Source organism: Budorcas taxicolor, chromosome 11 (assembly GCF_023091745.1).
Source record: "Budorcas taxicolor isolate Tak-1 chromosome 11, Takin1.1, whole genome shotgun sequence".
Classification (NCBI taxonomy): domain Eukaryota; kingdom Metazoa; phylum Chordata; class Mammalia; order Artiodactyla; family Bovidae; genus Budorcas; species Budorcas taxicolor.
The window spans coordinates 66,826,378-66,898,466 of NC_068920.1; the positions used below are offsets into that span (position 1 = coordinate 66,826,378).

A 72,089-nucleotide genomic window follows, 5' to 3' on the forward strand; every position below is an offset into this window, starting at 1 on the left:
AGCTGAAGCCTACAACTACTGAAATGAAAATACATGAGAAGAAATCAACAGCAGAAAAACTAGGCAGAAGTTAAGTGAGAAGACAGAGTGGTGGATATCACTGCCATGGAATGGGGGGAAAAAAAAAGAATGAAAGAAAATGAGGACAGTTTAAGAGACCTATGGAGTAACATCAAATACACCAATGTTTGCATTATTGGTGCAATAATGGGGTTCCAGAAGAAGAAAGAAAGGCCTGGAGAAATGGCACACCCCTATGGATAACAGTATGAAAATTCCTTTAAAAAAATTACAGCTATCATATGATCCTACAATCCCACTCGTGGGCATATATCCAGCCAGGAAAGACAAAAATTCTAACTCAAAAAGATACATGCACCCCAGAATTCACAGTAGCACTGTTTACAAACAGCCAAGGCATGGACGCAACCTAAATGTCCATCGACAGACAAATGGATAAAGATGTGGTGTATAGATACGATAGAATACTACTTAGCCATAGAAAAGAATGAAACAATGCCAAATGCTGCAGCATGGATGGACCTAGAGAAGTGAAGCCAGACAAAGAAAAATATATGATATCATTTATATATTGAATCTAAAAGAAATTATGCAAATAAACCTATGTACAAAGCAGAAATATACTCATATAGAAAACCAACTTCCAGTTAACATAGGGGAAAGTGAGGAGGGGTAAATTAAGAATTTGTGATTAACAAGTACACACTACTATATATAAAATAGATTACAAGGATCTCATGTATAGCACAGGGAACTCTACTATTTTGTAATAACCTATAAGGGAAACAATGGAAACAGTGGCTGACTTTTTTGGGCACCAAAATCACTGCAGATGGTGATTGCAGCCACAAAATTAAAAGACGCTTACTCCTTGGAAGCAAAGTTATGACCAACCTAGACAGCATATTAAAAAGCAGAGACATTACTTTGTCAACAAAGGTTCATCTAGTCAAGGCTATGGTTTTTCCAGTGGTCATGTTAGGATGTGAGAGTTGGACTATAAAGAAAGCTGAGCACTGAAGAATTGATGCTTTTGAACTGTGGTGTTGGAGAAGACTCTTGAGAGTCCCTTGGACTGCAAAGAGATTCAACCAGTCCATCCTAAAGGAAATCAGTCCTGCCTGGGTGTTCACTGGAAGGACTGATGTTGAAGCGGAAACTCCAATACTTTGGCCACCTGATGTGAAGAGCTGACTCATTGGAAAAGACCCTGATGCTGGGAAAGATAGAGGGCAGGAGGAGAAGGGGACAACAGAGGATGAGATGGTTGGATGGCGTCACCGACTCGATGGGCATGGGTTTGGGTGGACTCCAGGAGTTGGTGATGGACAGGGAGGCCTGGTATGCTGCGCTTCATGGGGTCACGAAGAGTTGGACACAACTGAGCAATTGAACTGATAAGGGAAAAGAATCTGAAAAAGAGTAGATATAGGAGTGTATAACTGAATCACTTTGCTGTACACCTGAAACTAACACCATATTGTAAATAAACTATACTTCAATAAAAAATAAAAGGTTTAATATCAAGATTCTTTGTGGAAATTTCTGGCAGGTCTAGATTAAAGGAGCCTAGAACTGAACTCAACTGAACATGATAACTATGAGGTCATAACCTCCAGAATAAATGCTAAATCCCTGTCAAACTTCTTAGCCTTTTTTTTTCCCATTTCTGGTAGGTAACCCCTTTAAACATCTGAAACTAACACTGACTGAGTCAAGGAGGGCTAATGAGATTTCCCCGGATAGTGCTTTGTTGTTTAAAATAAAGTAACCAAAAAGAGTACGTTTAAAAAAATAAAACAAAAAAAGAGCCTATGTGAAAAAGAACCAGAGCTCGTTTTGGGGAAAAAAAAAAAAAGCTTAATCTTTATTTGGCTATATTTGGTAGAAGTGTAATTTTAGAGAGAAAAAGAATGTTTCAGAAGATATTAAATTCTAGTTTTGTTAATTGAGGTGTATTGACTAAGGCTGAGTTCCCAGATAGTTCTTTGCTGTTATGTTATACTGTTTCAATGTTTAACTAATTTATTAAAAGGATACTCTGAGTTTCTAATGCTTATTTCAGTAATCATTAGGATAGAGATCAGATGCCCCATGACCTACAACCAGAAGATCATGCATAATTAAAAGGCCTGTCTCCAATTAAGATGGAAAGGCCTTTATTAGCTACTCTGAACTATCTCCTCTACAGCAAAAGCGACGGGAATTGACTCTTGGATTAATATTTCCACTTAGGGCACTGCACTTGTCTATATAGAGGACTATTGACCTCAAAATCATCTTAAAACACTACTCAGAGAAAAAGCTACCAGGTCAGGTTAAGGAGAAGATGACATCTGAAGTGGAGAGCTGACCCAAGACGCTGGACCAGACATGCATACCAATCACTTTGATAATTGCTTACATGTTTGCTTAGGAACCAACTGTATTTCATGCTTTTATTCAGAGTTAAGTTAACCCAACTGCTTGTTTTATGGTCAGTTACCTATACACAGTGGGCTTCCCTGGTGGCTCAGACGGTAAAAAATCTGCCTGCAATGTGAGAGACCTGGGTTCAATCCCTGGGTTGGGAAGATCCCCTGGAGCAGGGAATGGCTACCCACTCCAGGATTCTTGCCTGGAGAATTCCATGGATAGAAGAGGCTGGTGGGCTACAGTCCATGGTATCACAAAGAGTCGAATGCAACTGAGCTACTAATACACACACCTATACCCAATATTCTTGGATTACTTTGGTGGATTTCTCCACTCCGTGGCCCTTACTGGTTGGCTCTTAGGACATTTATTCTAGAGGAGAGAAATCATTGTCTGTTTCGGAGACTATTGACATTACTAGGTGGATTTTCCTCACCTAGCCAATGAGTAATATTGCTCTGACCTTGACCATTAATATGAATTTTCCTCTAAAGTTACTCAAGCTCAATCAAGGAAACAAGAAAAAATTTAGCCTAAATTTTATGGATGGATTCTTGTGAGTAACATCAGGCTATTGGTCATTTAAGCTTAAAAACTCCCTTTTTGGGGGGAACAATTAAATACTAAGCCTAGTAACACTGGGAAATTGGGCTGGGTGTCTTATGGACAATGCCAATAGATAATTTCCCTTGAAGATAAGAATTGGTATAGACTAAGTCAGATGACCTGGGGTATACTGGGCTGCACCTAGTGGAACTTTATAACTTGTTACTTATGACCTTACTGGGGCTTCCCAGGTGGCTCATGGCAAAGAACCCACCTGCCAGTGCAGGAGGTGCAAGTTCGATCCCTGGGTTGGGAAGATCCCCCAGAGAAGGAAAAGGCAACTTACTCTAGTATTCTTTCCTGGAAAATCCAATGGACAGAGGAGCCTGGAAGGCTACAATCTATGGGGTCTCATCGGACATGACTGAGCAACTAAGTGAACACACATATGACCTTACTAATCCTGCTATTAGTAGCTGTATTACTTCTAGATCCCCTTTCAGTAATCTCATGAACAAACTGTGTTAACAAGGTAGTATTTAAAGAAAAAAGATCACCAGACCCTCAGAAGACTGCATACGAGCCTACACACACTTCTGGTCTTTTCATCGACCTTCAGTGGGGATGGAGCTGTGTCTCCTTGGCTGGGGTGTTCATGAGCACCATCTGCAGGCTGCAACCATGTTCAGGTGAAAAACTTCAGGATGAGGTCTATCAGAAAGTTCAGCAGCTCATTCCCCTCACTGTCACCTTTTACCTGGGTCCCTGTGGGGAATTAGGCACCTCAGGTCCATGGGAGCCCCTGGGCTCCCTGTTCACTCTTCTTTCTACCATGTAGAGGCTCTCCTCTTTCGCTGTGTCAACTACAAATCGGCATTTGCCATCTTCCTCTACAAGGATTAAATCAGGTGCTGCTGCAGCTACTGATTTTCAACACTCCCTAAAAGGAGTTCAGGGTGGAGAGCAGAAATGCAGCAGTCTGTGCTCAGGTGAGGAGGGGGAGCCCAAACTCCTCATATCTGTTGTTGCTTAGTCACTCAGTTCAGTTCAGTCGCTCAGTCGTGTCCGACTCTTTGCCACCTCATGAATCGCAGCACGCCAAGCCTCCCTGTCCATCACCAACTCCCAGATTTCACTCAGAATCACGTCCATCGAGTCCGTGATGCCATCCAGCCTTCTCATCCTTGGTCGTCCCCTTCTTCTCCTGCCCCCAATCCCTCCCAGCGTCAGTCTTTTCCAATGAGTCAACTCTTCACATGAGGTGTCCAAAGTACTGGAGCTTCAGCTTTAGCATCATTCCTTCCAAAGAAATCCCAGGGCTGATCTCCTTCAAAATGGACTGGTTGGATCTCCTTGCAGTCCAAGGGACTCTCAAGAGTCTTCTCCAACACCACAGTTCAAATGCATCAATTCTTCGGTGCTCACCCTTCTTTACAGTCCAACTCTCACATCCATACATGACCACTGGAAAAACCATAGCCTTGACTAGACGGACCTTAGTCGGCAAAGTAACTCAGTCATGTCCAACTCTTTGCAGCCCCATGGACTGTAGCCAGCCAGCCTCCTGTGTCCATGGGATTCCCAAGGCAAGAATACTGGAGGGGGTTGCTATTTCCTTCTTCAGGGGATCTTCCCTACCCAGGGATCAAACCTGAGTCTCCTGCATTGGCAGGCAGGTTCTTCACTGACTGAGCCACCAGGGAAGCCCCTCCTATTTAGAAAAACACTAAAATCCTTCATAGTGACGACTGCTCCTCTTGACTAGTAGAAACCTTATGTGAAAATATATGTGCAGACGGCATGCACTTCTTCACAAAATCACATATATACTGACGTTCCCCCTGTATCTTTGGAGTATTTTCTCAGAACTATCTGAGATGCCGTCCCTTGGACCACAGAATCCTCATTTTGCTCCAAATAAAACTTAATTTCGCAACTCTCACATTGTGCATTTAGAAAAATTTTTCCTCTTAAGTTTTAGCTTAGTGCAACCTGTTTTCCTTGGACTGCAAGGAGATCAAAACAGTCAACCCTAAAGGAAATCAACCCTGAATATTCATTGGAAGGACTGATGTTGAAGCTTCAGTACTTTGGCCACCTGATTCAAAGAGCTGACTCATTGGAAAAGACCCTGATGCTGGGAAAGGTTGAAAGCAGGAGAGGAAGAGGATGACAGAGGGTGAGATGGTTGGATGGCATCACTGAGTCAATGAACATGAGTTTGAGCAAGTTGGGGAGTTGGTGATGGACAAGTCTGGTGTGCTGCAGTCCATGGGGTCCCAAAGAGTTGGACACGACTTAGTGACTGAACAACATTCTGCATTCCAATGTTATTCCTCCTGACAGTAGGGCATTGTTCCTTCCCCAAAGGTGGCTTAATTTCTTCGGGTTACTTGCCTTCCAGGAATCCAATGCCACTGCCAAAACAATGGCATTTTTGTTTTGCATATTTATCTTCTGTGTTCTCCAAAACTGAACACTTTAAGAGCAACATCTACCAATTCAGAGAGTGCATTAGGTTCATTCCAAATGCACTCATTTTGGCAATTTTTCTCCTAATATGAGGCACTTTGTACCCTGTCTCTTCAAAAAAGGCCAAATTTACCATTCTAATATTTTCAGGGGCCTTGGGACCTGCATTAGTATGTCTGTAGGCCCTATAAAGCTTTTCCAAGAATTCAAAGGAGTATTTATTATGAATTTCTTGTATTTTGTTCAAGTTGCTTTGCTTTCATTCCCTTTTTCAAAGACCCCCATCAGCTTGCACCTTTGGGAGTGCTCTGATAAGGGCACCCCTCCCTCACCGGGGTCCCAGTGTGGTGCAGCTGCAGGTGCTGCCAAGAGGGCTTCAGGTGGAACAGATCCTCTCTGTAAGGAGGGTTGCAGTCTTTCCAATTAAAGGAGTCTGAGAAACCCACGTGGCTGGTTGTTTGCATTTAGGTCCCCTAAAAGCTGATTGTGGGGCGAGTGGTAAAGAACCCACCTGCCAATGAAGGACACATAAGAGACGCAGGTTTGATCCCTGAGTTAAAAAGGTCCTCTGGAGGAAGGCATGGCAGCCCACTCAAATATTCTCTCCTGGAGAATCCCATGCACAGAGGAACCTCCTGGGTTACAGTCCAGAGGGTCACAGAAAGTCAGACATGACTAAAGCAACACAGTACATAGCTGATTACATAAGAGAAATTGCCTGCCTTGGGAGTGGTTTCTGACTCAAATTGGGGGCCCTGTTGGGTCTTAGATGGCAATACCAGGCCAAGTTCCTGTGCCCCAGGAACTAACACTGGATTTTCTAATTGATTCCTATGAGGAAGGATAGTCCTGGGCTTCCCTACTGGCTCAGTGGGTTCAGAATCCACCTACCAATGCAGGAGACACAGGTTCGATTCCTGGTCCTGGAAGATCCCACATGCCGTGGCACAACTAAGGACAATGACTAAGCCTGTGCTCTAGAGCCTGGGAGCCACAACTTTTATAGCCAATTGCCCCGGGAAGCAAACTCACTCAGAAGGACAGTGTGGATAGTGGAGTGCAATTTATTACACCGGTGGGTCTGAGGCAGAGCTTCCTCTCTAGCTGGGGACCGTAACTGATTTTTGTGACAACCTTTTATACCCAAAGCATACATGCCCAAGCCCACAACCCCCAAATTCTTTAAAGGCCACCCTGGACAATGTTAGTACAAGATACAATCAGGTAACAGTCATAAATTTACATTCTTGGTCATGCAGTCTAACTTACATCAATGGGTATTATTAAGATTACAGATAGTGAATGATTACATAGAGGTCACTGCATTCCTTTTGGCTCTGGGAGGTCTAGGTATGGGGTCAGCCTGGTCTGGTTTCCAGGTTCCCGGGAGGCCTGCCGGTTGTTGGTGTTTTATCTCCATGGCCTCCCAGATATATAGTCCAAAGTTCACCAAGAGTGTAAGATGGAGTTCCCTTTCTTTTAAAATGGAGTCACTCCAGTCACCACAACCTGCTTCTTTCCTTCCTCACAGTTACTGAATCCTGTGTACCCTAGTGCCTGCGCTCGGCAGCATGAGAAGCTGCAAAGAGAAGCCTGCATACCACGACTAGAGCGTAGCTCCTGCTCACCGCTAGAGAAAGCTCTCGATGCAACAAAGACCCAGCACAGCCGAATGAATAAATCTTTAAAAAGGAGGGGTAGTCCTAAGCACGTCAGGAATTGCAGGTGGATAGACACCGAAATTGGGTTAAAAAACGTCTAGCGATTCTTCCCTCTAACAACAGGGTGCTCCACTCACAAAACAAACACAAAACAAACTGGCTTACTCCACAGAAGAAAAAACAAAAAAGCTCCAAACAAAAGGATATAAAGTTTCTGGCTGTACACACCAGAGGGACTACCTTATCTATGGGGGCAGCACTTCAGCTCCTAAATGTTGATTCCTTGCTTCAGCTGCCCGGTGCTGAGGCAGCCAGAACTCTGAAGAGAAGCTCCTTGGCCAAGTGGTCCTGGCAACTGTCAGTGCCTTTTCCGAATATTCCCCAACCAGGATGGCTGGCCGTGAGCCTGAAGGCTCCTGGCAGGTTTCATCAAAACTTGTTAGCAAGTCTATAATTTTATACTCCTCGCCACATAATAGATCAGAGGCAAGTTGCTGGGTAAAGGAATAAGGACTTTACTGAGAAAGCAAGCAGACCAAAAATAAAACAGACTACCACCACCCCACCCCCACCCCCCGGGAGCCATCTTGCCTGAGTTAGAATTCTGGCTTCTTTTATACTAAGGGGGGCGGGGGAGGGAGGCGGGGAAGGGAGGGCGGAAATAAGTCAAACACTTCCTGGTTCACCTCCGCCTCTGGAGGGGACCTGTGAATTTCTTCCTTTCTGCAGTCAGTCACAGGTGAACCTCATCTGGCTCTCTCCTGGGAGCTAATCTGAGGTCGTTTTGGCTTAATGATCATTACTTGGGCTGCAGGGTTCTCAGAGATGGGCCATTATGTCGAATTAAAGCTTACAGGCAACATCCCTTTAGTGATTAGCTTGTAACAGAATTCAAAGTTTTTCCCTACTACAAAAAGTTTTTGTCAGTATCTGAGATGGAATCCAATGGCACCCCACTCCAGTACTCTTGCCTGGAAAATCCCATGGATGGAGGAGTCTGGTAGGTTGCAGTCCATGGGGTCTCACAGAGTCGGACACGACTGAGCAACTTCACTTTCACTTTTCACTTTCATGTATTGGAGAAGGAAATGGCAACCGACTCCAGTGTTCTTGCCTGGAGAATCCCAGGGATAGGGGAGCCTGGTGGGCTGCCGTCTATGGGGTCGCACACAGTCTCGGACACGACTGAAGCGACTTAGCAACAGCAGAGATGGAGACCCAAAATATATGTTCTCAATTATATCTTTTGATCTGTACAAATAAAAGAACATATTTATTTAATCAAGAATGAATCTTTTTCAAATTCTGAGGTTTGGAAGAGCGAAGGAAAAGGAGGGTATATAGTTTTGGTGTCAGCTGCTTAAAATGATAATGTGGTGGTGTTTGTTGTTTAGTCGCTAAGTTGTGTCCCACTCTTTGCTCTTAATACAGAGGAACCTCACTTAATGCTGATGCCAGGGGAAAAGTAATAAAGATCTCCACTTCTGGCTTACCTAGGGGACTTTGGAGCAGAGAGCCCCAGGGCATCCCCAAGAGCCTTTAAAAAGATCTCTGAAGTCAGTCATTTGCATTGTAATATTAAGACTTTCTTTGTCTTCTTATACTTGTTCTCTGACTTGTGGACAGTGGACATTCTCAGAGGTTATATGACATGTTACATCACAAGAGACTGGATGCTGCTGCTGCTAAGTTGCTTCAGCCGTGTCCGACTCTGTGTGACCCCATAGACGGCAGCCCACCAGGCTGCCCCGTCCCTGGGATTCTCCAGGCAAGAACACTGGAGTCGGTTGCCATTTCCTTCTCCAATGCATGAAAGTGAAAAGTAAAAGTTAAGTCGCTCAGTCGTGTCTGACTCTTTGAGACCCCATGGACTGCAGCCCACCAGGCTCCTCCGTCCACGGGATTTTCCAGGCAAGAGCACTGGAGTGGGGTGCCATTGCCTTCCCTTAAGAGACTGGATATGAGAATTCAACTCTCTTGTTAAGTTAGACATTTCCAAACTCTAAGTATGGATATGTAGTGCTATGTAGAATAATACCACTGTTCTCAATATGTCTGTTTGTTTTGGAAAGTAGAGTTATTTTCCATAAAATATATGGTATTTATATTAATACATAGACAGTTTATTGTCATTATTTAAAATAAGAAGAGACACTTTGCCTTCCAAGGCAGGGAGGCGCGAATTAGATCCCTGGTTGGGGGGCTGGTATCCCACGTGTCTTGCAGCCAAAATAACAAAAAATAGAACAGAAACAATATTATAACAGGTTCAATAGGCTTTTAAAAAATGGTCCACATGAAATCTTTAACAAGAAAATAAACAAGAAAATAAATGTTTAAAACACTCACCATCTTAATTTCTAACATAGTAAATACCGACAGACATAACTAAAAGCACTTTGGAATCCTTAATCACTTTTTAAAAATGTAGACGTTTGCAAACTGCCGGCTTCCAGTTTATGACAGAAAGCTTTGCCGGCATCCCCCTTTGCTACCATGGTATCTGTCTCCCTGGAATGGCAAAAGGACCACCAAGACTGGCTTGGCCAGTTCTGAAAGGAGATTTCAGTTCAGTGCAGTGCAGTCGCTCACACACCAGGCCTCCCTGTCCATCACCAACTGCCGGAGTTCACTCAGACTCACGTCCATCGAGTCAGTGATGCCATCCAGCCAGCTCATCCTTTGTCGTCCCCCTCTCCTCCTGCCCCCAATCCCTCCCAGCATCAGAGTCTTTTCCAATGAGTCAGCTCTTCGCATGAGGTGGCCAAAGTACTGGAGTTTCAGCTTTAGCATCATTCCTTCCAAAGAAATCCCAGGCCTGATCTCCTTCAGAATGGACTGGTTGGATCTCCTTGCAGTCCAAGGGACTCTCAAGGGTCTTCTCCAACACCACAGTTCAAAAGCATCAATTCTTACATTTTATATATTTTTTCTAAGTCTCAGCACCCTCAGGGATGTGTCTGGGTATCTTCTGATGATCGGGGCAACGAGTCCCTGTGGATATCATTATTTGTTGTTGTTCAGTCCCTAAGTTGTATCCGACTCTTTGCAACCCCATGGACTGCAGCACACCGGGCACTTCTCTCCTTCACTATCTCCTGGAGTTTGCTCAAACTCATGTCCATTGAGTCTATGATGCTATCTAACCATCTCATCCTCATATCATCATAGTTGGAAGTTTCAGACTGGAGCAGTCTAACTTGCTTGTGGTATCTAGAATTCTGGAGGTGTTGCAGGGAAAAGCCAGTTCTGACTCCACCTTGGAACTGTTTCTTTGACTTGCTTTCCATTGCTTTTATTATACATAATTGTACATAAATATATATTGATGATATATATCCCATCACAAACAGAGTTTGCTCAAACTCATGTCCGTTGAGTCGATGCCATCCAACCATTTTGTCCTCTGTTGCCCAGTTTTTCTCCTGCCCTCAATCTTTCCCAGCATCAAGATCTTTTCCAATGAGTTGGCTCTTCCCCTGCCCATCTCCCTGAGTGTTAAAGTACCTTTTTTCAGGATTCTGTCCACCTATAGATGGCAGGAAGGAAGAAATAAACACACCCCCCTGCTTGAGGCAGGTCATTCTAGGAGGTATGTGCAAGATTAATGTCCTTTTTACTTTGTTTCCTGACCTCCCCTGCCCATTTCTGAGCCATAAAATAACCTGGCATCCAGACCCCGAACAAGATGATTATTTCAAGACATTAGTCTGCCATTTTCTCAGTCAGCTTTCCAAATAAAGTCATATTCCTTGTCTCGACACCTTGTGTCTCAGATTCATTCACCTGTCCTGCACCTATCAAATCAGCCTGAACTAGGCAACAGGGGGATGTCTGCTTTACAAAAGTTAACCAACATGACTCAGAAAGATATTAATAAATGATGTTCCTTAAAAGCCATCTGAGTTGGCTTCCACTTTGGGAGCATCCTACACAGGCCAATGCATGTAATAATTGCTCAAATGGAGCTCAGAAAGGAAGTAAGAATAGTTCATTTGCTGGAATAATTTAGAATAGATTTCAGCAGACATTTCTGGGGATGGGGATTCTTCCCTGGTGTCTCAAATGGTGAAGAATCCACCTGTAATGCTGGAGACCTGGATTTGGTCCCTGGGTCAGGAAGATCCCCTGGAGAAGAGAATGGCTACCCACTCCAGTGTTCTTGCCTGGAGAATCCCAGGGACAGAGGAACCTGATGGGCTACAGTCCATGGGGTCACAGAGAGTCAGACACGACTAAGTGACTAACACTACTGGATATGGGGAACTTTTCAGCTGCCAGACAATCTGGCCAAAACCCTTCAAAGCCACTTCCTAGTGTGATGGTAGTCTTCTCCTTAAGCTCCCATTGGGAGGGCAGGCCTGCCCCGCCCACAGTGGTGAGGAACTAGCCTGGTATGGAAATGCCACCACAGGGCTCAACCCCGGGCTGTCAGTCTGCACTTTCTGTGTGATCCTGCGCGCGCATCCAGTCGGGCAGGTACACACCCAGTTGAGGTCGGCGGTGAGCAGCGCGCAGGCGGGGCGCCAGGCACTGGAAAGGTGCTCAGGGAAGGAGGTGGCGAAAATGCGCTCGACTGGGGCGGGGGGCGGCGATCTGCACTCCCGGGCGGCCCCTGTCCGGCTGGGCGACCTTGGGGGAGACAACTCCGTCTCTGGACGAAGGTGCGGAGCATCCGTCCACTGCCCGTGCGTCTTCCTGCCTTTGTTCCTGCCGGCCTTTGCCAAGTAGGCCTAAGTTGGCTTCTCCGGAGTGAGTGGGTGTTTGGAGTTTCCGTGTAGACTGCCCGGCCCAGAAGGATCCCCGAGGTCAAGGGCCCGCAGGGGAGTCTTCGCGCGACGCGCGGGTGGGGACCCGGGCGCCATCACGGGGAGCAGGGGCCGAGGGCTGGGTGACAGAGGGGATGTCGCTGAGCCCCCAAGGGAGGACTGGGCAGCCTGGAAGAAGGGACCCGCCCCGAGGCCCCCACGGCGCCTCCCGGGGCGTGGAGGCTCCCACTGATGCCGGATTCTGGAGATGCGCGCTCAGAGCAAGAACCGGGCCGGGGAGGGAGCAGTCTTGGGTGACACGTCCGGGTACACGGGGGTGCCAGAGTTGGAGGGCTCCGGGTGAAGAAGGGAAGGTGGGTGGCCCGGCTGGGATCTCTGAGATTCAAAGGTCTCACTACCCAGGCTCTGTGCCAGAGGAGCGCGCGCCGTGCCCGCTGCGCCCCTTCCCATGCCATCCTGTTTCTTTCTCGCAGCTGATAGGGGAATGCTGTCCTTGCTCCTCTGCGTCGTGTCCATCGCTCTTCCGCGCTTTATCAGAGCAGGTACGTCCGGTTAGTTCGGGTCGCAGCGGCTGCCCTCCCTCCCGATCTCCCCGCCGCTCTGTGCGAGCCCTCTCTCGAGCCCTGGAGCATCGCGTGCGGTGACTCTTGCCCCAGTGGTCCAGGCGGAATCCCGCGGGATGGGGAAACTGCAGGTTTCAGGTCCCAGTGTCTGATGCCCTGCGCGGAATGTCACCTTTGAGCTTTGAAGTGACTTGAAGCGGGGAGGAGTTGGGCAAAGTTGCAAGTCAAGACTCGAGTTAAAACGCACAAAGAGATTGTGATGCCTCTGTTTTATATGTCAAAGGGACGTTTTAGACCAAGATAAAAAGCAAAGAAACTAGCAATGGAACAAATAACTTCTAAAGAAAAGCTAAGCAATGTGTTAGAAACGAGCTTTAATGTGAGGGAATTGTTTAACAATCCTTTGTGGGACAAAATACTTATAGGTTTTATTTGGGACAGATTGAATTAACTGGAAGGCAGTGCTGAAGAAAAACAGGTCAAATGGGGCTCATAATAGGAACGTTTTCCCTGAAGGAGGAGGATGATGGAGTTAGGGTCTTAGAATAGAAGAAAGTGAAAGTTGCTCAGTCGTGTCCTACTCTTTGAGACCCCCATGAACTATACAGTCCATGGACTTCTCCAGGCCAGAATACTGGAGTGGGTAGCCTTTCCCTTCTCCAGGGGATCCTCCCAACCCAGGGATTGAACCCAGGTCTTCCGCATTGCAGGCAGATTCTTTACTAGCTGAGCCACAAGGGAATAGTAGGGAAAGAGACAATCATCCCAAATGGGAAAGATGATTTGGGGATGGGGGGAGGATTGGACTCAGTAAATTCCCTTTTAGGGGCAGATGGAAGGAGTTTGGGTTATACTTCCACATCAGCAGACTGTTTTTAGGAAACTCTCATGCTGAGAAAATTTATAAATAAAATTTCAAATCAGCAAGAAAATTGAGGTATTTGTTCAAACAAATAAAAACCAACACCAGCACTCTCAGTGGTGATTATTTTTTCCCTTTCCTTCCCTAGATGCTTGCGAGGACTTGACTCTGCAAGAGATGGCATCAGTAGACCAGCCTACAGCTTTTAATTGCATCTACTCTCTGCCAACATCGGGGAAAGTAGATGCAACATGGTATAAATATCCTAGCAAAATCCCAATATCCAAAAACACACAGTCTAGAATTTACCAGAACCAAAATTGGATTTTGTTTCTCCCAGTGAAAGGGGAGGACTCTGGGATCTACCAGTGTCATACAAAGTAAGTTCCTCATTCAAAATAGAGCTCTCTCTTACTCATATATGTATATGTATATACGCTATTGTTGTTGTGTAGTTGCTAAATTGTGTACGACTCTTTTGCAACTTCATGAGCTGTAGCCCACAAGACTCCTCTGTCCATGGGATTTCCTAGGCAAGAATACTGCAGTGGGTAGCCATCTTCTTCTCCAGGAGATCTTCCTGACCCAGGGATTGGACCCAAGTGTCATGCATTGGCAGACATATTCCTTACCACTGAGCCATCGGGGAAACTCTGTGTATATATGTGTATATACATATGGGTGTAATTCTTTTAGAAAAAATCTTGATAAACTCTTAATCAATGTAGAAAACTCAATGAGAACAATATAGTTTTTGTGATTGTTATGAGATGGTTTCAATGAACAGGCTTTTAAACAGAAGAGATTTGTAAATCAGCTGCTGAAACAGGAAATGCATCTTTTGTCATTGAAATGCTGCCCAAGATCAGCCCAGCTTATAAAGCCTATTTATCCAATATGATCCTGCCTTCTTTCTTGAAATAAAAGTTTTTGTGACTGGAAGCTCATCCAGATAGGTATATGCCTTCTTTAAGCCCTTTTTTTGTAAGGAATCTGTTGTTAACAGTGTCCAAGCATCAGGTGTGTTCCAGACCTCACGCTAAGGCTTGTGCTAGGAAGTAACGTGAGTGAGTGATCTGGTAGGAGGTAACTGAGTCTGGCGGGGACTGCAGTGAACAGGAAAACATATGCCTCACCAAAATCGGCCAACTATTCAGTTCAGTGGTGGCACAGGCAGTAAAAAATCCACTTGCAATGCAGGAGACCCAGATCCCTGAATTGGGAAGATCACTTGGAGAAGGGAATGGCAACCCACTCCAGTATTCTTGCCTGGAGGATCCCATGGACAGAGGAGCCTGGCAGGCTATAGTCCTTGGGATTGCAAAGAGTCAGACACAACTGAGTGACTAACACACATACTCATTCAGTTCAAGGACATCTTCCAAATTGTCAAGGTAACCTGGAAATTAGAATGAGTGTGTATGTGGTTACCTTTCCAATAAGCTTTGTGTGTGTGTCCTAATTAAAACACTTCTGCAGACCTAATTTTGGCTGAGGGTCCCATTTTGTTGTCCTCCTTTAGCTGATGGGCCAGAGAAGGCAATGGCACCCCACTCCAGTACTGTTGCCTGGAAAATCCTATGGACGGAGGAGCCTGGTAGGCTAAGCCCATGGGGTTGTGAAGAGTCGGACACGACTGAGCGACTTCACTTTCATTTTTTGCTTTCATGCATTGGAGAAGAAACTGACAACCCACTTCAGTGTTCTTGCCTGAAGAATCCCAGGGACGGGGCAGCCTGGTGGGCTGTCTATGGGGTCCCACAGAGTCGGACACGACTAAAGTGACTTAGCAGCAGCAGCAGCAGCAGCCAATGGGCATGACCTGCATGAATTATTTGACCTCAACGAGCCTGGCTTTCTTCTCTGTAAAGTGGAAATCAGACCAGTCAGATAGGATTGAAGTAAAAATTACCCCAGATCCCATGTGAAGTACCCCAGAAATGCAGTTGCATCTTTCCTCTCTCATGGTCCCTAGGGTCTCTAGGTCCTTTTCTGTGTTTCCAGATGACCACATGCCTCTCTGATTCCTGCCAGATTTCTCATTTCCGTGTGATTGACTCAGGGTACGCTGTTACTCAGTGACACACGTGCAAGTGCCGGTAGTCTCATCCCCACAGTTTCACTCTCTGCAGACCAGCCGCCCATGTCTTATGGGGTCTGATTTCTGGCTTCCTCTAGGTTATTAATTAACTGGAGTTGGAGATTTTATGTCACGTGAATCTGGCTGTGCAGTCTGGATTTATTCTTTTTCTACTCTAACTGGGGCTTTATTTTTCTTTATTTTTGTTGGAGGATAATTGATTCACAATGTTGTGTTAGTTTCAGATATAGAGCTAAGTGATTCAGTTATACATATACATATGAAAAGTGAAAGTTTTATTTGCTCAGTCGTGTCTGACTCTTTGCGACCCCATGGACTGTAACCCGTCAGGTTCCTCTGGCAAGAATACTGGAGTGGGTTGCCATTCCCTTTTCCAGGGGATCTTCCTGACCCAGGGATCAAATCCTGGTCTCCTGCATTACAGGCAGATTCTTTACCTTCTGAGACATCAGGGACCCTGATGTATTTCTCTCATTTCAATATGTATTTTCTCTCAACAAGAATATTTTCTTACATCATCACCAAATAGTTATCACATTCAGGAAATTTAACCAACACAATGCTTTTATCTACTCCCCGATTCATACAGTAGTTTTATGTTCTTCTACAGGATGAATTTTATAAATGTTTTTCTTCCTTTCCTGTAGAGGATCCAATTCAGGATCATTGCATTGCATTTAGCTGTATTTTTTGTTTTTTTAAATGGGAGGAGAATTGGTTTACAGTGTTGTGTTGGTGGGCTTCCTCTCTCGCTCATTGGGTAAAGAATCCACCCACAATGCAGGAGATGACTGCAGGCAGGCATGATTCGATCCCTGGGAAGGGAAAATTCCCAAGAGGAGAGCATGGCAACCCGCTCCAGTATTTTTGCCTGTAGAATCCCATGGACAGAGAAGCCTGGCAGGCTACAGTCTGTGGGGTCATGAAGAGTCAGACATGACTGAAGCAACTGAGCACGCACACATACTGTGTTGGTTTCTGCTACAACAGTGTGAATCAGCTATAAGTATACATGTGTCCCCTCCTGGTAAGCCTCACTCCCACATCCCATCCCTCTTGATCATCACAGAGCCCCGAGCTGAGCTCCTGGTGCTATAAAGCTGCTTCGTGCTAGCTGTCTATTTCACACATGGTAGTGTGAATATGTCAATGTTACTCTTTCAATTCGTCCCACCCTCTCCTTCCCTGCTATGTCCAGAAGTGAAGTCAGAAAAAGAAAAATGAATATTGTATATTAATGCATGATATGGAATCTAGTGGAGAAGGCAATGGCACCCCACTCCAGCACTCTTGCCTGGAAAATCCTATGGACGGAGGAGCCTGGTAGGCTGCAGTCCATGGGGTCGCGAAGAGTTGGACACAACTGAGCAGCTTCACTTTTGCTTTTCACTTTCATGCATTGGAGAAGGAAATGGCAACCCACTCCAGTGTTCTTGCCTGGAGAGTCCCAGGCACAGGGGAGCCTGGTGGGCTGCCATCTGTGGGGTTGAACAGAGTCAGACACGACTGAAATGACTTAGCAGCAGCAGCAGCATGGAATCTAGAAAAACAGTATTGATGAATCTATTTGTGGAAAAGAGACTCAGATGAATAGAATAGACTTATTTTAAATCTCTTTTCATTGGGAAAAGATCTTCAGCTTGTTGTGTGTGTGTGTGTGTGTGTGTGTGTGTGTGTGTGTGATGTTGACATTCTTAAGGAGTACAGGCAATTATTTTATATTGCATCTCTTAGTTTGGGTTTGACAGATATTTCTTCCTCAGTCAGTTCAGGCTGAGCCTCCTTGGCTGGAATGCTATGGAAGTGATTTGCATTCTTTTCAGACAGCATACTCAGAGGTGCTTCTTGTTCACATGCTTGTTCTTGGGGATGTTCATTTTGATTATTTGGATAAGATGTCCTCCCATGTTTCCATAATCCAAATGCTTTTTTTTTTTTTTTCCCCTTCTGTAATGAATGACTTGTGAGATGTATGTTGTCTTGTTGAGGTAAAGGGTTGGGCACAGTGCCTGGAAGAGAATTAGGAAATTTTTGGAGATGGACGGAATCATTTGGTTCTGCGACTGTTTGAGTTCCTGAAGTTACAATCTGTTGTTTTCTTACAGTGATACGGACATCTGTCCCAGAATGCGAGTCAACCTCACTGTGTTTGAAAAATATTGGTGTGGTGCTTCCGGAAACAGTCAACTGAACGTGCCTCATGAGTACAAGCAGATTCTGCAGGTCGGAAGAGATGACATCCTTATATGTCATCTCAACTTCCCAAACAATTTTTATTTGGATTCAGTAAAGTGGTATAAGGTAAAAAAAAAAAAAAAATCCTAATGATATTTTCCTTCCTGTTCTTTGAAACCTTGGGGTTTTTTTTTTGTTGTTTTTTTAAAGTTACCTTTTTTTCTTTAATAACTTTATTCGTTGGCTGTCCTGGGTCTTTGCCGCTGTGTGGGCTTTTCTCTGGTTGTGGCTACAGGGGATACACTCTCAGTGTGGTCCTCAGGCTTCCCATTGCGGTGGCTTCTCTTGTTGACGAGCATGGACTCTGGGGTGTGTGGGCTCAGTAGCTGGGGTGCTCTGGCTTAGTTGCTCTGTGGCATGTGGGGTCTTCCCAGACCAGGGACTGAATCCATGTCTCCTGCATTGGCAGGTGGATTCTTTACCACTGAGCCACCAGGGAAGCCCTGTGTTGTGCTGTACTTAGTCGCTTAGTTGTGTCTGACTCTCGTCGACCCCATAGACTGTAGCCACCAGGCTCCTCTGTCCATGGGGATTCTCCAAGAAGGAATACTGGAGTAGATTGCTATGCCCTCCTCCAGGTCTTCCCAACCCAAGGATCGAACCCAGGTCTTCCCACCAGGGAAACCCTATGTTGTACCCTCTAAAGCGAAATTGCTAAAGAGAGAGATTTGTGACCTAATTGCAATTGATAATTTAACCCTGCAAATTACTTATTTTTAATTTATAGTTATTAGAGCTTTGTAATTGCTTATTTGTATCCACCCCTCCCCCAGTTATTCTGGCTTTTCAGACTATCCTTCATTATTCTTTTTCATTAAGATTAATTAAGTAGTTTCATTGAATGGATAATGGTTTCTTTGCATGCACAGTTCACGCACAGGATTCAAGAATCACAAAGTATCGGAAGGCACACCCTGGAAAGTCTCCTTCTCGGTTCTGATCCAAATTTCCTGGGTCCATTGGCTGCTATCATCAGTTCCTTGCAGGCTTTGCATCATCCTTGTATAATTCCATACAAGCATACTGGTAGCAGCCGTCTTGGGAGGCTCAGCATGCTGGCATAAGTCCTTTTGCAGAAGGTCGCCATGTGTCCTAGTCCTTCCTTTTTTATGGAAATGGGGCATCATATACTCACCCTTCTACGCCTTGTGTTTTTACCTTCAGACTTTCTCCTTTCTTGACCGTATCAGCAGATAATAATGTATAAGGCATAATCCTGGGCCAGCAGGAGCACAGGCTAGCATAGTATTTAATATTTGAACTAGTTTTTCCCCGCCGCTGCCCATTAGCCCTTGCCAGTACAACCCTCTGGGTCATAAGTTCTCTTTGTGCAAATGTTTCCATCTACTGACTCCATTTATTTAATGGCCATAGGATTATACAAATTTCTTGCTTATTCTTGAATGGGTTTTGGTAAGATTTTGTTTTCTAGCAAGTTGTTCTTTTCATTAAATGTTACAGACGCTCTGGTGTGAAATTACTCAACAATTTCAATGCTCTGCTTTTAACGTCTCCTTCTATAGTAAGGTTTACCTTTGCTCCCTACTACGCTGTGTTTCTCTGCATCTCTGTCTGTCTCTCACACACTCTCTCTCTTATTCAGTCTCGTAAGAGATTTGTCAGTTCTGTTACTCCTTTCGAAGAACCAGTCTTCGCCTTTATTGATCGTCTCTGTTGTATATTTCACATTCATTGAGTTTGTTTCTGTTTTCTTCTCTCACAGGAATGTGGCAATGAATGTCCTTTTCCCTGCCTTTTATTTTATTTTATTTTTCCATTATGGTTTCTTACAAAATCTTGACTATAGCTCCCAATGCTGTATAGTAGGTCTTTGTTGTTTGTTTTATATATGGTAGTTTATATCTGCTAGTCCCAAACTCCTAATTTATTCCTCCATCCCTTCCTTTGACAATCATATATCTTGAGTCTGTTTTTGTAAATAAGTAGTTGTGTCATGTTTTAGATTCCATATATAAGTCATATCATATGGTATTTGTCTTTCTGTGTCTGACTTACTTCATTCAGTATGATAATCTCTAGGTCCATCCATGTTGCTTCAGATGGCATTATTTCATTCTTTTTTATGACTGAGTATTATTGAGATATAGATAGTTGCAGATATATACCTCAGATCTCCTTTATCCTCTCATTTGTTGATGCCCGCTTTTTCAGTCAAGTCCTCACTTGGTGAATCAATCAGAAGGACTTGAGTATGGTTCCACATTGATCTTTAGGCTATTTCAGAAATTGAGTTAGGAAGTGGGGATCATCCAAATAGTGTGTGAGGAAGAACAGATGGAATGAGGGGGCATTCCTTACTCACCTGGGCTTGCAGCCTCACTTGGTGCCATTGGATGGTGGTGCACTGGGGGACTTGGGCTCTTGTGGGTGGAGGACATTCTTGCTTGATCACATCCTCCGACCAGACTCCTTTATGGAGCAGGTGTAATCCTTCCCCATGAAGTCTCACTTCCTGTCTATGCAGGCTTCTTTTCTCTCAACTCATATTTATAACACTCACTCTAGCCTGTAGAATACTCTTTGTCAAATTTTCTGGGGATATATGTTTCATATATATATATATATATACACATATACATATGCATATACTGTTATGCTCAGTCGTGGCCAACTCTTTGTGACCTCATGAACTGTAACACCAGGCTCCTCTGTCCATGGAATTTTTCAGGCAAGAATGCTGGAGTGGGTTGCCATTCCCTTCTCCAGGAGATAATATATATGTATCTGATAAAATATATATCTTACATAAATATATAAATATCTGGTGGCTCAGACAACAAAATGTCTGTCTGCCTGCATGGCAGGAGAGTCAGGTTCCATCCCTGGGTCAGGAAGGTCCCTTAGAGAAGAAATCTGGTAGGCTGTACAGCCCATGGGGTCGCAAAGAGTCAAACACGCCTGACCTGCTTCACTATATAAATATGCATGTCTTCAATTAGCTTATAAATTACCTAAGGTCTGGAGATCACATAGATTTCTTGTCTCTCCATGGTTCATGGACTGATGCTAATTAGGAATGTAACTGATACCCTAAGATACTCTTTGAATTGAAAAAAAGTGTTTTTTTTTTTTTTTTAAGGACTGTATAGAGATAGAAGGAGAACGGTTTGTTTCTCGGGGAAAAAAGCTCTTAGTGAAGAATGTCTCGGTGGAGGACAGAGGGAACTATGAATGTCAAGCCAGCCTCACACATGCAAAGAAACAACACACTGTTTTCAACAGCATCTCTGTGACTGTCAGTAAGTACGCACTTACCCTTCACCTTGACTGCTCGTGGGTTTGCTCGAGATGAGTGGTTTTGGGCAGAAGGTTTCTCCATCCTGATTTTCCTGAGGACTAACAGGCTCTCAAATATGTCTTTATTAGGATCAGAGGTTAGGGATAGTGGGGTGAAAGACCATGAGCAGTTTAATTTTCTCATCTGAAAAAATAGAAGACTCAAAACTCCTGGTTTGTGCATGAAAATTAAATGAGATTGTGTCTATAGAGAAGCTCATGGGGTGCCTTAAAAAGTATAGATATTCAGTAAAGGTGAGAGTTGGACTGTAAAGAGGGCAGAGTGCCAAAGATTTGATGTTTTCAAGCTGCGGTGCTGGAGAAGACTCTTGAGAATCTCTTGGACAACAAGCAGATCTAACCAGTCAGTCCTTAAGGAAATTAACCCTAAATATTCATTGGAAGGACTGATGCTAAAGCTGAAGCTCTAATACTTTGGCCACCTGATGCGAAGAACCAACTCATTAGAAAAGACCCTGTTGCTGGGAAAGATTGAAAGCAAGAGGAGAAGGGGGTGGCAGAGGATCAGATGGTTGGATGGCATCACCAACTCAATGGACATGAGTTTGAGCAAACTCAGAGAGAGAGTGATGGACAGGGAAGCCTGGTGTGCTGCAGTCCACGGGATCTCCAAGAGTGGGACATGACAGCAACTGAACAACAGCAAATACGTCTCCCCAGAACAAGGCACCATCCTTGTCTTGTTCAGCACTGAATTCCCAACACGTACTCCAGAGCCTGACTTAGACTACACACAAATCTATCAATGAACTGAATGATTGACTACTCTTATGCTTGAGTATTACATTGGGAGTTCTTTATCAGGTGAAATTTCAAAGGCAAAATGAAGAATACCTGAAGGAATCGTTGAGTCCAATCATCCATATGCACATCTTTGCAATAGATGTTTACTTGTAATCTGTTATGTGCCAGAACTTGTTAAAATGTGATAATAAGAAAAACTTTAAAATTCTTTCTTCTACTGAGGAGCTATCAGCCCAGTTGTAGTGGAGCTAGAGATATACATGGATTGTCTTAACATTATGTGGCAAAGAGAGAGTTATAGACAGGGTCTGGGGAAGCAGGAAAAAATCAAAAGAAGATGCATGGGTGGCAAATAAATAAATGGTCTTGGAAGGCTTCCAAGAAGAAGTATCTTCTCTACTGAAGTTTGAAGGATGAGCAGGATTTACAGAAGTAAAGAAGAGAGGGGAAAGGCAGAGATGAGAGCCTCAGACAATGCATAGAAATGTGTACCATCATCGTTCATGTTGGCTTTAAGAGTAATCTTGCTAGGGCATATAGAAGTGTGAGCTGAGGAGTGATGGGAGTTGAGGTCATGGAGTTAAGAAAGTCGTGGAGTTAAAGAGGGGCAAGGTCAAGGGGGCCGATTATACACTGGCTTTACCAAGTTGCCACTGAGGAGGCCTTGAACGCGTGCAAGTGCAGAGCCCCAAGGCTGCACTCGTGATGAACAAGATCAGTTATGAGATGGTTCAAGGAGTTGAAGAGGGTCTTGAGATCTAGAGACCGCTTAGGAAGCTGCCATAGCATCTTCTGGGTGTGATCATCTGCACTTGGCTGCAAGTGGTGGGAGACTGCTCTTCAGGCAGTCATGGATGGACCCTTTACTGGGTGCTCATCAAGGTCAGGTCCAGTGCCGGGCAGGGAGATCATGATGATGAGAAGAGCCGTGACCGCTGCCCTGACGGAGCCCTGAAGTCTGAGCGGGAAAGAGGCAGAGATGAATCAGACAATTCACGAATGAGACGGGTGATTTTTTCACTTCTTTCATTTTGGCTGTGCTGGGGCTTCGTTGCGCGCAGGCTTTTCTCCAGTTGTGGGGAGTGACACTACTCTCTAGGTGCGGTGTGCAGGCTTCTCGTTGCACTGGCGTCTCTTGTGGCACACAGGCTCTCGGATGTGCAGGCTTTGGCAGTTACGGCTGCTGCAGCACAGGCTCAGCAGCTGTGGCACACTGCCTTAGTTGCTCCAAGGCATGTGCAATTTTCCTGGACCTGGGATCGAAACCTATGTCTCCTGCCTCAGCAGGTGAATTCTTTAGCACTGAGGCCCACTTGCCAAATATTGGTAGACAAATGGAGAAGGGAAGACATGGAGAAAGTCAAAGGGTTGGGGAGTCAACACAAGGAAGACGGTTATAACGTGAGGGAGAGAGATGAAAAAGGTGAGGGACACAGGGGACAAACGGCATGAAAAATACAGAAGGGCAGAGTCGGAGAATGGAAGAATGGAATTGGCGATAGATTGTTAGGGTTACTATTTCTCTCTGTCTAGGACTCAGGTCAGAGCTTCACTTATTGCCACTGCTTAGGAAGTATATTGGATGACTAGGCAGTGAGAATTTCTCACACAATCTCATCCGTTTATATTTATGTCCTATATATAACAGTGACATGACTCTTGGTAGCCCAGCTTTCAGATTTTTCCCTTAGCAATTCAATGATAACCTGGTTGAAAAATATGCATTTATGGAGTGATATTTTGTCGCACTACGAGTTTTGTTTTTTCTTGACCAATGTTTATGGAAGGTCTACCATGTTTTATGTTATGATTGCATTCAAGTAGTTGAGTATGTTTCTAACACAATCTCATGTGTTATGATGTTTTTAGCAGAAAAAGTGGGGAGTGGAGGAAGAATCCCTAAGATCATTTATCCAAAAAACAATTCAATTGAAGTAAAACTTGGTGAGTAAACTTATCGGAGCCTCTGAAGTTGCTAAGGGCCGAAGGCTTGGGGCAGGTACCGGGCAGAATAAAAGAGGGAGAGGAAGCTCCAGCAAACTGAGTCTCTCAAATGCAGAGAAACTCAAACGGTAAAGACAGAGATGAGAAAGCTTATAAAGCAAAATAGGAAATCGGATGTGTGTGTGCTCTCAGTCATGGCCGACTCCTTGTGGCCCCATGGACTACAGTCCACCGGGTTCCTCTGCCCATGGGATCCTCCAGGCAAGAATATTGGAGTGGTTTGCCATTCCCTTCTCCAGGGGATCTTCCCAACCCAGGGATCAAACTGAGGTCTCTCGCACTGCAGGCAGATTCTTTACCATCTGAGTGACCAGGGAAGCCCATTTGCTTAAAAGCCTCTGGACCCACACGTTTTAAGGAGGGTTCTTTAGTTCTTTCGAATTTTCAAGGAAAGTTCAATAATAATAATAACAATTAGGATATTTGTTTACAAATCACTCACCATGTGAATACTCTTGTGGATTTCATAAACACCTAGACAAGATAAGTATAGTTGTTATTAACTCTCAATTAACTTTGTTCCCCTCTCCTGTCTTTGAAAATTCTAGTCATTGTGCTTAGATAATTAAGAAAGAAAAGATAAGCCTTGGCAGAGCAAAATAGTCATATAAGTTAATTTAAAATCTTCCCACAAACAGAAATCAGGGTTTATTTGGCTTTCCTGGTGAAGTCTGAAAAACATTTAATAAAGAATTAATACCAATTTTCAACAAATTTTTTAAGAGAGAAGAAAAAGAGGAAATAATCCTTATCGCATTTCATAAGGTCAGGAAAACCTTGACACCCAAACCCAAAAAGGACATCATTACAAAGGAAAATTTCAGACCAAATCATTCATAAATACAGATGAAAAATGTAAAGCAAATTGCTAGCAAATTTATTTTAACAATGTACGTAAAGGGCAAAACTGGGGTTACATGGAGCAATGCAAACTTGTTTAATGTTAGATAATTCATCTTTTGCATAAACTAGCTTAAGGAGAAAAAAAAAATGATACACTTACTGCGTAGATACCGAAAAGTCATTTAGAAAACTTGAACTAGGAATTCATCATTTAAAAATAAAAATCTTTTAAAATTAGAAATGAAATGTAATGTGCTTAATCTGACTGGATTTGGAATTAGAAAACCAGAGTTCATGTCTCGCTTCTTCCTCTAATGTGTGACCTTGAGCAAGTCCCTTGATCTATCTGGACCTCAATGTTCTCATCTGTAAGATGGGCATAATAGCACCACTTCTTTTCTCCTCTGTAGGAGTGTTTTAGAGATGAAGACCAAAACATGTGTGAAATACTTTTTAAATTGTAATGTTCTTTGCTAAGAGTAGAAGTAGTATCTGTGCCCCTGATGTCGTGACAAACACTGGCCCCAACCTGGTGGTGTTTGGCTGCTTGTTCTTGTCTGTGCAGTACGCATCCTGTGTGGTTTCATGTCCTCTTCATCTCTGTCCAGGGAGAGAATAAAGCAGATGGATGTTGACCTCAGGGAGGATATTTTTGGTAATTGAAAGCGATTCAAGTTTCAGAAGCAAGGTGCCTTTGTGATGCAGGTCACCTTGGTTGGGATCTCACTAAGTGTTTCTGAATTTGATTGCACAGGCTCCATGCTCATTGTCAACTGCAACATAACAGACACGCGGGACAACACAAACCCACGCTGCTGGAGGGTCAACAATACCCTGGTCAATGACTACTATGGGGAATCCAAGCGCATTCAGGAAGGAATTGAGTGGGTGTCTTGCTCTCCTGGCTTCTCTACAACCTAGCATGAATTTCCCCATCTAAATGACATTGGTGCTGGTACTGCTTGTGACTCTCACAGCCTCTCCCTCACTCCTTTTGGTGGTATGCTTCAGAGAGCCAAGCATCTGGGTCTGAGAAGATGCTCAGAGACTTTGCTGGTGGTCCAGTGGTTAAGACTCCAGGCTCCCACCGAAGGGGGCACGGGCTCCATCCCTGGTCAGGGAACTAAGATCCCTCATGTCCCACAGGGCTGCCAATCAATCAATCAGTAGTAAAAATAGTTTTTAAAAAAGATGCTCATGCTACCAATCCTGCTTACATCTTAGAGAAAGGAGGCAAAAAATCAAGCATGGCTTAAAGCATCCTTAGCTAGGCCTTACAATCAGTCTCATTCATTCCTACTTAGTTATATCATGAGCCATGAGCCTTCAAGGCTTAAACAGTGAAGTGGACAGTGACATGGGGATTCTTGCGGGAGATGGTGCGTGATTATTAGCTAATGGAGCGGTACAAACCCAACTGATGATGGTTTAAGCCGAGTGGTAGAAAAGAAGGCGCATGAAGTCAGAGGACAGACCAATGTGTATTGGGTGTTGCAGTGTAAATAAGTTAGAACGGGTGGAGAGGAACAAGGGAGGACCCCTTAGGGCTGAGGACGGTGTCTCAAATGAGAAGGAGCGCACTTTTGTGTCACTGTCTGAAAGAAAATGCACATTACATTTGGAGCTACATAATCCATTGCCTCATTGAGCCAGCGGGGTATTCTCAGGGTAAAAGAATGGTTCCAAGTGTACTCCAAGAGAGAACTTTATCCTCCAGACAAAAGTTCACAAAAACCTGGTGGGTAAAGACAGCTCATGTACGTATTAATGATGGGCTCTTTTCTTTTATAGAAACTACACTATTTTCCCAGAACATATTTTTTACACAGTGAACATAACCTTCTTAGAAGTGAAAATGGAAGATTATGGCCACCCTTTCATGTGCCACGCTGGGGTGTCTGCTGCTTTCTTCATACTGAAGCTCCCAGGTAATGTCCTGCTGGGGGGGGAGTGCCCAGAGAGTTCCAGACGATGGCAAGGAAGCACGCAGGAAAAGAGCATTGAATGCTTGCTGTGAGACAGCAGAGTGGTTCTGAGTAAGGAGACTCAATATGAAATCTAATTAAAAACTGATACCCTGTCTGAATATGCTCTTGGGGTCAGGATGTTTTTTCACTGCAGTGTCCTTAGAAAGCTCCTTCTGAACATACACTGAGATTTTATGCATCAACACTCCAGGAAGCAGAGGTATTCCTTTATTACACCTGATTTGCTCAACTGGTAAAATCACGTGCTTGTAATTTTCAGCTTTTTGGTTGTTTATTGGAAGTCATGTGATGTAAAATGCCAATGTATATTTTTATCACGTAGCTTTGTAAAATTATCGATTGAGGCTAAATTCCGGTGTTCGAGCAGGAAGGACCCTTCTCTTCTCTTGTGTCATCAGCAGGGGTGAATTGCTAACATCGTTAGTTGCCTGGAGCCTGGACTTTGCCTCCCTGTGTGTGTGCAGATAGTGCACTTAGCAGTGTACAGAGTGTGCTCATTATCTAATGGAGGCAACGGGATCCGAGAGTGGAAAGTGAAGGGTGAAATCATCTGGAGAAAAGTCAGAGGCAGGGTTTGAAGTACCTTGTAGGAGACTGGCCTGTGGTTTCCCAAGACAGCTTTTTAAAAATAATTCTATTCACATCAACTCTTTAGTTTTCGGATCGCTTCACACAAGAGAGAAGGCTTTGATTTGCCAGCAGTACTCTTGTAGAAGCGTTTCTCTGTGGTTCATCATCAGGAGTAGAATTGCTGGACAGTGTACCTCAGCGTCCAGCCCAGAGGAAAGAGGGGACTCTGACTGTGGGAAACGCTGGAGCTCGCTCAAGACCTGAAATGGCTATGGCTGAAATCTGCCTCAGCTAGACTGAGGATGAGCAGTGAGAGTTCTGTGTCAATACTGACTTATAGATACTGATAGTGGAAGCACTGTGTTCAGAAGGATTCTGAGGCTCAAAACAAATGAATGGTGCTAGCTGTGAACACCTGCTTGATCATACAGGAGAAGGAAAGGGTCCTTTGTCTGCTTTGTTTTCGGTTAGTTAAGAAACCTACGCTTACTGAATTCATCACTGTTCCTGTTAACGCTTATTTCATATCTCACATGCAAGGTATTTCTGGACAGGTGCACTCTGTTTTGTTTTCCCTAAATTCTTAGGAACTTAAATTCAAGCCTCATCTTCGTTTACTTGAAATCAGAGGTAAGATCACAGCTTCTCCGTTAGACTTCCTGATTTTTCTTGAAGACACCTATAGGTGTGAATCTGATTTTGTTTATGAGAAGTAGGATCTCCAGAGAGTTGTTTGGATTGGGTGTGCCCTTCTATAAATTTCTTTTAATCACTTGTTCTTGGCTTACCATCTCAGCTTAAGGCTGGTGGTGGCCATGTGGACCCAAATGAGAAATCCCACTTTAAATAGAGTTTTCACTCGGATACCTGATGTCTCAACAGAGACATTATTATAAGACAGAAACTTATTTCAGTTTCAAAGCCAACACTCCCTTTGAACGTATTCATTAGTTTCCTATTTTGAATGTCATCGTCTTTTAGCTCATTTATAGAGCAGAGGGAATCGACATTCCTCAATGCAGTGAATGATCAATCCAAGAATTTCAGGGCATCACTCCTGTCTACTTTACCGGGGGCTTTTTGAATCTCATAAATATTGTGGGCCTGATCTCTTTATCATGATCGTTTATAATGCCAATATCCCTGACGTGTACAGTGAAGGTCCCCAGACGCAGTGTTCCTAAAGAGACAAGTGGTACAGTTGGTCCAAGAGCTGGTAAAGGGTGAAGAAATCGGGGGTGGTGGGAGGGAGGAGGAGGAGAATCCATCAAATAGTTAGGAGCTAGAGGCTCAGACAAGAGGTCAGGACCAACGGCACCAGCATGCAGAGCAGCTCCAGTTGGCAGGGCTGGGACTTCATCAGTGGATTGATTTTAGGGTACAGAAGGTGTTTTTATTTATCATGCTTTATTGTGCCATGTATTTGAAGACATACAAGTGTGCATAAGGATTTCTTTGCAAAATGTTTGCAACATGGTGTGGCCTGGTGCAGGTTGTGATTGGCTCTTTAGTAAGCTCCCCTTCCCCCACCCCTACTCCCTACCCACGCACACTTTCCAGTGGGGACCTGAGGTCCAGGGAGGATGAAGGAAGTGGTAGACATGCGGTGGATTCTAAGAATGGACAGAATTTCTCTTCCCCTCTCCTGGTTCCTCTTTTCTGATTCTCTCCCTCCTGGAGCCTCCTTCTTTGGCAGCACAACTTTGGGCCATGGTAAGGCAGAAAGCTGTGGGCTGTTCCTCTTCTCAGATGCATAGAAGCATGTTCTCAGGGACTTGGAGTTCCAGAGAAACTGGTTCTGCTCCTTGGACATCTGCCCGCTGCCTTTTGCCTTAATTGCTCAGCAAGGTGCTCACAAAACACAACCAGGTGTAAACGCCCTTCCTGAGCTAGTGCCTTGCAGACAGGTGCCTCCCCGGCTGCTGCTGGTGAACAGGGTAGATGAGGCTGGACTTTGGCTTTGTCCAGTCTTGTGCAGCCATGGGGATGGCTTCCACGGGCGGCAACTGGTGGTTCTTTATCTATGATGGGGGCGTGTGCATGCATACTAAGTCACTTCAGTCATGTCCGACTCTGTGCTACCCCATGGACCGTAGCCAACCAGGCTCCTCTGTCCGTGGGATTCTCCAGGCAAGAATACTGGAGTGGGTTGCCATTTCCTTCTACAGGGGGATCTTCCCGACCCAGGGATCGAACCCGCATCTCTCATGTCTCCTGCATTGCAGGCGAGTTCTTTACCACTAGTAGCACCTGGGAAGCCCCACGATGGGGGTCCTGCTGCTCAATTCTGAGTCACTGGGAAGGTGATTATAACAGTAATAGAACAGAATCAAGAATGTGTTCAATATTACGTAGCAACCTAAATGGGAAAAGAATTTGAAGAATAGATACATGTGGATGTGTAACTGAATCCTTTTGCTGTACACCTGAAGCTAATACAACATTGCTAATCAGCTGTAGATAGGTAGATAGATAGATGTGCTCCGTGTTGTCTGACTCTCTGCTGCCTCATGGACTGTAGATGACCAGGCTTTTCTGCCCATGGAATTTTCCAGTCAAGATTGCTAGAGTGGGCTGCCATTTCCTGCTCCAGGGCGTTTTCCCCACCCAGGATCAAACCCATGTCTCTTGTGTCTCCTGCATTGGCAGGCAGACCCTTTCCCACCAGCGCCACCTGTTGTGGTTCAGCCGCTAAGTGGTGTCTGACTCTTTCTGACCCCATGAATGGCAGCATGCCAGGTTTCCCTATTCTTTACCTGAGAAGCCCAATGATCAACTATGCTCCAATATAAAATAAAAAGTTAAATTAAAAAACAATAAGTAAAGATGGTCAATAGCAGCTAAAAGAAAAAAAAATAATAATGACGAATGTGCAAGAAGGGATGTCCCTGGCAGTCCAGTGGCTAAGACTTCGCCTTCCAATGCAGGAGGTGAGGGTTCTACCCCTGGTCGGGGAGCTAAAATCCCACTTGCCTTGCGGCCAAAGAACCAATGCATAAAGCAGAAGCAATACTGTAACAAATTCAATAAAAACTTTAAAGATAGTTCGCATTAAAAAAAAATCATTTTCTTAAAAAAAAAATTGTGCAACAGAATCACCTGGAGAACATTGCCAATAAATGTGCTCAGGCTCTGCCTCTGGAGAGTCTAGCGATAAGTAAGGAGTTACCTGGCCAGGTGTGCTTTGACAGGTGAGCAGTCTTCTGCAGTCAGAGCCATACAGCATCTACCATCCGGAGCTAGGCGTCTACAGAGTTTCCCTCTCCAAGTTCCCAGGAGCACATTTATTCCTCAGATTCATGGCCAAGACCAGGTTAATCTGCTCCCCACACCTATAATTTAACTGTGAAGAGATTTTTCGGCTTCCCAGGTGGCTCAGTGGTAAAGAATCCTCCTGCCAATGCAGGAGACATGGGCTTGATCCCTTGCTTGGGAAGATCCCCTGGAGGAGGAAATGGCAACTCACTCCAGTGTTCTTGCCTGGGAAATGCCATGGACAGGGGAGCCTGGTGGGCTACAGTCAAGCCCACGGGTCGCAGAGAATCAGGCATGACGAGTGACTAAACAGCAATCACAAAAACCTATTATTTAACTGTAAAGAAGTCTTTGTGTTATTCTCATTAACATTCAATACATTTCTATTTGGCATATGTCATGCGATCTGTATAAGTAAAGTGTGTAATTGACTCTTTGTAGTATTATTATTTACTTATTTTTGCTGTCATTTGCAGTTCCAGATTTTCAAGCTTACTTGATAGGAGGGCTTCTCATCTTGACTGGTGCAGTGGTGTCTGCCATGTGTATCTACAACATTTTTAAGATCGACATTGTACTTTGGTATCGAAGTTCCTTCCATTCTGCAGGGCCCATAGAAGGTGAGTGTACTTGCTGTCGTTCAGTCGCCAAGTCATGTCCGATTCTTTGCAACCCCATGGACTGCAGCACGCCAGGCTTCCCTGTTCTTCACTGTCTCCCAGAGTTTGCTCAAACTCATGTCCGTTGAGTTGGTGATGCCTTCCAACCGTCTCATCCTCTACTGCCTTCTTCTCCTTTTGCCTCCAGCCTTTCCCAGCATCAGGGCCATCAGGTGGCCAAAGTATTGGAGCTTCAGCTTCCTCATCATTAAATCTGCTTTAATCTCTTTTAATTGGATAGAAAAAGGCATACACAGCTGAGAGAGGGCTGTCTGTGCAGCTTTCTGCACGGAGATCCATGGAGGCATCACTTTCAAGTCCACAGACTTGCAATGCTGATGGGAACTCGGGCGCTGGGGGGTCCAGGCATGCGTTAAGAATCCTTGTTGCACAGAAGGGCGATATTCACACGAAGTGCTTGCCTTTGCATAGAAAAAAACACATGCTTGTGCACAGGTTTGATGAAGCATAGGTGTCCTAACTTGGAGTTTAAATGAAATTTCAGAATTCAAAATCAGCAGCCATTGAGCAACCTGGGAAACAATGAATTCTTTTTTGAGAGCAAAATTCACTTGTGGAAATTGGCTGTGTGTGACCAGTGCAACCTGAAGCTCTTTTTTCTTAAGATTTTTTTTTAATGTATTTTTCATTGGAGGTTAATTTCTTTACAGTATTGTGTTGTTTTCTGCTATATATTAGCATGAATCAGCCATAGGCAGACATATATCCCCTCCCTCCTGAACCTCCCTCCCACCTCTTACTCCGTCCCGCCCCTCGAGGTTGTCGCAGGGCACTGGGTTGAGCCTCCTGTGTCACACAGCAGTTTCCCACGGGCTATCTGTTTTACACATGGTAACGTGTATGTTTGCATGTTCTTCCCACCCTCTCCTTCCCCGGCTCTGTGCACACGGCTGTTCCCTATGTATGGCCTGAAACTCTTTTAGTGCTGTGGGCAGTGGGCTGGGCTGAGCTGGGCTGTGGTCCCTGGAGAGCCTGTTCCGTGTCAGCCCATCTCTGCCCATGATCTTCCTGCATCCATCTGAGAAGAGGCTTCAGGGCAGCAAAGCTGTTTGTCTTTCCTGATACAGAGCTGCTTCACGCGTTGACGGACAGGGCCCTGCTGGGGTGTCCCCAGAGCTCCGTCTCTCTGACTCACTGGGATTCCAGGGAGCATGAGTGCAAAGTGCATGGTGTAGCTGCTGCGGGTGAAGTCAGATGTAGCAGGAAGAGGAAAAGGAATTGCATGGTGTCTCATCCCAAGCGGGGGAAGCTGGACAGACAAGCGACTCAGGGAGCCCCGCCCTCTGTTCAGACCGGGCTGCTGACCAGGATCGGAGCCAGTGGGCTGAGGACTTGAGACGGGAACGGCCAGTCAGCCAGGGGTTCTCTTCTTCTCCTTTAAGTCAGCAAAGTGCACGCGTCCTTTGTGACTACATTTCCTCCAGCTCAGTCGCTGATTCCCCTCTGAGTGTGACTTGAACAGTGAGTGAGTGATGAGACTCTTGAGGTGAACCCAGATGCTGTTCCCAGCTTTGTGTCCTTTGAGGACATTCTCCGGTTATTTGGGAACATACGGAGTCAGCAGCAGCAAAAACCAATGAAGAAGAGAAAGTGTGTCCTTCTCCTGAAAAGTTTATTCCAACCAGATTAGTCAGGCTGCAGAAGTGATTCATAGTGAGGTATGTCTAATTCAGAGTTGTATTAAGTAGTTCTGGATGGCCTTGGCTAAAGTCCATAAGTTCTATGTATTGTCTGTTAAAAAAATTTTTTTTTTTTTGGCATATAGTTGCTTAGCGGCGTTGCGTTCGTTTCTACTGTACAGCAAAGTGATTCAGCTATATGTGCACATACATCCCCGCTTTTTTGGATTTCCTTCCCATTTAGGGTCTGTCACCACAGAGCGTTGAGTAGAGGTCTCTGTGCTGTAGAGTAGGTTCTCATTGGTTATTGGTCAATATTTTATGCATGCCTGCTCAGTCCCTTCAGTTGTGTCCGATTCTTTGCGACCCCATGGTCTCTAGCCCACCAGGCTCCTCTGTCCGTGGGATTTTCCCAGCAAGATACTGGAGTGAGCTCTGAAGTGCTCAGGCTTCTCGTTGCGGTGGCTTCTCCTGTTACAGAGCCCGGGCGCAGTAGTTGTGGCCCACAGGCACACAGGTGTAGGTGCCCTGCAGCACGTGTTATATTCCTGGACCAGGGATTGAACCCGTGTCCTCTGCGTCAGCAGGTGGATTCTTAACCACTGGACTACCAGGGAAGCCCTCCCCTCTCACCCACATAGTTTTTAAAATGACTCAGACCTTGGGTTCCTAGTGTCAGTTCTACCACGTTCATGCATCAAGGCGGCTGCAGAGTCTTACCCAATGCTAAGGGAGGGGAAATTGAATTGAATCCTTCTCTTTATGGGTGTGGCGAAGTTTGAAAAGAGCCTGCGGGACTGGAAATACTTCTGGGGCTATTTTTGGAAAATACAATCTGACCCAGTTGCCCATAATGGCTCAGGGATGAACTTTGTGAAGCTTCCCTTTCCTAAGTTCATCAAACGAGTCTATATAACAAAGCCTCCATACAAACCCTAAAGGACAGGGTTTGGAGAGCTTCTGGGCTGGTGACCAGGTAGAGTCTAGGGAGAATGGGGCCCTGGAGAGGGCATTGAGCCTCTGCATTCTTTGCCCTGTGCATCTTCTCATCTGCCTTTTGATTCATGTCCTTTAAAAATCCTTTTATAATAAATCAATGATGTAGTTATTAATAGCAGCATGTTTCTCTGAGTCTGTGCGTTATTCTAGCAAAATATCGAACCCAAGGCAGGGGTCATTGGAATCTCCAGTTTATAGCTGGCTGGTCAGGAGCAAAGGGGACACTCTGGACTTGTGACTAGTAGCCTGTTATTGTGTTGTGGTAGTCGCTCAGTCGTGTCTGACTCTGCGACCCCATGGACTGTAGCCCTCCAGGCTCCTCTGTCCTTGGAATTCTCCAGGCACTGGAGTGGGTAGCCATTCCGTTCTCCAGGGGATCTTCCCAATCCAGGGACTGAACCTGGGTCTCCCACACTGCGGACAGATTCTTTACTGTCTCAGCCACCGGAGAAGCCCTAGTAGCAAACATGTTACCAAACTCATCTCCAACTGCTCACCTCTCAAAAGCCACTATTCATGAGACGGGGATTGGTTGGGAAACGAAAGGCTACTTTATTCAGGAGGCCAGCAACCTGGGAGAGGGTGGACTAATGTCCCAGAACTACTTCCTAAGATTCTGCTTGGCCGGGAATGTTTTTAAAGGGAAAAGGAGAAGAAATTTTAGTTAATCATCAAGATAGGGGCCAGGCTGGTTGCCATCTCCCATTGCAGGCAGGCTCCTTGACTCCTTGGGGTCTTTCTTTAGGAGCTCTCTTGTTCACACAGTGAGCCTGTGAGCTGACTGAAGGGGAAGCTGGGGAAGAGATCTGGTCATCGCAAATTACTTATTCTTCATTTTAGCTTCTTTAATCTAAGAAAGGAGTCAACAGGTTAGGCAAGGTATTATGTGATCAAAATATTTGAAAGACATGGATATGGATATGGTTGACACATTCATATGACCCTAGCTTCAGACAGAGATGAGTTAAGGATGGAGGCGCCTGATGTAAAGGTTAAATTGAAATATAGCTTTGCTGAGTGACAGGACAAAAGGGCCTCCTGCAAGATTTTTGGATTTCCTTCCCTTTGAGGTCACCACAGAGCATTGAGTAGAGTTGGCTGTGCCATACAGTAGGTCCTCATTAGTCATCTATCAATATTTTATATCTTCGAGAAGCTGCTTGCGTTAGGGAGGTGTCCCAGGTGGCTCAGTGGCTCAGTGGTAAAAAACCTGCCTGCTGATGCAGGAGACAGGGGTTTTATCCCTGTGTCAGGAAGAGCCCCTGGAGGAGGAAATGGCAACCCACTCCAGTATTCTTGCCTGGAGAAGTCCATGGACAGAGGAGGCTGGTGGGCGCTAGTCCATGGGATTGCAAAGACAGAACTGAGCGACTCACACAGACACAATTTGGTAAGAATAATTCCACGAGCTTGCCCTGTTTCCTTTTCAGATGGGAAGCTGTACGATGCTTATGTTTTATATCCCAAGCCTCAGAGAGAAAGCCAGAGTCATGATGTGGACACGCTGGTGTTGAAAATTCTTCCTGAGGTGCTGGAGAAGCAGTGTGGATACAAGTTATTCATATTTGGCAGGGATGAGTTTCCGGGACAAGGTATGTTTTCGGTGAGGTATAAAAATAAGAAATGAAGAAAATGAAAAGGAATCAGAATTCCCTGGTGGTCCAGGGGTTAGAATTCCTTACTTCCACGGCAAGGGGGCATAGGTTCTATCCCTGGTCCAGGAACTAAGATCCATCATGCTGAGACTCAATTAAAAAAAAAAAGAAAAAGAAAATGGAAAGGGATCTCTCTCTTCCTTCACTTCACAAATGGCGGGAAGTATGATTGCCTTCTGTATGGAACCACAGGGAGCCCTTCACCTCCTCTCCCCACAGCCCCCAAGCTGAGAAGGTTAGGATCAATCTCTCTTCTTCCCTTAGGCTCATTCCTCTGACAGGATAACTGTGACTCCTGGTTGGGTATGGATATGGTTGACGCATTTGTATGACCAGCTGGTCGATCAGATACCTAGCCTTGACCAAGAGACCCAAAACAGACAACTGGTCATTGGCTGTGGAATCCTTGAGCCTAATCACTGAGTATTTTCTGTTGGTTTGAATATGTAAATGAATACATGTTTAAAGCTGGTGTTTATGAGCTTCAGTCACCTCCAGTCCTCTCCTTATTGTCATTCAGTCAATAAGTTGTGTTCAACTCTGACACCATGGGCTGCATCACGCCAGGCTCCTCCCTCCTCCACTGTCTTTCAGAGTTGGCTCAAATTCATGTCCATCGAGTCGGTGATGCTATCTAACCATCTCGTCCTCTGCTGCCCCTTTCTCCTTTCTCCTTCAGTCTTTCCCAGCATCCAGGTCTTTTCTAGTGAGTCGGCTCTTCGCATCAGGCGGCCAGAGTATTGGAGCTTCAGCTTCAGCAGCAGTCTTTTCAATGAATATCCAGGGTTGGTTTCCTTTAGGATCAAATAGTTTGTCTCAACTAAAAGTCCTGCATGTGAGAACAAATATCAAATATCCGATGTGCCACAGCTAAGACCTGGCACAGCCAAATAAATAAATAATTGGATAAAAAATGAATAGGGCTTCCCCGTTGGCTCAGTGGTAGAAGAATCCACCTGCGATGTAGGAGACACAGCTTGATCCCTGGTCTGGGAAGATCCCGCATGCCACTGAGCCGCTGTGCCCATGTGCCACAACCACTGGGCCTGTGCCCTGCTGCCCGTGCCCCGCAATAAGAGCAGCCCCCAAATTGAGAAGCCCAGGCCCCGCAACTAGACAGTAGCCCCCACTTGCTGCAACCAGAGGAAAACCCCTGCAGCAACAAAGACCCAGCCCAGCCAAAAATATGTAATACAATTTAAAGAAATGAAGAAAAGGTGTCTAAGTACCTTGGTTTCGTAGGCTGCTCCTATCCACAGCTTATCACATCTCTTCAAGTTATGAAATCCTTCTCCTGAAAGAAATGAAAGTGTGATCCAGGGCTTGTTACAAACATGCAGAAGAGCTCATGTTTCAATAACGGTTCATTCATTCACTTCTTCAACAAACATTTATTGAGCCCCTGCTGTGTGCCAGGCAATGTTGTAGGCACTAGAAATATTAAAATATTAAAATAAGTATTAATATTAAATAAAATTAATTTTATATAGAAATATTAAAATAAACCAAAGAGAAGAAGGACATGCTCTTGGGGAGGTTACAGTCTGTTCTTATATCCTAAGGATAAGAATGGTATAAAACTTGGTCTTTATTTTTAAAAGACCCCAAGTTTATCTCCCTTCCCTAAGTCAGCAGAATATGTTATTTGGTTTCAAGTTAGTCCTGTAAGTCTTGGGCATTTAAATAGCCACGAAGCACAAGAGGGAAACACAAATAAGATTAGTACATTTGAACTGAGTACATTTGTCCTATCTTTTAAAAGTCTGTTATTTAAAAAAAGAAAAGCATTTATCCTCTAATATATACCAGACTTTTAGCTAAGTTTCGATATACAAAGTTAGACATGATAAAAATGGGAATTATAACAAATACTGAATATTTATACATATGCAAGTAAATTATATACTATGAGCTTAATAAGTTTTGCATTAATCCAGAATGATTTACCATAAAACAGATAATAATAGACTTTTCACTAGAATAGTTAATGCAGACAGTGGATTCTAGATATTATGGATCTTAGTCAATAAAGAAAATGCTTTACTAAAAATTTATTTATTCAGGTGGAGAAAATTCTACAAGCCCTGTACTTCCCATTGGAATGCTGTTTTGGGGAAATAAAAAAGACAGAAACCTTAAAAAAAAAAAAACGGTTAGACATAATAAGATCCTTGTTCTGAGTATTTCATAACCAGTGGCTGTTTTTTTCATTACATATTTTATTATTATTTCTAAAATTTATTGATTTGGCTGCATTTGGTCATATGGGATCTTCTGTTAAAGCGCATGGACTCTTGAGTTGTGGCTCGAGGACCTAGTTGCTCCAGGCATTTGGGATCTTAGTTCACCAAGCAGGCATTGAACCCATGTTCCCCGCATTGCAAAGCAGATTCTTACTCACAGGACCACCAGGGAAGCCCCTGTGGGGCTGTTTCCACTGTGAGCTGTTTTACATCTTCTTCTTTAATTTCCAGCTGTGGTCAATGTCATCGATGAAAATATTAGGCTGTGCAGAAGACTGATCATCATTATTGATCCCGATGAGCTGAGCTTTGACCTATTAAAGAACCTGTCAGAAGAACAAATTGCGGTCTACAGTGCCCTCATCCAGGACGGGATAAAGGTCATCCTGATTGAACTGGGGAAGGTCAAGGACTACACTGCCTTGCCGGAGTCCATTCAGTATATCAAACAGAAGCATGGGGCTGTCCAGTGGAGTGGAGACTTCACAGAACAGTCCCAGTGCGCAAAGACCAAGTTCTGGAAAAAAGTGAGATATCACATGCCTCCCAAGAGGTGGCCACCTTCTTGTCCAGCTGCTGAAGCACATGCCCTTTGACCTCACAGCCAGCAAGTGGGAGGCCCGTGCGGGGTTCATCTCCCCTGATGGAAAGAATATCATCCCAAGGGTTGTGCACAGTTAGACAAGGAAGCCTTGCATCGGGGCTATTTGCTTGAAGCTTACTGTTTCTTGTTGTGTCCTTATGGAAGGACCTGGGTTTATCTGCTGCCTTTGCTCAGAGCTATGTCTTTAGGGGAAGACAGCACCTCTCGAGAAGCCCTTATTAACTGGCTGGCTCTGAGCACTCATGAAGACTTGTGAACATGGAGGAGTAGCCTTTGAGCCCCTGGGGAGGAGCCTTGGAGGGTTTGAGAGTTGTGGTTCAGCTGTCAGGAGGTTTGGCACATGGTCTGACCCCCATGGGGCTGGAGATGGGAGCCTGGGTGGTCAGATCCACAGGGGGACCCTGTGGGCTTGGGGAGGGCTGGCAGAGGCCACACCTGACCAGCCTGCTGGGGCCCTGTCCTCAGCCCCTCTCACTTCTCTCATGCAAATAAACAGTTGTGACGCTGCAGTCTGGGCACCTTGGCACTGGAAGCAACTTGGAAGTCACCTAGACCTGTGGGGACCAACTCTGGTTGCCAATGAATCCCCCCTGCTGGTGGGCCTCCTGCTTTGCCTGTCCAACCCAAACAAGTCATGAGGCCCTTATTTTTCCCAGTTGGCCTCTGGCAGCCCGAATTCTGAGCCACCTGTGGTAGACACGGTCACCACACCAAGAGGATGGAGCTCCATTCTGAGCAGACAAAGTCACCCACCTAGGGACCTGCCTTCTTCACAGGTCAGTTCATGAGTGAACAACTCAGAAGGGTCGTCGACATTAAAATCGACTATAAAGCCTTATCAGTAGTTTCAAACACTGACATGGAGGAGCTTAGATACAGTCTGGCTCTTATTCTGTGGTTGACAACTGCTAAGCTGCTAAGTCACTTCAGTCGTGTCCGACTCTGTGTGACCCCATAGACGGCAGCCCACCAGGCTCCCCCATCCCTGGGATTCTCCAGGCAAGAACACTGGAGTGGGTTGCCATTTCCTTCTCCAATGCACGAAAGTAAAAAGTGAAAGTGAAGTCGCTCAGCCGTGTCTGACTCTTCAAGATCCCATGGACTGCAGCCCACCAGGCTTCTCCATCCATGGGATTTTCCAGGCAAAAGTACTGGAGTGGGGTGCTGTGCTTGGAGAGTTCCTGTCCCCAAAAGTCATATATTTGAATGCTAACACCTGAACTACAGTGTTGGAGAAGACTCTTGGGAGTCCCTTGGACAGCAAGGAGATCAAACCAGTCAGTCCTAAAGGAAACCAACCCTGAATATTCATTGGAAAGACTGATGCTGAAGCTCCAGTCTTTGGCCACCTAACTCGAAGAGCTGACTCATTGGAAAAGATCCTGATGCTGGGAAAGATTGAGGGCAGGAGGAGAAGGGGATGACAGAGGATGCCCCGGTTGGATGGCATCACCGACTCAACGGACATGAGTTTGAGCAAGCTCTAGGAGATAATGAAGGACAGGGAAGCCTGGTGTGCTGCAGTCCATGGGCTTGCAAAGACTCGGACATGACTGAGCGATTGAAAAACAGCAACTCCTGGCGTCATGCTTTTAGGAGGTGGAGCCTTTGAGAGGTGACTGGGTCCTGAGGGTGGAGCCTGGATGGATAGAATCAGTGCTCAAAATAAAAGAGACCCCAGACAGCTCCTTTGCCCCTTCTGCCACATGAGAATATAAGAAATCTGCCACCTGGAAGGGGGACCCCCCCACTCAGCCATGCTGGCACCCTGGTCTCAGACTCCCAGCCTCCAGAACACTGAGAAATAAATTTGTGTTGCTTATAAGCCTCCCAGTCTATAGCATTTTGTTACAGCAGCCAAGGAGACTAGAGTATGGCCCTGATGAAGCATCACAGAGGCTGGAGGGGGTTGGCCTGTGGGCAGTCCTTAATGTGTGCATTTTCACTAGTTTGGGGGCATCCTTTAATATTTTATCGCAGCAGCTGAACACATCTCTAAGCTGCTAAAGATCACAAAGTGTAAACCTCAAGTGAAATATCTGCCATTGTGAATACCCAAGAATTCTCAAATTCTATTTTATTACTGCAGCACTTTCATTTTTAATTTCCACTTATTTTTTAATGAAATTGTAGGAAAGCAAAAGGTGGAAAGACAAATAATTCAGTTAGACTGGCTTTGCCCCTGAAATGTAGGTTGGCTGGTAAAGGGCTGAGAATGTTCGTCAGCTGACAAAGTGCGTGCGGCTGTATGCAGTCACTCAGTCCTGTCGACTCTGCGACCCCATGGACTGTAGCCTCCAGGCTCCTCCGTCCATGGGATTTCCCTGGTAAGAATACTGAAGCAAGTTTCCATTTCCTACTCCAGGGGTTCTCTCTGATTCAGGGATTGAACCCTGCATTGCAGGTGGATTCTTTAACTCTGAGCCATCAGAGAAGCAACTCAGCTGACAAGGGCTCACACTCAATGGACATAAAACAGACGGTTAAAAAAGGCAGGTTGTATTCACCCATTTCAGCGGCTGGGCTTGGTGAGGTGAAAGGCGCTGTGTCCCCCGGCCTTGGGGGTGGGTCCCATGTCACCTGGGCGAACCTCAGGGGACAGAAGCTGGCCTGGAGGTAGGGGTGATGTTAACACAAGTTCATGCGCCTGGTGCACAGTGAGGTCAAACAAAGCTGAAACATCGGAGGCTGGGCAGAGAAAGGTGTATTTCAGGGCCATGCAAGGAGAATGGGTGGCTCGTGCCCTAAGAAGCCCCGAACTCCCTGAGGGTTTCAACAAAATCCTTTTAAAAGCCTGATGAGAGAGGAGGATCACAGATGTGTGATCAGCTCGGGCACGATTCTGATTGGCTGATGGTGAGGCAGCAGGTGATGTCATAGGGACAAGCATCATCAGTCCCAGGGCACGGGCCCCAGGGTTCAATCCCTGGTCAGGGAACTGGATTCCATGTGCCACTGCAACTTAGAACCTGGAGCAGAAAAATAAATATTTAAAAACAAAACATTATCAGTCCTTAGGCTCCAAGAGGCCTGGGGCTGGTTGTCAAGTAGTTAACATTTTCCATTTGTTGAAGAGGGAGATTTTTATTTCATCTACAAAAAACCTCAGGAAATGTGCACCAAATACTGTCATCCAGGTGCTTCAGTGAGGAGGTCAAGCGGAGGAAGCAGGGGAAGGCCCCACGGGGTCCTGCTCCCTTACAGTGAGAGGTGAAGAGGTCAGTCAAGGTGACACGCAGGTGCTACACCCCTCTAGCTTCTGGTTCATTCCTGTAATGACTAAGTCGCCCACAAAACCCACTTCCTTTGGTCTCTCCCCTCGAACACCATGCATCTGTCCCCGAGAAAGGGCAGCCTCAAGGTTGAGTCATGTCAAACAAAGAGTCCAGAGAGGGCTGGTCTTTCCCCAAAAGACTGAGACGCAGACACACACGTGAAAGTGCTTGGCACGCTCCGAGGTCCGACGAGGAGCTGTCTGACCAACAGGGAGTGGGTGGCAGGGCTGGTTCCTCAGTGCCTCCTGGCACCCCCTCCGTCCCCCTGCCCCCCACAGTGACTCAGAGGCTTCCTGCTGGCCCCAGGCAGCTGACCTTTCCCCAGCGCTCCATCCCACTTCACAGTTATAAACTTTCCTTCCACGCTCACTCCTGTGGTTGATTTATCCAGGGTGTGTGTGTGTGCAAAGTTCAGACAGTGGAAAATTCCTCCTTGGTTTCCTTCTTAGAGGCTTCTCTACAGATGACGAGCCCACAACATCTGGAATAGATGATGGGGGTTGGGGAGCCCTCAAAGTTACAGGACGTTGGGACGAAGTCCTGGAGGCCACACGTCTCGAACAGAATTCTCCTGGGGCCCTTGAGTGACGGAGGATGGAAACTCTGTGCCTCTGTCCCTCTTCCCCTGCCAAGCCCAGGCAGCTTCTAAGGGATGCTGGTGTTTGTTGCAGTCAAACTGAAACCTCACCCTCCTCTTCTTCCTCCTAGAGGAAGGCGGAAGCAGACTGTGAGCCCTGGCTCTTGCCCTCGTGAGTCACCTCTCCCCAGAGGCTCTTTTATTCTTCTTAATTTTTAAAATCAAATCCACAAAATTGAGAAAGCCAGTACAGTTCCTGCCTGTGAGTCGTAAAGGGAAACACAGATTCCGAAACCTGCACATTTGCCAATCTGTTTAGGTAGATTTTTCAGGAATGTGTCTGCTTTTCCCTAAATAATCTGTTGGTTGTGGTCTACCATTGACTCAAACTCTTGAAACAGAGCAGGACCTTATGGTCCTTCCCCCAGCAGGTCCTCTGCCTCCCCTCTGTCCGTGGAAAACTTTAGTCAAAGAATAAGTTTAATCAGAGAAATGAGGAACGCAGAAACAAAGGGAAACAGTCAGAGGAGAGTGAATAATGAGGCAGTCATTAAGCACAGTCAGGACCTTTAGTTTCTTGTCAAGGGCTATAGATAATATTCTCGGCTATATCCTGTGAGCTGTCTTATAGATACTAAAACACCAGATGGGAGAAGTTAACTACATGAAGAAAAGATTGTACAGAGGACATAAGCTGCCACAAATCCAAGAACTGGCCTCAGAGAAATGGGAACAAATGGACCCTGGAAATGAAGATTAACTTCACCTAAAACAGTCAGGAAGACACTGGTGAGGCCACCAGTGACAATCTGAAGATGACTGTCAAGCTGACTCTGCTGTTCTGCATGTATCCCCAACCCCAGCCTATAAAAGTTCTGCGGGGGGGAGTTGGCTTTCGGACAGATGTCTGCCCTTACCCCCAAGTTGCTGGCATCTGAAATAAAGCAAACTTTCCTTTCCACCAACTTGGCCTGTTTATTGGCTTTTGGGCATCGAGCAGTCAGACCCACACCACGCCTTTCAGGAACAGTCTGACAAAACACAACAATTAGCTTTTTGCTTCTTTGGCAGGATATAAACAAGCTGCTTTAATATGGCACGTGGTTGTTTAGTTTTCCCACCTTTCTTGACTGCTTTGGGAAGGTTTGCATTTTAAGCTGTCTTGATCAGAGGCTGTCTTATTAACAACAACTGCCATGCCCCACCTCTGATGCTCTGATCTGACTGTTCCTAGGAGCACAGCAGATGTTGGTCTGCAAGGACCTCAGGACTTTACTGAAGGAGAAGGGTGAGCAGGAGAATGGAATCCACAGGGAGACTCATCAGAGGACTGGCCCTCAGGTGGTTTTCTTGTCTTTACCAGGAGGCTGCCCAGCCCCCACCTCCCAGCCCCTGGGAAGAGCAGAAAGCGCATCTTTTCTGAATGCAGGTGCAGAATGGGGCCGTGGGGGACAGGGCTGCACTCGCGTCAGCTGAAACGGTGGCACTAAAATGTTTCAAGGGGCGGCTCCTGCTGTGGTTTGCTCTGTCTCCTCCTCCCTGCCTGCCTCCAGTTCCCTGATGCAGGAGGCGCTGGGGTGGGATTCTTAGACCCACCTGAGCTCTGCCACAGAGGAGAGCCGGATGGGGTGAGAGCCAGCGGTCCCAGTGGACTCAAAGCCTGTGCCTGAAGACTGTGCACCCCTGACCCCCTCTGTCCACAACAAAATACTGTGTTGTTCAGTCACTCAGTTGTGCCCTACTCTGTGACCTCACGGACTGCAGCACACCAGGCTTCCTTGTCCTTCACCATCTCCCAGAGCTTGCTCAAACTCATGACCATTGAGTCAGTGATACCACCCAACCATCTCATCCTCTCTCATCCCCTACCTGCCCTCAATCTTTCCCAGCATCAGGGTCTTTTCCAGTGAGTTAGCTCTTGCATCAGGTGGCCAAAGTACTGAAGCTTCAGCTTCAGCATCAGTCCTTCCAACGAATATTCAGGGTTGGTTTCCTTTAGGATTGACTGGTTTGATCTTGCTGTCCAAGGGACTCTCAAGCGTCTTCTCCAGCATCGCAGTTCTAAAGCATCAATTCTTCGGTGCTCAGCCTTCTTTATATTCTAACTCACATCCATACATGACTACTGGAAACACCATAGCTTTGACTATACGGACCTTTGTTGGCAAAGTCACACCTCTGCTTTCTAATACATTGTCAAGGTTTACTATAGCTTTTCTTCCAAGGAGCAAGTGACTTAATTTCATGGCTGCAGTCACCATCCGCAAGGCTTTTCTGGTGGCTCAGACAGTGAAGAATTTGCCTGCCAATGCAGGAGGTCCGAGTTTGATCCCTGGGTCAGGGCATGGCAACCCACTGCAGTATTCTTGCCTGGGGAAGCCTATGGACAGAGGAGCCTGGCAAGGCTACAGTTCATGGGGCCACAAAGAGTCAGACCTGACTGAGCAGCTAACACTTTCACTTTTCAGCCATTGTCCGCAGAGGTTCCGGGGACTAAAAAAAGTAAAATCTGTCCCTGTTTCCACCTTTCCCCCCTATTTGCCATGAAGTTATGGGACTGGATGCCATGATCTTCAGTTTTTGACTGTTGAGTTTTAAGCCAGCCTTTTCACTCTCGCCTTTCACCCCCATCAACAGGCTGTATCAAGCGGTGAGTCTGGCTCCTCTTGGGTTGCATAACTTCTGGGTCAAAGGGCTTTGTTCTTCTGTGACCGCAGGGCAGTGGAAGTCTTCCCTATAGCCAAGTCTTGAGCCAACAGGACTTCCTGCCTGTGTAACAGGATGACATCAAGAGGGAAAGAAAGTAGCCTCGTGGGTGAAGGATCTTGTGAAAGAGAAAAGCATTTCCTCTCTTGAGACAGGGGGAACCGAGGTTAACACCCCAGCTTGGAGACGTCAAAGATCTCCCCGAGGCGCTACTGCGCCCTCTGTTGGCGAATCCAAGTGAATGCGCCCCTTGTGTGGGAGCCTGCAGCATCCCGGACTGAGAACGCAGCATCCTTACCCTCGCAGGTGCCCGCGCAGCCTGTCGGGGTCTCCACCTTAAGGCCATTTTGTCTCCTCCTTCTTAGGCTGTGGGAAAGGTTGAGAAAGGGCCATTTTCTAAGCCTGCCACTGAGTTTCTAACCCTCGGGCTTCCAAGCCTGCAGCCATCTGTCCACGAGTTGTGACGGGGACCAGGAGGCTGCGCTTTTATGCCCACAAGGCAGGGGTCTGAGGTGGTGATTCCTGAAAGATTGCCCCGCCACATACTGCCTGGGTTCCAACCACACTCCACACCTACTAATTGAGTTCATTTGCTAAATCTGACTTCTTAGTCCCTCAAGGCAAGTCACGTATTCTGTTTTAGTTTCTTCCTCTGTAAAAAAAAAAAAACAAAAAACAAAAAAAAACCCCCAAGTGTCAATATTGCAGGACAACCAGCCAGTAAAACTGGTGCCTAGTGAGACCTCAGTGAATGCTGGCTTTTATTATTCTTGCATCGTTACAATAATTCATGGGCTTCCCTGGTAGCTCAGCTGGCAATGCATAAGGTGCAGGTTCCATCTCTGGGTCAGAGAGATCCCCTGGAGAGGGCATGGCACCCCACTCCAGGATTCTTGCCTGGGAAATCCCATGGACAGAGGAGCCTGGTGGGCTACAGTCCATGGGGTCACAAGAGAGTTGGACATGACTCAGTGACTAAACAACACCAATAATAATTTATATTATTTTTACTGTGGTGTCATTTTTACTATAACTGTTATTTCGCAGTTATTAATTTTGTTGCCACACTAATGATAACAGCGATAAGTAACATTTACGGAGCACTCACAACATTTCAGACATTTTTCTACATGCTTTGTACATAATGGCTCATCATCAGCGCTGCGAGGAGGCACCCTAAGGATTTCCACTTTGCAAGCGAGGAAGGAGCCTTGGTCTGGTGTTAGAGGGGCTTGGGAGGCAGAGAACCTGGGTTCCAGGTGGCTAGTCTCTCTGTTCCATTAGCCCAGTGAGCCATCTCTAGAATCCAGGTAATGGTAATACTTTCTTGATAGAGAGTAGTAAATATTAAGTGCAATCTATGGAAAGGGCTGGAAGTCCTACACACAACTGCTAATCAGTATTACTGTGAATATAGTTCACCCAAAACTAATGTATATGACTGAGTTCAGAGTAGTTCCACCTTATGAAAAACCTGATTTTACATATATAAAAAATAAGCTCATGAATTCAGAGAGTGATTATAATGGGTTGTCCAAGACATTTGTTCGATGTTTTACATAACATCTTACAGGAAAAAACATGAGTGAGCTTTTGAGCAACCCAATATTTTTGCTTTTTTAGTGAAAATAGATTATGGGGCTCATTTAGTGAGTGACTCTCAAAGTTTATATGAACCAAATAAAAAAATGTAAAAACACAAAACACTGAAAAAATATAGATATATATTACATTGGATCCAAACAAAGGAAAGAAAGGACGTATTTTCCCACATAATTGTAAGTAAAATAGAAAAGCATAGAATAAACTGAAAAAAATGTGAGCAAGAATAAGAAAGATAAGGATTGCTATTCTTAATGCCCACCAGATAAAGGGCCGGAAGATATGAAGAGGAAATTCATAAAATAAGGGCAAATGCCTAGAGAAGAAAGTGGGGAACATGGCAAGTCACCTGTCGCTACAAGTTCAGGACACTTACAGTGTGCCAGACTCCTATACTAACCTCTTTAATATAATCTCTCATTTACTACCGTCAGTGACCTTATATTTTCTCCACATTAAAAATGAAGAAGTTAAGGATATAAGAGGTCACCCAGGAGTAAGCAGTTGCAAGAAATGGCCCTAGGGAAATGCATCACTAAGTGTTTAATGATACTGTAGCTTTGCCCTTAAATGTCTTGATGTGATAATAATAGCATTGTTATGCTTCCAAAAGAGTCCTTGCGTTTTGGATGGGATATAATCAAGCATTTATGGATGAAATACTAGGATGTCAGAGATTAGCCTCAAAATAATTCAGCATAGAGAGAGAAGGAACCCTCTAGAGAATGGGTGAAAAAAGATGACCGTGAACGATGTTCATGGGGGCCCATGGTATTATTCTCTCTACTTTTATATATATGTAAACTTTTCTCCAAAATAAGTTTGAACATTCCAGTAGGTTAAAAGGAGATTAAAAAAAACCAACTATCTCTCAGACACTTGAGCAAATTTGCCTATGAAAAAAGAAAAAGATTTTTCTAGCTAAGGGAAAAGGCGTGTGGTTTTCTTTTATTTTCAAAAATATAAAGAGCTTTTCCTTTTCCTGATTATTTGCCCATTGGAAACATTTGTAAAAACATGAAATTATTAAAAACATTTACTAATATTTTTGTGTATATATGAATATTTACATAGATCTGATCTCACAATCTGTACCTAATTGTTCCCCAATAACAGACTAATATATCAGCATGCCAGCATATCGTGGACATAATTACAATCCAATAAGATAGAACTACATGGTTTTTGTTGAGATATAATCAACATATAACTATACTAGTTTCAGGTTATGACATAATGATTTGATATTTGTATTATTGTGACACGGTCCCCACAATAAGTCTGGTTAACATCCCTCGTCATACATAGTTACCATTTTTCTTCCTGTAATGAGAATTTTCAAGATCTCCTTTCTTGGCACCTTTCAAACATACAACACAGGATTATTAACTATATTCCCCACCCACCAGTTTTAATGGTTGCCTAGCATCCTATAGGAATTCCCTCATTGCTCAGAGAGTAAAGAATCTACCTGCAATTCAGGAGACCTGGGTTTGATCCATGGTCAGGAAGATCCCCTGGAGAAGGAAATGGCAACCCACTCCAGTATTCTTGCTTGGGAATACCATGGACAGAGGAGCCTGGAGGGCCACAGTCCATGGGGTCGCAAACAGTCGGACACAACTGAGCAACTAACACTAGCATCCCATTGGATGGAAGTATTATGATTTTTAAACTAATCCTTGATTTAAGGATCTTTCGGGACTTCCCTGGTGGTCCTGTGGTTAAGACTTCACCTCCCAGCGCAGGGGATTCGATTCCTGGTCGGGGAGCTAAGATTCTACATGTCTCATGGCTAAAAATCCAAAACATAAAACCAAAGCAATATTGTAACGCATTCAATAAAGACTTTTTAAAATGGTCTATAAAAAAATCTTTTAAAAAATTATAAAAAAAGGGTCTTTAGGTTTTTTCCAATTTGTTGCTTTTGCAAATGTGGTGCATTCATCTGGTGATTTGCCTTGGATAGGTGACTGGAAATAGAATTTCCAAGTTAAGACATCTGAAACATCCTTCCAAATTCCCCTTCAGAAAGCTTGTGGTTGTGACTCATACCATACTGGTTGAAGATACCAGAGAGTGAAATCTTTATTCATAGATGAAGAATTTCAGGCTCATGTTTGAATTGTTATTTTGGTCATAACAATGGAAAATCTCTTGTTTTATACATTTGTGTATGCTTCAAAAGAGATGATCAACAAGATGGGGTGGGATATTTGGGGTCTTGAAGGGCCAGGTTACACACTTCTCGGGGCGGGGGAAGTGTGTAACCTGTGTAAAGGAAGTGTGTAACCTGTGTAAAGGAGTTCAGTTCAGTCGCTCAGTCATGTCCAACTCTGCGACCCCATGAATCACAGCACGCCAGGCCTCCCTGTCCATCACCAACTCCCAGAGTTCACTCAGATTCACGTCCATCGAGTCAGTGATGCCATCCAGCCATCTCATCCTCTGTCGTCCCCTTCTCCTCCTGCCCCCAATCCCTCCCAGCATCAGAGTCTTTTCCAATGAGTCAACTCTTCTCATGAGGTGGCCAAATTACTGGAGTTTCAGCTTCAGCATCATTCCCTGCAAAGAAATCCCAGGGCTGGTCTGCTTCAGAATGGCCCGGCTAGATCTCCTTGCAGTCCAGCACAGGTCTGTCTCCCTGGTGCGTGCACCTGTGGGACCGTGTGCGCGCTGACGCTGGTGGTCCTGGGGGGCACGGTCTCCAGCAGTACCTTGACTTGGTGGCGGGGCCACTCCTGCGGGTGTGGGCTCTCTTGCTGCCCCATCTAGTTGCATCCTAAAACCTTGACAACCCATAGTACAGAGACGAGGAGAAGTGCAGGGCTCCAAACAAACGACGGGGAGAGTCAGCCAGGCATCTAGCCTGCCTGCTACCCACCTCGGTAGAGTAAGTTACTTACACAGCAGCCATGTCCCAGCTCTATTGTGTTCTCTCCTTTCCCTCCTAGCCCCAGGTGAAAGAGGCCGATGCTTTTGGTTTTAAGAGAAGAGGACCAAGGTGAGTCAGATGGGCTGCCGTGGAGAGCTGCTCCCCTGAGAGGAGTGTGATCCCCTAAAATTAAGAGGAGGCTTGTGATTGGAGGATGTCCCTGCCCTGCTCCGATGTCACTTGCTCTGAGTTAATTTCGCATAGCACAGGTGACAGGCACAGATGTTCCTGAGAAGAGACGCTTGGGGAGGCTACAGGTCTTGTGAGTAGGTATTAACATCAGTTTGTTGGGAAGCTGGGTCATTCGTAGAAATGTGGCTGGACCTAGAGACTGTCGTACAGAATGAAGTCAGAAAGAGAAAAAAAATATCACATATTGACACACAGATGTGGAATCTAGAAAAATGGTACAGTTCAGTTCAGTTTAGTTCAGTCGCTCAGTCATATCCGACTCTTTGCGACCCCATGAATCACAGCACACCAGGCCTCCCTGTCCATCACCAACTCCCGGAGTTCACTCAGACTCACGTCCATCGAGTCTGTAATGCCATCCAGCCATCTTGTCCTGGGTCGTCCCCTTCTCCCCCTGCCCCCAATCCCTCCCAGTATCAGAGTCTTTTCCAATCAGTCAACTCTTCGCATGAGGTGGCCAAAGTACTGGAGCTTCAGCTTTAGCATCATTCCTTCCAAAGAAATCCCAGGGCTGATCTCCTTCAGAATGGACTGGTTGGATTTCCTTGCAGTCCAAGGGACTCTCAAGAGTCTTCTCCAACACCACAGTTCAAAAGCATCAATTGTTTGGCACTCAGCTTTCTTCACAGTCCAACTCTCACATCCATACATGACCACAGGAAAAATAATAGCCTTGACTAGACGGACCTTTGTTGCCAAAGTAATGTCTCTGCTTTTGAATATGCTATCTAGGTTGGTCATAACTTTTCTTCCAAGGAGTAAGCGTCTTTTAATTTCATGGCTGCAGTCACCATCTGCCGTGATTTTGGAGCCCCCAAAAATAAAGTCTGATACTGTTTCCACTGTTTCCCCATCTATTTCCCATGAAGTGATGGGACCAGATGCCATGATCTTCGTTTTCTGAATGTTGAACTTTAAGCCAACTTTTTCACTCTCCTCTTTCACTTTCATCAAGAGGCTTTTTAGCTCCTCTTCACTTTCTGCCATAAGGGTGGCGTTGAAGGTCAGGAACGGTGGCGGTAAGGAGATACCCCTCGTCTAGGGTAAAGAGCAACGGCTGTGCTTTGCTGGAGCAGCCGTGAAGAGGTACCCCACGCCAAGGTAAGAGAAACCCAAGTAAAATGGTAAGTGTTGCAAGAGGACATCAGAGGGCAGACACACTGAAACCATACTCACAGAAAACTAGTCAATCTTATCACACTAGGACCACAGCCTTGTCTAACTCAATGAAACCAAGCCATGCCTATGGGGCAACCCAAGACAGGCGGGTCATGGTGGAGAGGCCTGACAGAATGTGGTCCACTGGAGAAGGGAATGGCAAGCCACTTCAGTATTCTTGCCTTGAGAACCCCATGAACAGTATGAAAAGAGAAGTGGTACAGATGATCCTATTTGCAACGCAGAAATAGACACACAGATATAGAAAACAAATGTTTGAACACCAAGCGGGAAAGAGGGATGGAAGGAACTGGAGATTGGGATTCACACATATTCACTATTGATACTGTGTATACAATAGATAGGGCTTCCCAGGTAGCTCGGCAGTAAAACAAAGAAAAAGAAAAACAAAAAACAAAAAAGTCCGTCTGCCAATGCAGAAGCCTCAGGAGATGTGAGTTCAATCCCTGGGTCTGGAAGATCCCCTGGAAGAGGGCGTGGCAACTCGCTCCAGTGTTCTTGCCTGGAGCATCCCGTGGACAGAGGAGCCTGGCGAGCCACAATCCATGGGGTCGCACAGAGTTGGACACGACTGAAGTGACTTGGCACATACAGTAGGTGACTAATAGGAACATACTGTAGAGCACAGGGAACTCTATTTAATGCTCCATGGTGGCCTGAATGGGGAAGTCTGGACAGGAGGGCATGTATGTGTATGTATGATTGATTCATTTTGCTGTACGGTAGAAACGTATACAACGTTGTAAAGCAAGTCTACTCCAATACAAATCAATTTTTAAAAATCTGCTTATTGGAGTAAGTCAACAGTGCAAAATCCTTTCCTAGGGTGGGTGGAAAATAGCAGGACATGTACTCCTGGCCTCCGTGTTTGAAAACCATTCCCTTCTGAGGCTTCCATCTTTTCCGTCTTGAATAACATCAGTCAGCTGGAAAATCCTCACACACGACTGAATGAACGAGAGGCAGGCTCTGTCCATCTCATTCAGGGTGAAAAGAAAGCATCCACACTCTGACTCGGATGGAGGGTGGTGGTGGCCCCAGATAGCGGTAAGGTTCCGCTTTGCTGACGACGGAGAATCTGGAAGAGAATAACTTGTCCTCAGGACTGCTGTCCCCATCCCAGGGCGACCCCCAGCCCCCGGCCCCGCCCCCAGTCACAGCTGGCAGGCCACTGGGGCACAGTCTCTCTGTGAACCTCCCTTGTTTGCCCTCAAGGACCAGAACTGACTTTAAACACCCCTGTAGACAGACAATAGCAACCCACTCCAGTGTTCTTGCCTGGAGAATCCCAGGGGCGGGGGGAGCCTAATAGGCTGCCGTCTATGGGGTCGCACAGAGTCAGATACGACTGAGGTGACTTAGCAGCAGCAGCAGCAGACAGACAAGGGCTTTCCTGGTAGCTCAGCTGGAAAAGAATCCTCCTGCTGCGCATGAGACCCCAGTTCAATTCCTGGGTAGGGGAGATCCCCTGGAGGAGGGCATGGCAGCCCACTCCAGCATTCTTGTCTGGAGAATCCCATGGACAGAGGAGCCTGGCGGGCTACAGTCCATGGGGTCACACGACTGAAGAGTCAGACACGACTGAAGTGCCTAAGCACAGGACAGCAGACAGACAAGCCGCGGGAATATGCCCACACCTGGGCATATTCAAACCTGGGGCTGGTGCAGGCCGCCCTCGAGGCATCGGTGGTTGCTCTAAGTTTCCTGCAGGGGGAGCCCTGGCATTTTAAAAAATTCAGTTTCAAAGGGTTTCTGTGAAGAATTGCAACATTGATTTGACACAAAGCAATAAACATCTCATGCTTCTGTTGCTCAGTCGGGTCTGACAGTTCACTCAGGGACAATTCTCTTGGGCTTTCCCCCACCAGGAGAGTGGAGAAGGAATAGGCTCTTTCCATGAAACAAACACTTTTAGCAGAGGTGGCCCATGGAGAATCTTCAGACTTGGGGTGGTTGCTCCTTGGGGTGGGGAGTGGGGAGGAAAGCGGTTGGGCTGTTGCAGTGAAAAGGAAAAAGAAAATTTTTTTAAAGGAGTTTTTTTCCTTTCCCTTCCCCAAGAACAAAGAAGATAAAGAGAACATTGAACAGGCCTGACCGTTCCTAGCTTTTTTATTTTTATTTTTTTTACTTTAACTGCTCCTAACTCTCCATGTCTGTAACTGAGTTTGCTCTTCTGCCCCTCAACTCTGCAGGGGCTGCACTTCACCCCTATTATCCTTGGACTCTATGTGTGATACATCCTGTATCTCGTGTTTACATTTACAAAGCCCTTCCCCTTGTAGTTACATATCAGAAAGTAGGCCCCAGAGCTACTGAACTGCCAGCCTCGATTACTGGGTTACTGACTCCAGCCTACGACTGTCTTTGAAACAATGCAAGAGAAAAAAATCAAGATCCTATCACCTTTGTTCCTCATCACCAACACCTGACTGCAAGCCCTCATGTACACCCCTAGACTCCTCATGGGAGGGGCCCAGTTCTTGTAGCACGAGCCTTCGTGTTCCCCTCTCTGCTGGCTGAGAAAGCCACCTTTCTATTTCCTCCAAACTCTGTATCCATATTTTTCATCTGGCTTTGGTGGGCAGAGGAGGCCAAGAGTTTGGCCAGCAACAAGGCTACGTCCCCTGCAGCACCCCTGCCTCTCCGTGGTCCCGTGACTGTAACTGTCTGCACTTAGGTTAGGGCGAACTAAGCACATTCTCCCCTCCGTCTCCGGCTCAGCTGAAAATCGGAGACAGGAGAAAAGATCCTGCTTAGATTCCCTTTGGCAGAGATTTTCAGACAAGGAAGATAAAATGTTCAGGTGCCAAGGCCTCACCTAGGTCTCTTGATCCAGCGCTCTTTCCAGAATCACCACCCTCCCTCACCCCCGCCCCACTGCCCCGAGGCATGGAGCTGGAGGCAGCCCCTTCCTTCTGTTCACTCAGCTCTGTGAATCAGTGCTGGGGGAAGAAAGGAGACAGAAAGGGTGGAGGGAAGGAGCGTGAGAGGCAAAGTCAGATCTGGGGTCTTCCTGACACAGATAGTAATAGGCTCAAATGGGAGAGTGCTCTTAAAAAGACAAAGTGTATAGGAATGCAAGGGATTTCTGTGTGTTGATTTTATATCCTGCAACTTTACTATATTCATTGATGAGCTCTAGTAATTTTCTGGTGGAGTCTTTAGGGTTTTCCATGTAGAGGATCATGTCATCTGCAAACAGTGAGAGTTTTACTTCTTCTTTTCCAATTTGGATTCCTTTTATTTCTTTTTCTGCTCTGACTGCTGTGGCCAAAACTTCCAGAACTATGTTGAATAGTAGCGGTGAAAGTGGACACCCTTGTCTTGTTCCTGACTTTAGGGGAAATGCTTTCAATTTTTCACCATTGAGGATAATGTTTGCTGTGGGTTTGTCATATATAGCTTTTATTATGTTGAGGTATGTTCCTTCTATTCCTGCTTTCTGGAGAGTTTTTATCATAAATGGATGTTGAATTTTGTCAAAGGCCTTCTCTGCATCTATTGAGATAATCATATGGTTTTTATTTTTCAATTTGTTAATGTGGTGAATTACATTGATTGATTTGCGGATATTGAAGAATCCTTGCATCCCTGGGATAAAGCCCACTTGGTCATGGTGTATGATCTTTTTAATGTATTGTTGGATTCTGATTGCTAGAATTTTGTTGAGGATTTTTGCATCTATGTTCATCAGTGATATTGGCCTGTAGTTTTTTTTGTGACATCTTTGTCAGGTTTTGGTATTAGGGTGATGGTGGCCTCATAGAATGAGTTTGGAAGTTTACCTTCCTCTGCAATTTTCTGGAAGAGTTTGAGGAGGATAGGTGTTAGCTCTTCTCGAAATTTTTGGTAGAATTCAGCTGTGAAGCCGTCTGGACCTGTGCTTTTGTTTCCTGGAAGATTTCTGATTACAGTTTCAATTTCTGTGCTTGTGATGGGTCTGTTAAGATTTTCTATTTCTTCCTGGTTCAGTTTTGGAAAATTGCTACCAGCCATATTTTTCACAGAACTAGAACAAATAATTTCAAGATTTGTATGGAAATACAAAAAACCACGAATTGCCAAAGTAATCTTGAGAAAGAAGAATGGAACTGGAGGAATCAACTTGCCTGACTTCAGGCTCTACTACAAAGCCACAGTCATCAAAACAGTATGGTACTGGCACAAAGACAGACATATAGATCAATGGAACAAAATAGAAAGCCCAGAGATAAATCCACACACATATGGACACCTTATCTTTGACAAAGGAGGCAAGAATGTACAATGGAGTAAAGACAATCTCTTTAACAAGTGGTGCTGGGAAAACTGGTCAACCACTTGTAAAAGAATGAAACTAGATCACTTTCTAACACCGCACACAAAAATAAACTCAAAATGGATTAAAGATCTAAATGTAAGACCAGAAACTATAAAACTCCTAGAGGAGAACATAGGCAAAACACTCTCAGACATAAATCACAGCAGGATCCTCTATGATCCACCTCCCAGAATTCTGGAAATAAAAGCAAAAATAAACAAATGGGATCTAATTAAAATTAAAAGCTTCTGCACAACAAAGGAAACTATCAGCAAGGTGAAAAGACAGCCTTATGAATGGGAGAAAATAATAGCAAATGAAGCAACTGACAAACAACTAATCTCAAAAATATACAAGCAACTTATGCAGCTCAATTCCAGAAAAATAAACGACGCAATCAAAAAATGGGCCAAAGAACTAAATAGACATTTCTCCAAAGAAGACATATGGATGGCTAACAAACACATGAAAAGATGCTCAACATCACTCATTATCAGAGAAATGCAAATCAAAACCACAATGAGGTACCACTTCACACCAGTCAGAATGGCTGCGATCCAAAAATCTGCAAGCAATAAATGCTGGAGAGGGTGCGGAGAAAAGGGAACCCTCCTACACTGTTGGTGGGAATGCAAACTAGTACAGCCACTATGGAGAACAGTGTGGAGATTCCTTAAAAAATTGCAAATAGAACTCCCTTATGACCCAGCAATCCCACTGCTGGGCATACACACCGAGGAAACCAGAACTGAAAGAGACACATGTACCCCAATGTTCATCGCAGCACTGTTTATAATAGCCAGGACATGGAAACAACCTAGATGTCCATCAGCAGATGAATGGATAAGAAAGCTGTGGTACATATACACAATGGAGTATTACTCAGCCGTTAAAAAGAATTCATTTGATTCAGTTCTGATAAGATGGATGAAACTGGAGCCGATTATACAGAGTGAAGTAAGCCAGAAAGAAAAACACCAATACAGTATACTAACACATATATATGGAATTTAGAAAGATGGCAATGACGACCCTGTATGCAAGACAGGAAAAAAGACGCAGCTGTGTATAACGGACTTTTGGACTCAGAGGGAGAGGGAGAGGGTGGGATGATATGGGAGAATGGCATTCTATCATGTATACTATCATGTAAGAATTGAATCGCTAGTCTGTCTGACGCAGGATACAGCATGCTTGGGGCTGGTGCATGGGGATGACCCACAGAGATGTTATGGGGAGGGAGGTGGGAGGGGGGTTCATGTTTGGGAACACATGTAAGAATTAAAGATTTTAAAATTAAAAAAATAAAAAAATTAAAAAAAATAATAATAAAAAAATTAAAAAAAAAAAAAGACAAAGTGAAGAGCTTGTGAATGACAAGCATCTGACTTTCAAGTTACAGAAACACAGTCTAGGATCTGTCTTCTGGGTGGTCACTTAGCATTGTGACCTTGGACAAATCATTTATCAAAACTGAGCACTGGTCTCCCCATCTGTAACAGCGGGACAAATGTGTCACCCTGCAGCACCCTGGGAAGATTAGCTTTAGCACCCATAATTGAAAGGACAAAGGACCCTTGGTGGAAAATGTTACTGATCTTTGTAACGTCATCCAAAGGAAAAGTCGACTTTCATAGAAAATTTCCCCAAAGTCCTTAAAATTAAAATTACATTACAATATAAAATTATATTACAAAGTATATTAAAAATTACTGATCAGGAGGAAGACTTATAAATGAAACATTTTAGAAATTTAACTATCAAAGAAGATCCGTGTTTGTATGCTCGGTTGTGCCAGACTCTTTGCAACCCCAGGGACTGTAGCCCACCAGGCTCCTCTGTCCATGGGATTTCCCAGGCAAGAATACTGGAGTGGGGTGCCATTTCCTCCCCCAGGGGATCTTCCCAACCCACGGATCGAACCCACATCTGTTGTGTCTCCTGCATTGGCAGGCGGGTTCTACTTGCACAAAATAACAGAAGGTAAATATCTGAACTATGAAAAGAAATCCTAAATATTAAAGAGAGAGAGAGAGAAAAAAAATAGAAAGGTGATATAAACAGGAAAACCAAACCAGGACAGGAAATGAAATGGCCCAGACCCACAGGGAAGCCCAGTCTCAACAGCAGTGAGGGAAACGCACGAAATGGCGAGATGTTGCCGCATAGCCAACAGGCTGGCAAAGCGCCAACAGTCTGCCAACACTGGCAAGATGCCGGGGCGAAGGGAGTGCTCCTCCACTTCTGACGACTCCGCAAACTGGTGAAGATCACTGTGGAGAGAGTTTGGCTAAGGTCTGACCTAAAGAAATTCTCACATGTGTGAACAAAGACCCACGTGTGAGAATATTACCGAGTCCAAGGGTGCGCGCTCTGCTCAACGTATGCCAGGCCAATGAATCAGAGACACGGGGTTGAGGCGAGAAAGAGCCTTTACTTGGGAAGCCAGCTGACTGAGAAGATGGCACCTCAAAATAACCACCTTGTCAGGGTCTGGTTGCCAGGCTCTTTTATGGATCAGAAATGGGAGGAGGGGAGGTGAGGAAACAATGTAAAAAGACTATTCAATCTTGCAAATAGAACGGCAAGCCTCAGACTGGGCGACGTGTTAGTTTCACTTCCTTGCAGTCCTTCACAGGTGGGCAGCTCAGGTTATCTCCCCAAGGCAGGCCATTATGTATGCTTATAAAAACAAAAAAGGGTTAAAGGCACAGAAGTAGAGCCAGTGTAAATTTAAAATTAACCCTTCCCCTGTTAAAAGAATACTTATTGTTGCATTGTTTGTAAGAATGGAAATTCGAAAACAAACGAAGTATTCACACATATAGGAGAACACCAAAGCTGTAGTATGTTCCCCAGATCAATTCTTATTCCCGGTTTAAAAAGAATGAACTTGGGCTTCTCTGGTGGCACAGTGCTTTAAGAATCTGCCAGACAATGCAGGAGACATAAGAGGCGCAGGTTTGATCCCTGGGTCAGGAAGATCCCCTGGAGGAGAGCATGGCACACCACTCCAGTATTCTTGCCTGGAGAATCCCGTGGACAGAGGAGCCTGGTGGGCTATGGTCCATAGGGTCACAAAGAGCCGGACACAGCTGAAGTGACCTAGCATGCACCCACGCATGCAGTGTAAAGAAGAATGGTTCCTTAAAATGAGATGTCCCCAGGGGCTTTATTCACACACTTGCAGGGGCAAGTTAGCTGATTGTGTCACAGTGGTAGCTGAGAAGGAGCAGAGCTATCAAAGGGGAGATTTGCTCCTGGAAAGGGATAAGGGACTGACATTCAGTGTGGGCTGCTGTGGGGAGATGGCATCGTGGCTCCACTCTGGGGTGCAGTATACGCTGTTTGCAAATAAGAGGAAGGGAAAAGTTAAAAGAATGTGGGTGTTTGTAAAAACACGTAAACATGTTGCAGGGCACACCTGGTAACTTCAGTGACTGTAGGGGTTAAGTTTCATTGAGCATCTTCCATGTTCCAGTCACTTAGCTCACACCATTCTTGTGAGGTACATTTTGCAGATGCTAAAATTGAGCTTCAAAGTTTAACTCTTTTTCCTAAATACACAATAGTATTTGAATGCAGCGTTAGTTGACTTAAGACTTCCATATGCCATGATGTCACTAAATGATGGTTTTCCTCCTGTTTTATTTCTTGTTCCTACACAGGACCTGGGTTTGTGGTGGACCACACTTGGGGTCTATGCATTTCTATACATTTCCTCACCCTTCTTTTGATCCCATTGAGAAACTCCTGCTTGTATGTAACTGCACCCTGTGGTCTATGACCCAGGCTCAGGCAATCCTAATAAACCATTGTCTGCGCAGTTTGGAGACAGTCTTGAGACCCAGGATGGGTGAACCAGAATCCTCCATGGTTCTTTTCAGCTGGAATAAGTGGGGAAAACTGTCTGCTTTCCTCTCTGTCTCTCTCCACCTTTCTTTCTCACTTGGAAGTGGATTGCCAGGAGCAAATTTTCTTCCCATAAACATAGAAATTGTCAGAATTAAGAAAGAATAATGCCCAAAGTGAAGAGCTACAGAGACAGGCAGAATCAGAGAAGGAGAAAGAGAGCTGGAAAGAGAAAGCCTGACTCATGACCTTGTTGGAGACGCTGGATCCTGCCGCACCTGAATTCCCTAGAATGCCGCACCTGAATTCCCTAGAATGCCGCACCTGAATTCCCTAGAATGCTCGAGTTCAGGAGTAGATCTTCCTCCTTTCTGCTTAAGGTGGATGTCTGTTTCTAGCAACTGAAAAAATTCTGACAAATATAAGCCTCCTCAATATTTTCACCTTTTTCTTCAGATGTTTTTATTGATATCAACCACAAGCAATGCAAGTTTTCCTGTAGAATAGTATCTATTTCTCCATTTTAAAAAAAAGGATAAAAGAACTGTATTAGGTTTGAATCTCCTTTGATGAAAGGGATTTGAGCCATTATAAAATGACTCTGGCTCAGAAGCAATTTTTAATGTATCTGTTTGGTATAATCTAGCCAAATAAATAGGCTTTTCAGGTGGTTCAGTGATAAAGAATCCACCTGCCAATGCAGGAGATGTAGGTTTGATCCCCGAGTTGGGAAAGTCCCCTGGAGAAGGAGATGACAACCCACTGCAGTATTTTTGCCTGGGAAACCCCATGGACAGAGGAGCTGGGCGGGCTATAGTCCATAGCGTTACGAAAGAGCTGGACGTGATTGAGCAGCTAAAGAACAACAACAGCAACACAAAACCTCATAAATGCTTTTGATAGTTAGTCAAATCAGATGAAAGCTGAGCCTCCAATGGCACGCTTCCCTGGCCCTCCTTCAGGATGCCTTCCCACCACAAGTCGGGAGTGAATGAGTAAGAGCTGGTCCTTGCTACTAATCCAGCAGCTTGCAGCAGTGGGTCTTTTATTAGTGGGTCTCCTCTGGGCAGCTGGCCGGCAAGTAAGAGACAGCACACCCAGGAGAGAAATAGGACTGTCACCGCTATATCTGGGGGGTCCAAATGATGCTGCTGGACAGGAGGACAAGCATGCATCAAATGACGCAGCTTCCGCATGGCAACAGGCAATCAGCCACGGAAATGAGGGCTGAGCACAGGCAGGGAGGCTTTACTGTGAGAGGCATGACTGTCATCGCAGGCCAGGCCAGCTCACAGGTCCCGAAGAGGAATGTCCCAGCTGTGAGCCCTTTCCATCTTAGTGCCAACTGGGCCAATTGGGATGCTGAAGGATTTTCCTTTTTATACCTGACCCAACCAAACAGAGAGATGAAGCCTCTTTCTCTCCCTCTCTCTGTATTTTCCCCAATGCCTGATGTAAAGACCACTTAAATCACGGGCTTTAGATAGGGCGTCATGCAACGGTGACCTGCCAGAATGAATCGGGTGCTGATCATGCCAATGGCTCGGCGTGCTAGGTTTTGTTCGGGGTGTTTGAAGGAGGGGAGCTTAAGGGAGCTGCTGTCTGTGATGGCTTTAATAACTGTGCCTTTTATTTTAGCTGAAACTGTGAGCTAGAATTAGCAGGGCACGATGCAGTTTCTTTTCTTCCTTCCTTTCTTTCCTTCCCCCTCTCTAGCCTCCTTTCCTTTCTTTTTTCTTTCTTTCTCCTCCTTTTCTTCTCCTCCTACTCATGATTTGTCTTCTTCATCTTCTTTTCTCTCTGTCTCTCTTTCTCTGATGTTGCCCCCTACCATGTACAGGATAAACTGCAGAAATATAACACAAATTCTGCAGAAAAACATGCAGTTGTTTTCTCTGGCCAGGAAGCTCTGATTCACTTACCGCCTCATCACCTCTACCTTGTGTGAATTCACAGGTGAAAAGACAAGTCTGCTTACTCCTAGTCGTTCCTGAACAAAAGAGTTGATTTATGTTTTGCTCCCAGGCTGGGCTTACTAATAGGATGCCTTATTTTTTTTTTTTTTAAGAGGAAAACAAAAAACCAACAAGCAAATATTGTAGAGAAGAAAGAATTGTAAGATCCCCACTGATGGGCGGACATTCAAAAGGAAATCACCCAAGATCAGAAAGAGATTTGGATCATTGATGTGAAAGGGTAAAACATAAACAGAATGGGCAGAGACCAGAGAGTTTTTCCACAATAAAACATGAAAATTAGTGAAGCCTGCGATGGGAACCGTTTCTGCCTTCCTTAGAGATCTCAACAAAGGGTTATTGTATAAAGACTTTAAACACCTCTCTAGTTTAAGTTTCTCTGTGCCTATTTCCAAACAGACAACAAAGCTGCCCCAAAAAACAGAGCTAGAAACATCCCTTGTCACATTACCGCTTCGTGTTTAAAAACGATACTTCAATTGAGAATGATAAGCTAGTTTTAAGTCCCAGGGTTGGAGAGGAGAAAAATATACCATCTCAAAACGTGCCTGTTTGGCTTAAGGAGAATATATTTTGAGCTGATTATTTTTAAGCCATGGCGATATAGGAGAGGCTCTGAACAGAGTAGAAATTAGCCTTTTTTGGCACCCCACTCCAGTACTCTTGCCTGGAAAATCCCATGGATGGGGGAGCCTGGTGGGCTGCAGTCCATGGGCTCGCTAAGTCGGACACGACTGAGTGACTTCACTTTCACTTCTTGTTTTCATGCATTGGAGAAGGAAATGACAACCCACTCTAGTGTTCTTGCCTTGAAGATCCCAGGGACGGGGGAGCCTGGTGGGCTGCTGTCTATGGGGTCACACAGAGTCGGACATGACTGAAGTGACTTAGCAGCAAAGAGAAATTTACATTCATGAAGGAAGTCTCCATTTGTAAATCTACCCTCAGTACCAGAAAGGTGACTATACATCACGAGAAACTGCTCCAGGGCAAAGGCACCTGGTCATATCTGCCTACCAGCCTCACCCTTTTTCGTTGTCCACTTACTGATAACTTCCCATAACTGTCCCCCACCCTCAACATCTTTCTTGTGTCTTGAGCTGGAGGTGTTATTTACCGTGGCAACTTGGGTCATTTCAGGGACTTTACCAAGATTTCCTGGGTACCACCCATACAGACAGAAGGTGTGCATGTTATCTAACTTTAGTTTGTTTTTCTGTTGTGAATCTTTTTGTGTGTGTGTCAGGGTGGTTGGGGGCACTCGGTTACAGCACCCAGAGGGGTAGAAGGAGCATTATTTTTCTCCCCTTTCAAGATTAAAACACGAATGAGACAACCAATCTTGAAAATAATCTGATTAAGAAATAAGCGGAAGAGTTTTCCGCATAAGATAAAGTATACCTCCTTCATCCAGGGAAATACCAGCTTCAATCTGAGTGTTTTTTCTTATCAGTTCTCTTATTTACATATGATTTTTATGAGACATGAGAAGAGCAGTGAGGATGGGGGATAGGAGGGCTGGGAGAACTTTCTGGGAAATGTGACCCCTTGTCAAACTGGAGCCAGAGCAAAAAGCCGGAATGAGGGAGAGGCTGAGAGGTGAGTGAGCAGAGGGTGAATGGAAGGGAGTGAGTGGGAGCCTCAAGCAGGGCACACAGTGAGAGGGGGGTTTAGGATTTTGTATACAGCTTACATTTTCAAAGATTTCTTGTTTATAAATACTAGAGTCAAGTTTTGAAAATGCCAAAAAAAAAAAAAAAAAAAAGCGTAGGAAAAAGCATTCACAAATCTGGGCATAAACACTGTTTCTGTTTTTATACTCTATGTCTTAACGGGGCTCCCTAGGTAGCTCAGTGATAAAAGAATCCGCCTAACAATGCAAGAGCCACAGAGACTCCAGTTCCATCCCTGGGTCGGGAAGATCCCCTGGAGGAGGACATGGCAGCCCACTCCAGTATTCTTGCCTGGAGAATCCCAGGGACAGAGGAACCTGGTGGGCTACAGTCCCTGGGGTCACAAAGAGTCACATCTGGAAATGTGACCTACCCCTTACTATTATAACTATTATACTTTTCCCCCCACACTATCCTAACTCTCCCTGTTTATTCACTAATTTCTCAAGTTGCAACAAATTTCTAAAGGTGTTTGATTAGAACTGCCTTGGATTTATGTATTAATTTATATTATGCCTCTTTAAGAACATGGAATATCTCTCAACTCAGTATTTGTTTAATGTTTAACATTGTACTCTAATAATTTTCTTCCATGTAGATCTTTGCCCAAGTTTCTTAAGGAGTTCCTCCCCAGAAATTATTTTGTTTTTGTTGTTATTGGAATTGTTACTAGGATCTTTTGTTAACCCTGTATTTTCTAGCAGTTAATTCTTGATTAATGGGGTACTGTTGATTTTTGTAGTTTTGTTTTGTAACTGGCTGATTCCTATTAGTTTTAATATTTGGGAGCAGATTTAACTATGCTTTTCCTACATAGATGTTTATGTAATAAAAGATAATAATCTGAAAATAATAATAGATTTGTTTTTTCTTTCCATTATTTATGGTACTTGTTTCTTTTTCTTTAATTGTTAGAATGTCTAGAATTTTATTCATAGAAGTGAGAGTAGATATGTTTCTATGTTTTAACTTTAGCTATGCTATTGGCTGTTGTTGTTAAGATTTTTAATTATGTTAGATTCAAATTGCTTTAAATTTAATCATCTTTTAGTCCTAAGTTACTAAAGGTATCAGAATGTGCTTGAATTTTATCACAAGTCTTTTGCGTATATTAAGATGATTGTAGGCTTTTTCTCCTTTGACTTTTTGATTAAACATATTAATATGTAACTTTGTATAACACCATTTTTGCATTCCTGAATGCCAACTGTAATCTTATTGTTGATACATTTCATTTATCAAATTTTACTTGGAATTTTCATTTATATTTACAAATGAAATAAATCTTTACTTTTTAAAACTCTGCCTGTAGATGTCTTGCTGGCTTTATAAAAGGAATTATGAAGCTCTCGGTCTTTTATTGGCTCTGGAAGTGTTCATACAGACTGGGAACTCTTTCTATTCTATAGGTCTGAAGACTTTGCCCATGAAACTGTCTGAGTACAGTATCACTTTGGTGGTGATTTTACACTGTATTTGTTATTTCTATCACATTGATTGATTAATTTGGTTACAAAAGTTTTTAAATCAATTTTGCTAATTTATAATTCTCTAGAAATTGTGGACATAAAATTCTTGCCGTAGAGAGATATAAGTAAATTAATCCTGCTAAAAGCACGTACGTCTTAAATGTATACTCTGTGGTCCTTTGCTCATCTGATTTTGCTTCCTTTTGCTGTCACTTCTCCCGCCTGCCTTTTGCCCAAGCAGAGATCTCTATTTCATCTTCTCCCTTCCATTGTGTTGCTGTTGTTTAGTTGCTAACGCTAACTCATGTCTGACTCTTTCAGGCTACAGCACACCAGGCTTCCCTGTCCTTCACCATCTCCTGGAGTTTGCTCAAACTCATGTCCATTGAATCAGTGATGCCATCCACCCATCTTATCCTCTGTCACCCCCTTCTCCTCCTGACCTCAATCTTCCCCAGCACTAGAGTCATTTCCAATGGGTGGGCTCTTAGCCTCAGGTAGCCAAAGTATTGGAGCTCCAGTTTCAGCATCAGTCCTTTCAATGCTTGGATTTATCAATGCAAACATTTTCTCCTAGTCAATTAATTTCTTTTTCTTTTTATCCTTAAGTATCTCTGCCTTTCTTTTCAACTTTATTTGTGATAACTGACTTTTCTAACTTCTCAAGATAAATGCTTAATTAAGAAACAAAGAATTGCTCGCTTTTTGCCCAGTACAGCTTTCACCATATCCCAAAATTTTGATATGTGACATTCTCGTGGCTAATATTCAAGCTTTGATTTTTAACTTTCTTCTTTCCACTTTCACTGAGATATAATTGACATAAGTTTAAGATGTTCAGCATAATGATTTGACTTACTTCAATCATCAGTTTGAGGTGTATAAATGTATATACATAAATAGAAGTTTATGTTTTAAAGTATAAGTTTACTTATATAAACTATGAAATGAGTACCACATGTTTGGATTTTTTAAGTCTTGATTCCAATTTTGAGTTCAATTTTGATGACTTTTTTTTTTTCCTAGTGGTTCAGTTTGTTCACATGTAACATAGTTAATTATTTTTAGTTTTATTTCATCATCGCTAGAAAATTTATTCTTCACCATGTATAACATAATATAGTGGTAAATAATATCTTGGCACCCATTGTTGTAATCCCATTGGCATTAGATGCAAGATGATAGATTTCCTATTTGCTACTTTAATGCTCAATTTGCACACTCTCAAATCATTTCACTCACAGGACTGAGTCCAGCCAAGCATAACTTTGACACAATTCATAGTGCACTCAGCATACCTGCTGTGAATTGTGTGCGTGCATGCTTAGTCTCTAAGTTGTGTCCAACTTTTTGGGACGCTATGGACTGTACCCCACCAGGCTTCTCTGTCCACAGGATTTCCCAGGCAAGAAGACTGGAGAGGGTTGCCTTTTTCTTCTCCAGGGGACCTTCTGGACCCGGAGATCAAACCCAGGAGTCCTAACTGGCAGGTGGATTCTTTACCCACTGAACCACTAGGGATCTTCACCTAGCTCAGTTGGTAAAGAATCTGCCTTCAATGCAGGAGACCCGAGTCCCATTCCTGGGCCAGGAAGAGCTCCTGGAGAAGGGAATGGCAGCCCACTCCAGTATTCTTGCCGGGGAAATCCCATGCACAGAAGCCTAGCGGGCTACAGTCAGTGGGGTTGCAAGAGTGAGATTTAGCGACGAAACCACCACCACCCCTAGAAAGCCAGCACCTGCTCCCAGGGGGCAAATGTGAAAGGCCCTCTCACCTCTAACCTGTCACTTCCTTTGCCACTCAGGCTGTGATAAGGGTGCTCTGATAAGGTGCTTGTGGTGCTGGAGGTCTGGACCACAGAAAGCCTGCACTCTGGGCTCTGTTGTAAGTACAGGGTGCTGGGGGTAATGGGGGACTCTTGTCTAGTAGAGCGCTGCTCTGGGGGTCTCATGGGGAGGCGGCATTCACTGACCTGGCAGCTGCAGTGGGCGGAGGCCGGTGTCCTTCTAGGGCAGCCTACACTGTGGACCAGAGCCCCCATCTGCTCTAGTCTCTCCGGCCACCGTGCATTCTCTTGTGGGGGTCCCCTCTTTCCCCCACAAGAAAGCCACTTCTCTTTTCCTCATATCCCTGCATCTACTCCAGTAAGGGAGGGCCTTGCCAGTGGTTTTAAGGTAATGTGATGGTTACATGAGGATGGCCTCACAAGGAATCTCACGAGATTTCTTTTTTAAAAAGTGTATTTATTTATTTTTGGCTGTGCTGAGTTCATCGCTGTGCAGGCTGTGCTGTGCACTGTAGGCTTTCTCTGGTCGCAGGGGGGTTGGGGGTGGGGGTCGGGGCTATCCTCTTGCTGGGCTGTCCCCTTCTCATGTGGCAGCTCCTCTCGTTGCAGAGCATGGACTCTAGGGGATGTGGGCTCAGCGGTTCTGGTGCAGGGGCTTCACTGCTTCAAGGCATGTGGAATCTTTCTGCATCAGGGGTCACAGCCGCATCCCCCGCATTGGCAGCCAGATTCCTGACCACCGAGCCACCAGGGAAGCCCCCAGGAGATGTCTTACTCTCACTTACATCAGGACATAGTGGAAACTTCTCTCACTTAAGAGGACCATTCCCTGCATACATATTCAAGTATACAAGAAAAAAACAAATAATCCCTGAGTTTCTGTTTTCTTTCTTCATGTGGAGACTACTAATAAAATGTCACATGTATACCTTTAAGCATCTAACTGGACCATAACTAGTGGCTTTGCCATGATTCTTGTCTCCTTTAATATGGTCTGTGTCTTCTTAATTATCCCTGAACACTCTTTTCCAAAAAAGTATGTTCTTGCTCAAAGTTAATAGCCACTGCCTGGGAGAAAGTATCAAAATATATGAGAAGAGAGTCACTTGCATTTAAAAAGCCAGCTCCTTATCCTGGTAATCTAAGTCTTTTAAAAAAATCTTTTTATTTTATATTAAAGTATAGCTGATTAACAATGCTGTGAGAGTTTCAGGTAGACAGCAAAGGGACTCAGCCATACACACACATGTATCCATTCTCCCCCAGACTCCCCTGCCATCCAGGATGCCACATAACGCTGGGCAGAGCTCCCTGCGCTGTGCAGTGGGCGCTTGTTGGCTATTCATTTTAAATTTAGCAGTGTGAACATGTCCATCCCAAACTCCCTTTCTCTCCCTCGCCCCCGTCCTTCCCTGCTGGCAACCATAAATTTGTTCTCTAAGTCTGTGAGTCTGTTTCTGTTTTGTAACTAAATTCATCTGTATTCTCTCTTTTCAGATTCAACATATCAGGGGTATCATAAAATATTTCTCTTTGTCTGACTTACTGCACTCAGTATGAGTCTCTAGGCTCTTTCTAATGTGACCCCATTGCACTTTATTTTGTTCAAAATATCACGGTTTATCCTTAGTTCTAGTCCTTGTTAGAGCAACAGAAAGAGCATGGATGACCCAGGTTCAGACCCCAGCCCAGGATCATAGTATCTGGGTACCTTAAGGATACTGTTTAGTCTTTGCTTTCTCATCTGCAAGCTGTGGTAACATTTGGACATGTCTGGGGATGAAACCGAGAACCCAGTATACTGTAGGCTCTCAAACTGTAGCTACTGTTGCTGTCATCGTTGCCAGCCATCCTCCTCGTTAAGCTGCCCACAGGATGCCCTTTTCTCCAGTCCGTGGCTGTGTTCAGCCCCCATCTCCGATGCCAGGCTGTGCACACTTTCCCCCAGAGCAGAGCTCTCTGCTGGAACATGGTTCTCAACTCAGTGAAGGGGCACAGCGCCCCAGGGGACAGTGAAGGGGGAACAGTGCCCCAGGGGACAGCTGGCAATGTCTGGAGACATTCTCTTTGTCATCACTGGGTGATGGCTACTGGCACTGAGTGGTCACTGAACATGCTGCGATACACAGGGCACGTGGCCCCGATAGAGATTGCCAGGAGTGACCAGCCCAAACACCATCGTGCTGAGGGTGGGAAACCCTCAGAAGCACCTGGGGAGTTTCCTCCAGGTGTGGTCACCTAAGGATTCTGATATGTGCTATGGGCAAAGAGCAGAATTAAGCCAGAAAGTTTAGCATAACTTTCCCATAAGATGATAAAATCATCAAAACGAAGCTGCTCTAGTTTCTCTAACCTCTACTTATGGCTCTTTCATTGGCTTAATTGTATCAAAAAATCCAGAGAGTGGCTTCTAGGAATGCCGCTGGCTTTGGTTGCCTCCTGTAAGGAGGTTTAGTGAAGTGAGGTGCAGAGTGAGCTGCTCCATAAAAGGGAATCTACCACCTTCTGTATTCTAAGCTCTCTGGAACCTAAGGCTGTGTCTGCAGCAGCTGTCTGCAATGCAGGGGGTGCTCATTTAAAGAGTCACTCATTGGTTGCGTGCCAAGTAGCTTCAGTCCTTGTCCAAATCTTCGTGACCCTATGGACTGTAACCCACCAGGCTCCTCTGCCCATGGGATTCTCCAGGCAAGAATACTGGAGCAGGTTTCCATTTCTTCCTCCAGGAGATCTTCTCAACCCTGGGATCAAACTCCTATCTTTTATGGCTACCTGCATTGGCAGGCAGGTTCTTTACCACTGCTGTGACTGATACTAATGAAATAACTCTTCGTTTCACCAGTGGGAGTGGTAAGATAGATTTAGTGACAGGCAATTCAGACTTTCAAAACCGCAAGCAGTGTATCTCCTGAAAGCAGTAAATAACAAAGCCAAAAGAGAAAAAGAAAAACTTTTCTTTCCTTTCTGAGAACATTTCCTTTCTCAGAAAAAAAAGGTGCTACAATCACTTTTTCTTGTAAAGTGGTAACTGGAAGCCACCCTTGGTCGCAATTGCTGATTCAGCTGGTCTCTAGAAGATGTTTTGTCTTAGGCGCTCAGACACACACACACACGATTATTCTTCCCATGTGCTGAACGAACAATATTTTGCTGCTACTTGGAAGTATTTTAATTTGCAAGTGCACTTTTTTAAGTTTTTATTTTATGTTGAAGTATAGTTAGCAATGCTGTGTTAGTTTCAGTACAGCAAAGAAGTTATACATATAGCCATTCTTTTTTCAATTCTTTTCCCATTTAGGTTGTTACATAATATTGAGCAGCATTTTCTGTGCTATACAGTAGGTCCATGTTGGCTACTCATTTTATATATAGCAGTGTGTACATGTCCATCCCAAACTCCGTAACTATCCCTTTCCACATTCTTCCCCGCCCCCCTTAGTTTCTTCTCTAAGTCTGGGAGTCTGTTTCTGTTTTGTAAATAAGCTCATTTGTATCATTTCTTTTTAGATTCTACACTTAAGTCACTCAGTGTAACAATCCCTGGGTTCATCTACGTTGTTGCAAATGACACGGGTTCATTCTTTGTAACAGCTGAGTGATATTCCATTGTGTACCTATGCACCACACCTTCTTTATCCATTCCTCTGTGGATGGACATTTAGGTTGCTTCCACGTCTTGGCTAATGTGAACATTTCTGCAATGAACATTGGGTCTGAAAACATGGTCAGAAAAGATACATGCACCCCATTGCAAGTGTACTTTTTTTTCCTATAAGGAAACAGTTACTTCACTTGTATCTCAGGCTTGATTTTTGTTTAAAAATGTAGTTTTGTGTCTTTTATATGAAGTTCATCTATAAAATTCATGTAAAGTTCATCTATAAGATTCCATCTCCTTTCCTGCTTTCTCGTATGTATACACTTTAAAAAATGCAAGTTTTTTTCCCTCTCAAACTCTTGAGAATTTACTTTGGTGGAATTATTCATTGTCCCTTCAGGTACTATCTCTTTTTGGTGTCACCACTGATGTTTCTTCTACTGCTTATAAAAATTAAACTATAAAAATATAAACTATAATATTTATATTAAACTATAAAATTTATATTAAACTATAAAATTTGCAAGTTAGGTAAACCTAAAATCTTTGGGTATAAATCCTGGTTTAAAATAGAAGCATTCAGATCAACATTATAATTTGCAAAAAAAAAAAAATGCATGTTTTAAGATGAACAAATAGTTGTGAATTGATTTTGTAAGCATGAGTTTTCAATGGAATGGAAGAAAGCTTAGCTTTTCTTCTACTGTGTGTTTTTAAATAGCCTGCAGCCTTAGAATGAGATTTCAAATACAAACGTAGACTTCAAATATAAACCAGTTCGCTCACCAATAATTGATATAAATGACTACTTCTTAATTTTCCACCTAAATGCGTCATTTTCTTCTCCTTTATCTTTTGGAGACATTTTCATTTGTCTTCCTTTCCTGGGTTAATTTGTTGTGAACCTTTCCAGCTTGTCAAGAATGCTCAAACTATCGCACAATTGCACTCATCTCACACACTAGTAAAGTAATGCTGAAAATTCTCCAAGCCAGGGTTCAGCAATACGTGAACTGTGAAATTCCTGATATTCAAGCTGGTTTGAGAAAAGGCAAAGGAACCAGAGATCAAATTGCCAACATCCGCTGGATCATGGAAAAAGCAAGGGAGTTCCAGAAAAACATCTATTTCTGCTGTATTGACTATGCCAAAGCCTTTGACTGTGTGGATCACAATAAACTGTGGAAAATTCTGAAAGAGATAGGAATACCAGACCACCTGACCTGCCTCTTGAGAAACCTGTATGCAGGTCAGGAAGCAACAGTTAGAACTGGACATGGAACAACAGACTGGTTCCAAATAGGAAAAGGAGTCCGTCAAGGCTGTATATTGTCAACCAGCTTATTTAACTTCTATGCAGAGTTCATCATAAGAAATGCTGGACTGGAAGAAACACAAGCTGGAATCAAGATTGCCAGGAGAAATATCAATCACCTCAGATATGCAGAAGACACCACCCTTATGGCAGAAAGTGAAGAGGAACTAAAAAGCCACTTGATGAAAGTGAAAGAGGAGAGTGAAAAAGTCGGCTTAAAGCTCAACATTCAGAAAACGAAGATCATGGCATCTGGTCCCATCACTTCATGGGAAATAGATGGGGAAACAGTGGAAACAGTGTCAGACTTTATTTTTCTGGGCTCCAAAATCACTGCAGATGGTGATTGCAGGCATGAAATTAAAAGACACTTACTCTTTGGAAGGAAAGTTATGACCAACCTAGATAGCATATTCAAAAGCAGAGACATTACTTTGGCAACAAAGGTCTGTCTAGTCAAGGCTATGGTTTTTCCAGTAGTCATGTATGGATGTGAGAGTTGGACTGTGAAGAAAGCTGAGTGCCAAAGAATTGATGCTTTTGAACTGTGGTGTTGGAGAAGACTCCTGAGAGTCCCTTGGAGTGCAGAGATCCAACCAGTCCATCCTAAAGGAGATCAGCCCTGGGTGTACTTTGGAAGGAATGATGCTAAAGCTGAAACTCCAATACTTTGGCCACCTCATGAGAAGAGTTGACTCATTGGAAAAGACTTTGATGCTGGGAGGGATTGGGGGCAGGAGGAGAAGGGGACGACAGAGGATGAGATGGCTGGATGGCATCACCAACTCAACAGACATGAGTCTGAGTGAACTCTGGGAATTGGTGATGGACAGGGAGGCCTGGCATGCTGCAATTCATGGGGTCGCAAAGAGTCAGACATGACTGAGCAACTGAACTGAACTGAACTGAACTTTTCTGCTTGTTAGGCTCTCCAAACCTAAAAAGTGGTTTTTGACAATATTAGTGGTCTTGCCTGGAGAATCCCAGGGACGGGGAGCCTGGTGGGCTGCCATCTATGGGGTCGCAGAGAGTCGGACATGACTGAAGCAACTTGACAGCAGCAGCAGCAGCAGCAGCAGTGGTCCTCAAACCTGCCTGCATGGAAGAACCACCTGGAGAGCTTACAGAAATAAAAACATAACGCCTTGCTCCTGTCCCAGTTGATTTCAGTGGTAGTCAGATGTGAGACCTTAGGCAAATCTCTTAGACTATTTCTAGCTTTAAAATTCTGTGATCTGACAGAATCAGATCCATTTTGGGAAGTGTGATAAAAATTGACAAGCCACCGATCTCAGAGAGGATGGTTAAGTTGGATGGTGATTCTCAGGGCATGTTTTATTACAGACAGCAAAATGTTTTAAAATATACCTAACCTTTGATCCTGCAGTTCTGTTACTAGGCATCTATTCTTAAGAGAAAATTTATGTGGTACTAAATATTTAGTTACAAAGATATTGACTTAAGCAGTATACAAAATAGAGAAAAGTAA

The 72,089-nt window shown here is 44.6% G+C and overlaps 1 protein-coding gene across 1 annotated transcript; it reads left to right on the forward strand.

Annotated features, from left to right (window-relative positions):
- Positions 1-11,681: 11,681 nt before the first annotated feature.
- IL1RL2 (interleukin 1 receptor like 2) lies at positions 11,682-38,159 on the forward strand. The gene is given in 12 exon segments (XM_052649419.1): positions 11,682-11,790; positions 11,793-11,867; positions 12,358-12,426; positions 13,458-13,689; positions 17,516-17,711; positions 20,746-20,905; positions 23,577-23,651; positions 25,309-25,438; positions 26,346-26,482; positions 30,844-30,987; positions 35,096-35,257; positions 37,795-38,159. Coding segments are annotated over 12 exon segments (1,854 nt in total).
- The last annotated feature ends 33,930 nt before the right edge of the window (positions 38,160-72,089 follow it).